General features: G+C 41.8%; 3 protein-coding genes across 4 annotated transcripts; all 3 read left to right on the top strand.

Moving 5' to 3' along the window:
* Nucleotides 1–9,304: 9,304 nt before the first annotated feature.
* LOC308623947 (uncharacterized protein) lies at nt 9,305–17,030 on the top strand. Of its 2 annotated transcripts, none has more exons than XM_081246771.1 (4): nt 9,305–9,399; nt 10,231–10,685; nt 11,204–11,351; nt 15,252–17,030. In XM_081246771.1, the coding sequence occupies exons 2-4, from the start codon at nt 10,656–10,658 to the stop codon at nt 15,989–15,991; spliced, it is 918 nt and encodes a 305-aa protein (XP_081102897.1). In that variant the 5' UTR covers nt 9,305–9,399; nt 10,231–10,655; the 3' UTR covers nt 15,992–17,030. The 2 variants fall into 2 exon arrangements, with proteins under 2 accessions (XP_081102897.1, XP_081102898.1); XM_081246772.1 differs by lacking the exon at nt 9,305–9,399 and adding an exon at nt 9,441–10,095.
* Nucleotides 17,031–40,424: 23,394 nt separating this feature from the next.
* Nucleotides 40,425–49,520, top strand: ZSCAN9 (zinc finger and SCAN domain containing 9). Its single transcript, XM_081246770.1, is given in 6 exon segments — nt 40,425–40,965; nt 42,598–43,087; nt 43,270–43,290; nt 43,294–43,417; nt 46,698–46,793; nt 48,202–49,520. Coding segments are annotated over 5 exon segments (1,275 nt in total). The 5' UTR covers nt 40,425–40,965; nt 42,598–42,670; the 3' UTR covers nt 48,819–49,520.
* A 9,175-nt stretch (nt 49,521–58,695) lies between these two features.
* On the top strand, nt 58,696–66,131 carry ZKSCAN4 (zinc finger with KRAB and SCAN domains 4). The gene is made up of 5 exons (XM_081246768.1): nt 58,696–59,378; nt 60,763–60,910; nt 62,593–62,675; nt 63,645–63,768; nt 64,789–66,131. Exons 1-5 carry the CDS (start codon nt 58,956–58,958, stop codon nt 65,649–65,651), a joined length of 1,641 nt encoding a protein of 546 aa, XP_081102894.1. The 5' UTR covers nt 58,696–58,955; the 3' UTR covers nt 65,652–66,131.
* The last annotated feature ends 3,491 nt before the right edge of the window (nt 66,132–69,622 follow it).

Genomic DNA, 69,622 nt, shown 5'->3' with positions numbered 1-69,622 from the left:
TAAAGGGTGCTGTGTAGAGTAGTAGGTTATATCAAGACTTGTTTCTCTGGGCTGTTTACATCAAAATTGTGTCTTATTTGCTTAAGTATGCCTCCCATGTTAGAGTCCACTTTAAAGAAATTCAAAGCACTTGGGAGGTAACAGTGTAGAGGAACAAACCCAAGAATGGCATCAGGGAAATCTCACCCTGACTCGCCCAGTGCCCCTTAGAAAGCATAAAACTTGGTTGGTGAGCTAAACAGGTTGGAAAAACTTCCCTGAGTTCATTTCGTTATCCATCCACACATTTTATAATAAATCTGACCTGTCGATATAACTGACTGGTCCTTGGAACAGAGAAAGTGAGTGACTTGTTTAAAGTGACCTAGTGCAAGGCTTTAAGATTTCTTGACTCCAAGTCTGGCGTCCTTTATGCTACTGTTTTCCGACGTATATTTCCTGGGTGCAGTGGTCGACTCACAAACACCGAGAGGGCGCCAGGCTGCTCTCTAGAAGAGTCTGGGTCTGCAGAAGCTGTGAAGGAGGGGGAGCTCTGGAAGGCGGCCTGGAGAGGCCGGCGGCAGGGCGGCCCGGGTGAGGAGGGAGCGCCCGGTAACCACCAGTGGGGCGCCGGCGAGATCATAGAGATGCTCAGACCTTCCAAGTTCCTGTACAAACCCCGGAAGTAGAGTCTCCGGGGACCGAGATCCTAGGTGACTTGTCCAGCTGTATACTTGTGTGCACGTGTCGGGTCGCACTCCAGAGCTTCAACCTCTTTTCTCTAGAGCAGAGCCGGCCGTTTTCCGGCCTCGTGGTGAAGAACCGGGGTTCCTGAGTGGGTTGTAAAGAGAGGGCAGATGCTAGAGTCGAGTTTGGGGGGCGTGGGGGCGACGCCCCGCTCTCCGTGCGCAGCCGCGGCTGCCAGGTGCGCCCTAACCCCCACGAGACCCCCATAGTGCATGCGGAGTGTGACTTCGTAGGGGCAGGGGAAGCAGGGTGGGCTTGATTTCCCTGGCGTTTGCTGCCATGCAAAGACATACCTGTCTCCGCAGCCTTGGCAACAGTTTGTCCCTAAACTGTTAGGCTTGGTTTGTCACTATTTTATCTTATAAAGTTAAAAAGCTTATGTAAATTCTTGGCTGCCCAGGTAATTTTGTTCTGTTTACAATACGTTCCTATCCCCCAGAGCCCAGGAGAGCCTTCACCTTGACTCTGTACCCTAAGTCAAGTGAACTTTGTCTTGAGCCATCATAGCCCAAGATATCAAAAGTTTGGTGTTGGGGCTTCCCTGGTGGCGCAGTGGTTGAGAGTCCGCCTGCCGATGCAGGGGACAAGGGTTCGTGCCCCGGTCTGGGAGGATCCCACATGCCGCGGAGCGGCTGGGCCCGTGAGCCATGGCCGCTGAGCCTGTGCGTCCGGAGCCTGTGCTCCGCAACGGGAGAGGCCACAACAGTGAGAGGCCCACATACCGCAAAAAAAAAAAAAAAAAGTTTGGTGTAACCCTGACTTCTGTAGTTCACGTTACTAGGAGCAGGAGGGTTTGCACATAGTGAAAGTGGAAAAGAAGCACATGCTTGGGAGAGGCCTAGATTGCCTGGGAAGGTGCATCCTCACCAGAAGTTCGGCCCCTAGCGTTTCAGGCAGTTCTGCTACCAGGAGATCCCTGGACCTCACAAATTTTGAACTCTGTCATTACTGGCTGAAGCCAGAGATGCACACCAAGGAGCAGATCCTGGAACTGCTGGTGATGGAGTAGTTCCTGACCCTGTTGGAACGGGAGAGCTTTGTACTTAGATACAGGAGAATCATCCAGCTAAGAGGCAGTAGTTGTGCAGGAGAGTCTGAAGACACAGCTTGGATATGCAGACCAGCAAGTGGGAAAGGGGTAATCCAATATTATGTTATAAAACTGCTGAATCCTGAGCTTCCAAGAATGGGAAGGGATGGAAGCAAATCAAGATTTTCTGTCCTTTCTTTACTGGGGCTAAAGCAGTGTCTTTCCGTTTTTCTTCTTCAAAGATCTGCTGCTCATTGCTCTTGAGACTGTGATATTTGTCTGTCTCCTAACTCCATTGGAAATTTTCTTTTTGACTGAATGCTGAGGTTTTAGCTATTAGCAATGATTTCACAAACAAATTGGGCCTGTTTGTAAAGGAGCAGTAAGTGTAGTGGTCAGACTGCAAGAATTTATATCTAGACTGTACCGCTTACTAGCTCTGTGATCTTGGGCAAGTTATTTAATCTCATCAGAATCCTTTACATGTACAATGAGAAAAATTTTTTTATCCTTAGGTTCAAGCCCATGCACAAAAGCAGAAAGTACTCTGGAAGGAGGCAAGATCTTTAACCAGAGAAGTCATTGAATATCTAGCCCAAGAATAACCCTTGGGAGCCCACCCCTCTATAGCAAAGTGGTGAGTATAAAAAAGAGCCTTCTGGGAAGAAGTAGTTTCTCAAGTGGCAATATGACATGCCTGTCTTTATGCTTCATAAGGACAGCCAGGTCTGATCTGAGTAGGAATAAGGCAGAAAATTCATCTTACATGTAATGATGCTTTGCCATCAGTTACACAGAACCGAGAACTTAGCTTTGGGGAGAACTTCTCAGCTACCATCTTAATTGGGGCTTGGCCGTTGGATGTTCTTGCTCTTTACACTGTGTATTTATTTTTATATTTATTTTTATTATATTACTCTTTGAGTGACCTTTATACCACCATTTAATTTTTGGTCAAAGAAGCAAAGATGCAAGGACAATGCTTTCCATTTAACCTCCTATTTTCTATTAACTTTTGCAAAAATAACCTGTCAGGGTTAATGAGAAAAGGTATGCTGCTTTTACAAAAACTCAAATCAGAGAAAACATTTGAAAGATGAGGGGTATGCATATCATGAAACAACCACGTGAAAAAGATACACATTTCCCTCAGATTAATGTATGATACAATCTGAAAGGCACCTGTTTCCCTCAGAGTAATTTATTTATGGTCTACGGAACTTTAGTTTGCCATGCACAGTTTCTTGCTTGGGGAGACTTAATGAATGCTCAGTTTCCTCTGAGGAATTAAGTGAATTGCACTAATAGTATCTCCTGTGACAAATGGAAACCAAATTCTACCTGACCTTATTCCCATAGAAGCACTATGTTAAGTCAAAATGATGTAAAACACAAGCATTTAGGACCTGTAGAGTTTTTCTACTTGGTATATTAAGTTTGTTATGTTTTAAATTCCTATCAAAATATAAATATGGCCGTATATCCTATTATTAATTTCATCTGTATGAAACGTTCAAGTATATTCCCTAGTCTTCTTCAATTTTTGGGGGGGGCTGTGCCAGGTCTTAGTTGTAGCATGTGGGATCTTTAGCTGCGGCATGCAAACTCTTAGTCACAGCATGTGGGATCTAGTTCCCTGACCAGAGATCGAACCTGAGCCCCCTGCATTGGGAGCACGGAGTCTTAGCCACTGGACCACCAGGGAAGTCCCTATTCTCTAGTCTTTTTCCCAGTATATTTAAGGCACAAAAAGTACACTCCAAGTTAAAGTACAAAATAAATCCAATCCTCTTTAGGCTGTCCTTCCAGAAGGAAAGATGGAAAACTGCATGATTGGGATATGGTGGGATATGTCTACTACTTATTGGTGGACAAGGAACAACTGAGTTTGAGGGACCTCCCAGCTTTTAGTGTAGGAAAGTAGGAGTGGGGATCCTTGGTGTCTCTGTGCCAGATGTGTCTTCAGCCCATAGACAGGGCCTAGAGTAGTGCAGCTAAAGGAATGGTACTCACTGGCCAAAAATGTCTATTGGATTATTTTCTCAGGTCACATTGGGACCTGATATTTAAAAAGACATTTGGGACATTTGATATTTAAAAACAAAGGAAATAAGATCAGATACATGAAAGCCAGAGATGGGGAAAGTGATATAAGTCTTCTGCATACTGGCCTCTTCTCCTAGGTTGATTGACATATTGAATAGTTGTATCAGTCATTCAGCCAGCTAATCCCCTGATGTGTGGAGTTCCATGGTTGTGAGAATTCAATAGAGATTAAAATTACAAGAGATTTTAGTCTAATGACAGGGAATAATATGAGGAAAATACAATATCCCTGCTTTATGTGATGTATTCAGTGGGTGTAGCTGTATCAAATAGTGAGAAGATGTAAGTTGAGGAAATTAATAATTTGATTCTTTAGTCTAACATTATAATATTAAAGAAAAGCAATAAAGCATACCATAAATATCAACCTGAGCTTTTTGGACCTTCCTCATCCATAGAACCAAGAGCCTCCATAAATCTAATTATAGCAGCCCCTCAGTGTTAACCTAACCCCAGCACATGCTCCTAAAAGTATTAGTCGTACAGAGTATGTATTTACGAAGCCCTTCCTGTGTGTCATTAACTATACCAAGGACATATGCAGAGATAAGTAGAACATGAATTTATAATGTATTAAAGCAGAATAGGCTACATAAATAAGTAATTATATTATAAAGTCCAAATAATGTTAAAGCACATTAATTCTGACTGAAGGAGTCAGCAGAGTCTTCACAGAAAAGAAGACATTGGTGGTAGCTTTTAATAAGTACAACTTTGAAAAAAGAGAGAGAACTTGTTGACACCTTATTTGTAATTGTAATATACAAAGATGACATTCAAAACAAAGAAATGTGGGATTTCTTTACAAAGGAACACTTGGTGACAACACATATATGTGTGTGGATATGTATACACACCTACATATACAAGCATACATTTCTTATACATTATTATAAATCTATGTGAAAATAGTGCCAAAATAAAATACGATTAGGAAGAAACATTATGCCAATAAAAAATATGAACAGGGACTTCCCTGGTGGTCCAGTGGTTGGGACTTCCCCTTCCAATGCAGGGGGTGCAGGTTTGATCCCTGGTCAGGGAGCTGGGATCCCACATGCCTCGTGGCCAAGGGGCCAAAGCGTGGAACAGAAGCAGTGTTGTGATGGGTTCAATGGAGACTTTAAAAATGGTCCACATCAAAAAAAATTTTTTTAAATGAACAGAGTCTTTTTTTATTTTTGTGAATTGTCTGAAATGATATTAGGAAATAGACACAATCCAACATTGAGACAAGATTGCATACCTTCCAGGAACATCCTGTATGGAAGAGGGAAAATGGTTTGGTTATTGAACTTACATCCCATTTGTCTAATGAAAACAGGTTGTCCTTGTTGTATGGTCTGTAATTTACTAAGAAACAAGCAACACCACAAAAAGTTGACCTCACTGTCTATGTGGATAGATCCTCTAATCAGTAATACATCCTTCAGGGGTGGCTCACCAACACTTAATCAGAAAGGCCACACTCCAGAGGAAGTTAGCATTAAGCACAGCAATTAGCTCTATCTCCGATTAATAGCAGAGGCTTTACTAATTTACATACTGAATGTTAGAAGTGAGTTTTCATTGATGGAATTTGTGATATTAAAGATATATAGTGACTAAAAGAATTTAGAGTCTCTTCTTTCTACCTTTGCATGAACATCTAGAGTCCTTCACGGCTCACCTTTCAGAATGGCACTCGAGGCTTGATTCTCAACCTTTTCTGATGTCAGAAGATTCCGTTTGCCTGATCCTGACTCTTAAGGTTAACTGCATCCTTAGCAACATTTCCTTCCAATGAACCTTTCACCCAAGATGTAAGAGGAGCAACCACGCAGACAGAGAAACTGGGAATTCATCATGCTCCCAGAACAGGCTATATGACTTCTGTCCATGCTTGCTGTCAATGTTTCACTCTTAAATTGTTAAGGAAAATGTTTCTTATAAATATTAGGTTATAAGTATTAGAGTAAGCAATCATTTCATATAGTTCATCCTAACAAATAATGAGCAAGTGTCCAAATTTTATTTAACTCATTAATGGAGGAGCCAACAGAATGTCAGACTTGATTCCACAAGAATATACAACATTGAAATTCATATAATTAGTGAGGGGGAAATGTTGCAATAAAATTGCTAAATTAGATACAAAATTGGTTAGTATTCTCTTCTGGGCAGGGGAAATTTTTATATCTTTTCAGTTTTCTATAAGTTAACCTCTAACTTTATAGGACTGTAAAACATTTGAAATCTAATCAATTGTGAGTCAATGTTAAATTCCCCAAGAGAGTCAACATGTTCTAGCATGTTTTTGCCTATTTCCAAGTTTTGATAAATTTCCTGAACATTGCTAATAAATGTCTGTATGCATAGCAGATTTCAGTCTAAAACCAGAACTGATAGCTGGGGGAGAGGAGCCCAAAGCCCTCATGAATCTCGATTGCTGGCTTCTGGTACTTCTCAAAATGAGCCTAATAATTATGAATGAGAAAATTAACTATGTTCAGTTTACATTACAGTCATGTTCAGTCTTGAGACCCCTCCACGTTTTCAGAAGTTGGCACATGTAGATATTTAAAAATCACAAGTACCTAGGAACAAGATTGATGTAACATGTTTTCTGTTTTGTTTTTGGGGTTTTTTTGGCCAGGCTGCGTGGCTTGCGGGATCTTAGTTCCCCAACGAGGGATCGAACCCGGGCCCACAGCAGTGAACGCACGAAGTCCTGACCACTGGACAGCCAGGGAACTCCCAAGATTGATGTAACATGTTTAAAAGATTTGCCTTTTCCTTGGGTTTAGTCTGGGAAAACTCTTTATGTAACCATAGCGAGTGAAGCAACAACTTCAGGGTAAGAGTGGACGCAGGGCACTCCCTGAAGAGGATAAAGATCTGAGCAGATCTTTGACAGCCTTTCTAGACTGTGCCCTGCTGGTCATCTCCCCCATCCTGGAGGCCTCTGGCCAACTGCTGTTTGCCAGCCTCCTAGTTCAGTTCACAAGCCTCCTTTCCATTTCTAGCCCCAGGATGGTTTCCCCAACTCCTGAACCTTTCCTAACCTGAGAAGGAGGAATTCTTAACTTGCTCCCTTTCTCCAGGGCCCATCCTGCCTTCCATATCTCCCGTGAAGACTCTAACCACTGAGACTCAGTGAATCTCCATACTTGAACTCCTTCTACATTTAAATCCAGGACCACATAATATATTTACATATTAACATTCTGTTGTTCATCAGTGTCAGGTGTTCTAGGTCTGTGCCCTAATTACATAATAGGCCTCTGGATTATAAAGATCATGTAATTTTTTTGGTATATGGTTCAGGCCCAAGGAGGACACTAATTTGCCCACTTTATATCTTCTGCAGATCAACTGACCCCTTGTGGGCAGGCTCAGTAAAAGTGTGTACTTTACACATAAACACAGTAAATGGGATGGATACATTAGTCATTTCTCCTTAGACTCTCAGGACTCAGAGTTTTTCACAAATGCTAAAGCTATCCATAGTGTGTACTCTGTCAGAAACTCTGCTCGTGGTTTTCCCTTGTGTGATCTCGTTTAATCCTCTTGATGCCCAGTGCTCTTAGTTTTCTTATTGTCCCCTAATTGGAAACAGATTTAGAGAAGTAAAGTGACTTGCTCAAGGGGCACTGCAGCACAGGAACCTGAATTCAGTGACCCCAAATTATAAGCTCTTAACCACTGTCCTATACTATCTGATCTCACTTCTTGGATTTTTGATATAATTCCTAGTAAGTATAAGTTGACAGATGTTTAGCCACTTTGGACGGGGAAGGGAAGAAATGTGAGGGATGTTTACAAGGCAGGGCTGCTTTTGCTCTGGACTCTGCTCTGTCATTCAGCTCTCCACATCCCCAAGGTGCCAACCCTTCTGTGAACTGAAGATCCTGGGTGTGGGGTTCAGAGGCTTCAGTTCCTACACATGTGAGCAGTGGTCAACTCTCCAGTCTCCTCAGGAAGCCGTGGTTGCTTTGTGGTGGTGTCCTTGGTATTTGCCTTGAAATGTAGCATCTTCAGTGTGGCTTTCTAAGATCTGACCATTAAGCTCATTCCAGGTGCTTTCAAAATAGCTTGCTTTCCCCTTTTCTACTCAGTAATAATCCCTTCAGTATCACAACACTGGTGTCCTTCCTCCTCTTTCTAGGTGAAGGGATTTTGAATTTTCTCTGAGGTATCAAGAATTGAGAGAGAGGGACTTCCCTGGTGGCGCAGTTGTTAAGAATCTGCCTGCCAATGCAGGGGACACAGGTTCGATCCCTGGTCCAGGAAGATCCCACATGCTGTGGAGCAACTAAGGCCGTGCGCCACAACTACTAAAGCCCACATGCCTAGAGCCGGTGCTGTGCAACAGGAGAAGCCACCGCAACGAGAAGCCCATGCACCGCAATGAAGACCCAACGCAAACAAAACCAAAACAAAACAAAAAAAATTAAGAAGAAGAATTGAGAGAGGAAAAAGAATTGAGAGAGAACTAGATTGTTTTAAGATATGCATGTCCTGCACTGTGAAGGACGGGGAAAATCTGCCTCAGCACAAGAGAAACTCCAAAGTGAGCAACATTGTTTCTGTAGGGCCAGTGTTCTGAGAGTCTTGCTTTCCTGTGGTAATAGCCATGAGGAATCTGTTCCCAATACACCACGGTCCCTGCACAGTGGGACAAGGACAACTTTACAGTTCTGGCTGGTTTTTCAAAATTCCAGCACCCCACTTCATATGTTTATTCTCCTTTTTGTGTCTGCCACTCCCTTTATTATTCCCAACCCTGTGTTGCTGACTGACTAAAGCAGCAACTCACTGAGGAACCTCCCTCAGAGCAGTGAGCTCACCTACTTCGATCGCCCCCTCTTCCAACTCTTCCACAGTAGAACCTCTTCCATCACTTAATCCTCTTCTGCTCTTAGGGTCATGCACTCTCGCAAATTTCCACTGCCTTCTGGCCCAAGCTCTTTGCCTTAACAGCTCCCACTTTTCGACCATCACTGTTTTCTGTGTTTCTTCCTGGTTTCAGTATATTCACGAGATCCTAAAGGCTAGCTATCGTGTTCCTTCCTGAGAAGGAGAGGGTTCTGGGCGCAGAGGAGATGAAAGCACCTAGGAGAAGGGCAGAGGGGAGACAAACAGGTGGTGATGCTGACCGCCAACGGCCTACTTCCCGGGAACGCTCTTTATGGAAGAGAGCAATCATTTTTCTTCTCTGTTGTCATCTAGCACTCCTCCCCTACATTTTCAGTTAAGAGGTCCTGCCGGGTTGGCAAGAGGCGGGTGTCCGAAACTTTTTTTTTTAATTTCAGAGATCCAGGAACTGGGTTTAGTGTTAATTGTCAAAGCACAGTTGCTATTTTCACCGCCTTTAGTCCCGAACCGCTCGAACTGAACACGCAGCGTACCCGGCCGCAGGGTAACTAGGAGACGCTGCGCACGTGGGTGGAGGCGGGTCGCGGGCGCGCGCTCGGGGGCGTGACCTCCGGGAGACGCCGGAAGCCGGCGCGCCTGAGCGTCCAGTTCCGGGAGGCGCACTTCTGCGTCCCTGTCAGGTGAGTGTACGGGGGCGTCCCTCCGTCTAGATATCGGGTTCGGCCTTGCGAAGCCCCGGACGTGTTGAGCCGCGTGGGGCAGCCAACACCGGCCCTGGTTACGGCTGGAGGACACCCTGTGCCCGGGGAGGTTCGGGGCTGTGCGGCTGGGAGCAGACGTCTGTCTGGGAGGCTCCGGAAAGGCCGGCCCCAAGGCCCCCAAGACAGGACACTGTCCCGGGACAGGGGATCCCCTTCTTGGGAACGGCGATCCCGACGCTCTGACTAAACCAGGGCCGCCAGCACTGTGTGAAGCGAGGTGGGATTTCGCTCTCAGTTTTGCCAGATTAACACGAAAACATCAATAATTTTCTGGCTGTGACTAGTAACTTTTCCTCTCCCACAGGTTGGGTCGTATGTATTCAAGTATGGAAAAACGGTGCCAAGTGATAACTTGAAAATTTGCTTTAGGTTAGGGGCCACATACATGTATTTAATGCAGGATTTGGAGAAACCTTCCTCCATTAAGTGCAAGCCTTCATTCCACACACACACACACCCCAGCAATTAGATATTTTTATTTATCTCCGTAACATACTCTACACTTTTCATATTTGTTTTGTTTATTGATTGCTCCTACTAGAATGGACACTCCATGATGGCAGGGATCTTTGTACGCTAATGCGTCTCAAACACCTAGAACAGTTTTTGTACAAGGTAGGCCTCTAAAAAATATTTGTGGATTCAGTGAATTAATAAAATTAGTTACCCTGGTTACAGGTCTTCTTTCTTGTGTGCGTTCTTCGAAGTATATGCCGTGTATCCCTTTATCACTTAATTCTTATTCCCCAGGGTGCCCTCAGAAGCCTCCAGTTGAAACTCCAGCAGAAGCCAGGCATGATGGCCGTGGACACAAGAAAGTCTGCTGGCCAGCTGTTCCAAGCCCCATGGGGTCAGCAGAGGCCTGTGATGGTGAAAGTGAAGTTGGAGGAAGACCACCCCAGGAATCAGGGTCTCAGCCTTCCAGAGAACCAGCCTCCTGCCTGGGAGATCTTCAGGCAGCAGTTTAGACACTTCTGCTACCAGGATTCCCCTGGTCCCCAAGAAGCACTGAGCCGGCTCTGGGAGCTCTGCCATCAGTGGCTCAGGCCAGAGACACATACCAAGGAGCAGATCCTGGAGCTGCTGGTGCTGGAGCAGTTCCTCTCCATCCTGCCCCGGACCTCCAGGCCCAGCTGCAGGAACATCATCCAGAGAGTGGGGAGGAGGTGGTGACCATGCTGGAGAATCTGGAAAGAAAGAGAAATGTACACATAGGAAGAGACTTGTATGATATGGTTGCAGGGAACTGGGAGCAAAACTTTCTCAAGTGTGAAGGCTCTGAGAGAACAGTGGGAAAACCTAGCATTCAGCAGGGAACTGAGCTTCTTGCTAAGCCAGTCAGGAGGGGAAGAAGGGGAAGGGTGGGAAACAGCAGATTCGGGGATGGTGAGTAAAGATAGTGAAGGCATCGTGCTCCTTTACTGGTCATTCAACATCACAGCAGCAAAGACGTAGGTGGTATCACACATGAAAACTAAGTTCAGAGAGGTTGTGTAACTTAGCCAAGGACACATAGCCCATAAATGAAGTGACAGGAACAATATTTGATCAAACTTTGTTTTGCTTACCTTTCTGGCTGCCTCTCAGCGCCCTAGGGCCTGGTTTCTAGCTTCTTCCTCCTAGTCCTTCTCGGGGGATGTTTCTTGGGGACTCCTCCCTGAGGTTTGGTCCCTGTTAAATTCATGATATCCTTACAGGCCTAATGAGTGCTGCTTGTCTCTAGCTTTCAGCCTGTGCTCTGGAACAGAAGATCCTTTTGCAGACAGTGACACTTAAGACACTAGATGAAGACTCTTCATGTACCCGAGTTCAGCCTGCAGCAGTCCAGTTCAAGGGCGAAGGACCTGAGCCCCACCCATCAGAGGGAAGAGGTGAGGCAAGAATTTCTCTAGGGAATTTAGACTGAAATGAACTCTCCTTTGGTTTTTTTGTGGAGTGTGACTTGTTAATTCCTTGTGATGAGAGTTGTTAAAGAGTGACAGAGCTGACATTTTAGGTAATAATGATTAACAGGTGATAAGTCATCTCAGAGCAGCCTCAGCAGTATGTCGGTTTTAAACATCCACAGTTGAATTTTCTGCAGATTGTCTATAGCAAATGTTACTTTCAAGTATTTTGATGCTTACATAAATAGACCCTGATAGAATATTAACCTTGTAAAACTACATTGACTTTTTTGAAAGTTACCTCTTATTATTACCAGAGAAGTATATATGCATTGTAGAAAGTTAGAAAATACAGAGTTGCAAAATAAGAAGGCAAAGCATGATATTCTTATCACCCAGAGATCACGATTGATGACTTTTTATTTTATATCTGTATATCTTTTATGTGCACATGTGTGTATACACACATACACAAATTCCTTTCACCATAAAGGGATCTTTTCTATGTGTTATTTTATAATCTATTTTGCTCAGTTAATAATCTTCCCTTTTCCCTGTCAGTACATCTTAATGTTATCTAAACTCAATCCAAATTCAAACTGGTCCATTATTTTCCAAAATGTCTTTAAAGCTGATTTGTGCAAAACAGGATAGAAGCCAGGGTCACATAACACATCTGGTTGTTATGCCTTTTAATTCTTTTTTACTTTAGAACAGTTTCACTGTCCCATTTTCCCTCTCACAGCCCAGACTTTTTGATGAGCCCAGGCCAGTCTCCTACCCTCTGGATTTTTCTGGTTGCTTCCTCATTGTATCATTTATTTTGCTGCCCCTGTACCCTGGATTTCCATAAACTGGAAAAAAGATTGAAAGGCTCAAGTTAAACATTTTTGGCTAGAATTAATATTAGGTAATAGTAGACATGAATACCTGGGTGACCCACTATAAAATCCCTGGCTGGCTTAAGATGATGAAAGTATGATCCCTCCATTGAACAGCTAATTTTTCCCCTTGTAACGGTGTGGTGTCACTTTGGCACTTTGTGAGTGGCCAGTTTCCCATCAACAAAATACAAAATCTTTGAGAATTCTTGTGTGGGTCAACCATTTTATTAAGGGTTACAGAATGATTTTATAATCCTTTTGTTCCTTCTACACTATTAACTGGCATTCTTCTTTATAGTAAAGGAATGGTCAAATCATCTATTTGTTGGTTAGATTGACTTGACTTCATATTAAACAGTCAAGATTGATGCTTAGTTTTCCCCCTTTATTTACCAATTTTCATATCCAAGGAATGGTTTAATAGGTACCTCAAATGGCGACGTGATATTTTAGGACTTTCTCTGTGTTAGTATCATTATGGACTTAGTAATTTTCATTGAGTCAGTGTGTTTCAATTTACCACAGTTATTACTCTTTTTAATGCTCAGACTGACACATCTTTGCCTTGTATGGATGTCTCCCATCTTGCCCCTTTCTCTTTTTGTGATGACCCTATGAATTTTGAATCCTTGCTTTCTGAACAAAATTAATTGTTCCAGGCTCACCTTGTACTTTCCCTAGACCCAGATTTGGTATCAACCCTTTCTAAAGGAGCCTTGATTCTTCTTAATGGACAATGCTACTGATGTATAAAATCTGGGTGCTAGGGGAGTTCTTTACCACTAGGGTAACAATACTTCTAACACATTTTATGGGTAGAGCTAGAAGTACACTTTTTTTTTCTAAAAAATATGAGTTCACAATGGTGTATTCAATTTTGTTCTACCACTACAATATTCCATTATTTTTCTATATTGTATTTTGTTTCTGCATTTATTTTTGTTAATTCCTTCCTTATGTTCTCACTTTTTTTAAAATGTATTTATTTTACATTGTAGTAATTTGTATCAGAGTTGTTCCCAGGAAGCCTAAGGGAGGGGAATGAGACACAGAAGGGAGAAAAGCCAGTAAAGTGTTCCTAAATGAGCAAGTTATCTTGGTTAATTAGTTGTCCTTTTTAGTTTTTAACTTTTGAGCTGTATTGATCTATATATCTGTTACTAATATAAATATTTGATGCTACAGATATTTTATTGAACACAGGTTTTGATGAATCCCAAATGTTTTGAAATATAGTGTTTTTGTTATTTTCTAGAAAATCGGAAATGTATGCTTGTATTTTGCCTTTGAACCAATAATTGGAAGTTTTAAAATTTTCAGATGGAAGGGCTTATTTGCTGATTTTGTTATTAATTTTAGATTTATTCCATTGTAATCAGAGAATGTTTGTGTTGTTTACACCTTTTGGACTTTATTATGGTTTTCCTATGACCCAAAAAATAGTTTTCATTGAAGGTCACTACACATCTGAAAAGATGTTCTATTTTCAGGATACAGAGCTTGATATACATATTTATCCATAAGATTTAATTTTGTTGATTTCATTTTGTAAATCTTCCGTATCTTTATTTTTTTGCCCATTTGGTGTTTTTTTAGACAGAGAAAGGATGATTAAAGTCTGTTATTTGTTTTGTCTCTTTATGTCATCTATAATTTCTGCTCTAGGAAAGTTGCTCCTCTGTTATTTTCTGCATAATTAGACATATCTGTTCCATTGTCACTGTAAATTGTATATTTAGCATTATAAAGTTCTCTTCTTTGTCTAATTTCATGCTTTTGGCCTGAATCTCTCCTTTTTTCTGAAACTGAGATCATGATGCCTTCTTTCTTTTATTTGCATTTGCTTAATTTTCTCTTGTTCATCCTTTATTCATAACTTTTCTCTATCATTTTATTTTAGATGTGTTTCTTGTATATATAATAGAGTTGGGTTTTGCTCTGTGACCAAATCTAATTGTTTTCCTTTTCTTTTTGTTTTCTTTTTTTTTTTTTTCTGGCCACACTGTGCTGCTTGCAGGATCTTAGTTCCCCAACCAGGGATCAAACCCGGGTAGTGAAAGCACCAAGTCCTAGCCACTGAACCGCCAGGGAATTCCCTAATTTTTTTCTTTTAATAGATAAATTAAGCCATTTGTGTTTATTGATAATAAGTATAAACATATATATACACATATGCATAAATACTTATCTGTGTGTGTTCATGTATGTATGGATATACATATACATGCATATGATTTTCAGTGTGTGGTTTGTTTTCCCTCCTCTTTTTTTAATTGTAGTAGTTCTTATAGTTAGGAAGCTTTGTATTTTTGTAGTAGTGGTACATTAGTTATCAACTGCTGCTTAATGAATTACCACAAACCTAGCAGTTAAATGACACACGTTTATTGTCTCATAGTTTCTATGGGTCAAGAGTCTGGGTATGGCTTACCTGGGCCCTCCACTTCTGGGTCTCTCACAAGGTTGCAGTCAAAATGCCAAAGATGGGATCTCATCTGAGTTGTGACTGAGGAAGGATCCACTTCCACCCTCACATGGATGTTGGCAGGACTCAGTTCTCTGTCAGTCACTCACACAGACAGAGGGCCTCATTTCCTTGCTGGCTACTGACCAGAACCCACCTTCAGTTCCTTGCCACATGGGCTTCTTCATATGGTGGCTTTCTTCATCAAAGCCAGCAAACCAGCAAGGGAGAGTGTCAATAGAGAAAATCTCATAGTAGGTGGAACTTACAGTCTTAGGTAATCACAGAAGTGACATCCTATCAATTTTACCATACTCTATTGGTAGCTCGGCCATGCTTTATTCTTTCTCACTCCCACACCTGTATTACTCCCATTCCTTCTACTTGGCTGACCTGTTTCTCTGAACCCCTGACACTAAATAAAGAAAAGATATAAAATCCTCTGTTAAATCTAAAATAAAGATTAACCCTCCTACCTGTCTGTCTCTTAATTTTGAGTTACCTTTTCTCCTCAAGTTATATGATGTGTTGTTTCAGATGGTGGTGTGAGGACTGAGAACCTGACATTAGAAGTGAAGCAGGAACGTTATGAAGAAACATTATGGTGTAGGGAGGGGTCTGATGGACATGATGAAACTGTGTGTCAGCATGCCACATACAGAGGAGACAGTGAGCCTAGTGGAAGTTTGGAGTTGCAGGATGGGGATGCCACAGGTGAAAAAACATATGAATGTGATGAATGTAGGAAAACCTTCACTTGGATAAGAGGCCTTCAGATGCATAGGAGGATCCACATTGGGAAGAAACCATATTCCAGTACAGAATATGGAAAGGCCTTCATCAGACGTGGAGAACTTACCCAGCATCAGGGGCTTCAAAGCAAGGGAAAACCTTATCAGTGTAAAGAGTGTGGCAAAGGCTTCAGTCAGAAAGCAGGCCTCTCCCAACATCTCAAAATCCACACTGGAGAAAAGCCCCATCAATGTAATAAATGTGGCAAATTTTTTAGTCAGAGATCAGTTCTTACAAAGCATCAAAGCCTCCACACTGGAAAGAAACCTTTTGAATGTATATACTGTGGGAAAACCTTCTGCCATAGTGCAGACCTCACTGAACATAGGCAGTTCCACAACAAAGAGAAGGCTTATGAATGTAATGAATGTGGGAAAACCTTCAGGCAGCGTTCAAATCTTACTGAGCATCAGCGAATTCACAGTAAAGAAAAACTCTATGAATGTAAAGTATGTGGAAGCCTTCGCTCAGTATGCAGGACTTAACCAACACCGGAGAATCCACACTGGAGAGAAACCTTTTGAATGTCCTGTATGTGGACGAGCCTTTAGCTGGAGCTCAGAACTTATAATACATCACAGAATTCACTCAGGGGATAAACCCTATGAATGTGCCGACTGTGGAAAAACCTTTAGAGTGAACTCAACCCTGGTCATACATCAGAGAAGTCACACTGGAGAGAAGCCCTATAAATGTGATGAGTGCGGTGAAGCCTTCAGTCAACACTCGGGCCTCAACAAACACAAGTTAGGAGGGAAGCACGGAAACCCTCCTAAACCAAGAAAATATACGTGTGATGTATGTGGGAAGACCTTTACGCAGTTAACTGGGCTGAGAAACCACAAAAGAATCCACACTGGGGATAAGACCTACCAATGTCCTGAGTGTGGCAAGGCCTTCACAAGGGGAGAGCATCTTATTGAACATCAGGGGATTCACAACAAGGAGAAGCCTTATCAATGTAAAGAGTGTGGCAAAGCCTTCAGTCAGAAGACAGGTCTTAGTCATCATCTCAAAATCCACACAGTAGAGAAACCTTTCAAATGTTCTGAATGTGGGTGAGCCTTCAGCTGTAAGTCAAATCTCAATAAACATAAGAGAGTCCACTCTGAGGAAGAATCCTGTACATGTAAATAGTGTGGGAAGGCATGCAAGCAGAGAGCAATGCTGATCCAACATCAGAGAGGCCACATCCTACTAAGCCCCAGCAGTGGTGAAGGAGGTGAAGCCTTCAGTAGAAGCTCAGTTCTGATTAAGCACCAGAGAATCCACTAAAATGACTCCTTGCCAAGGTGTTTGGTGACAACTTCAAGTAGAATTCACATATTTTTTAAGTGAGATAAAGTGTTTCTTGAACTTCCTTATTTAAAGAACGTCAGAACACATTGAAGAGTTGTTTAAAGGTCAATAACTGCTGGAAAAGTTGGGATTTTGGAAAAGTAAACATCAACAAGAAATTTACCTGTGATTACCTTTGTTAAATGCAGTGAAGTGTCATTTAATACAATGAAAAGGTACACAAGGGCAGCTGTAAAAAATATATTTTATACTGAATTCATGAGTTTTTATGTTTTGCTTTTTCACATCATTCTGATTTCTAACTAGCCTTAGCCTAGTCTATTGTTGAAATTGCTTCTCTTAGTACCAGTTGAGGTCATAGGACTATCCAAGAGCTTAAAATGTGTGAGATGAGTTGTCTCTGTTTCCCTTCCACCTTGGCTACCTAACCAAGCCTCTTGGCCATAAGTGGGTGGCCTGCAGACCCTTCCTGATCCCCACCCCCAGAACTAGCATTTCCTGGTGAAAAAGGACATGTTATATTCTAAGTGATACGGAGATCATAGAGGTTTGGGCTCCCAGTACATCAAAATCTAGTGTGGCCATCATGGCTAAAGCATAGAGCATACATTTTGATTGTGAACACAGCTCCTTGAGCTCACAACAGAGGGCAAAAGAGAAGAGGGGAAAGCAAGCCTTTCATTCCAGCATTTTCCATCTCCTACAAAGTATATTTATACAACTGAAACCTCTTTCAGCTTCAGCACTGCCTATCTCCCTCAGTCAATGTAGTGAGGGACTTTGCTGAAGCTGATGATAGTTTTCAAGTACTGGAAGAATATGTCCTCATTTTTGTGACTGCTTCTGACTTCTACTAGAGTTACAGTATTTATAGGGCAACATAATTCCCTGTCAATAGAAAGAAACTCTGGCCCAGCTATGGTAAAAAATTCTGGTGAATTTAAGTCTCCCTTAGGCTATCTAGTCTGCTAATTTGTCATTCTTCCGCTTTTCTTTTCTGCTCTACTGCCTCTGATCCTCTGAATATAAGACTTGAAACTTTCCTGGTCACAGAGAATGTTTCCCATTGTCTCTATAGTTTTTACCTTTCACTTCCATGGTGAATAGAAGTGTCGTTTCTCTTACAGGCCAGTGATATTTAACTATCTCCAGGTTCCAGCCTATCCATATAAATACAATGTTTTCTTAAAAGAAATGGCAAATACGGGAGCATCAAAAGTTATTAAATGTTATGTCAGTCCTTAAAACCCAATTCAAGTGTGAATTGCCACAAGTCCAACACTTTTTTGAGATGTAATTGACATTATATTAGCTTCAGATCTACAACAAAACAATATTTGTATATACTGTGAATCACCACAATAAGTCTACTTAATATCCATCAACACATACAGTTAATTTTTTTTCTTTCGATGAGAACACTTAAGATCTACTCTTAGCAACTTTCAAATATACAGTACAGTATTAACTATAGTCACCATGCTGTACATTACATCCCCATGACATCTATAACTGGAGGATTGTACCTTTTGACACCCTTCACCCATTTCACTCCTACCCTCTCTCCCAACTCTGGCAACCACCAATCTATTCTCTGTATCTGTGAGTTTGGTTTGTTCTTGTTTTAGATTCCACATATAAGTGAGGTTGTATGGTATTTGTCTTTCTCTGTCTGACTTATTTCACTCATCATAATGTCCTCAAGTTGTTGCAAATGGCAATATTTTCTTTTTTATGGCTGAACTATATGCACACACACACATTTTCTTTATACATTCATCTATTGATGGACACTTAGGTTGCTTTCATGTGCTGGCTATTGTAAATAATGCAGTGAACAGGGGCAGGAGGAGCATTGCGGGCTGGTGCAGATATCTTTTTTTTTTTTTTATAAATTTATTATTTATTTATTTATTTATTTATGGCTGTGTTGGGTCTTCGTTTCTGTGCGAGGGCTTTCTCTAGTTGCGGCGAGCGGGGGCCACTCTTCATCGCGGTGCGCAGGCCTCTCACTGTCGCGGCCTCTCCTGTTGCGGAGCGCAGGCTCCAGATGCGCAGGCTCAGTAGTTGTGGCGCACGGGCTTAGTTGCTCCGCGGCATGTGGGATCTTCCCAGACCAGGGCTCGAACCCGTGTCCCCTGCATTGGCAGGCAGATTCTTAACCACTGCGCCACCAGGGAAGCCCCAGATATCTTTTTGAGTTCGTGTTTTTGTTCCCTTTGGATAAATAGCAAGGAATGGAATTGCCAGATCATGTTCTATTTTTTGAGGAATCTCAATACTGTTTTCCATAATGGCTGCACCTATTTACATTCCCACCAACAGTGTACAAGCATTCCCTTTTTGCCACATCCTTACCAACACTTATTTCTTGTCTTTTTGATAATTGCCATTCTAACAGGTGTGAGGTAATATCTCCTTGTGGTTTTAATTTGCATTTCCCTGATGATTGGTGACATAGAGCTCCTTTTCATGTACCTATTGACCATCTGTGTCTTCTTTGGAAAAACGTCTATGCAGATCCTCTGCCCATTTTTTAATCTTTTTCTTTTTTTTTTTCCTTTTGAGTTGTATAAGTTGTTTATACGTCTTGGACATTAACCCCCTATTCAGATAAGTGATTTTGCAGATATTTTCTCCCATTTGGCAGGTAGGTTGCCTTTTCATTTTGTTGATGGTTTCTTTTGCTGTGCAGAAGCTTTTTAATTTGATGTAGCCTCACTTTTTTTTCTTTTACATTTGTTGCCTCTGCTTTTGGTATCAAATCCAAAAAATGATCACCAAGACCAGGATCAAGGAGACTACCCCCTATGTTTTTTCTAGGAGTCTTATGGTTTCAGGTCTTAAATCCATTTTGACTTAATTTTTGTGTATGGTGTAAGATAGTGGCCCAGTTTCATTCTTTTGCATGTGGTGGTCCGGTTTCCTTAACACTATTTATTGAAGGGACTGTCTTTCTCCTTGTATATTCTTGGATCCTTTGTTGTAAATTAATTGATCATATATGCATGGGTTTATTTTTGAACTCTGTTTTGTCCCATTGATCTGTGTATCTGTTGTAAGCCAGTACCATACTGTTTTGATTATTATAGTTTTGTAATATAGTTTGAAATCAGGAAGTGTGTTGCTTCCAGCTTCATTCTTCTTTCTCAACATTGCTTTCACTATTTGGTGTCTTTTGTGGTTCCATATGAATTTTAGAATTGTTTGTCCTATTTCTGTGAAAAATACCATTGGAATTTTGATAGGGATTGCACTGAATCTGTAGATTGCTCTGGATTGTATGGCACAGTGTCAAAGTTTAAAGTAACTTCTTATAAGGGATTCTTATCTCAGTGAAAATATTGGTTCCCAGCCTTGAGCACTGGGTTATCAACCAAAACAAGTCCTTTATAAGGCACAGCCTTACCCACAGACAGTAAAATCTTGTAAGGGATTCTGAAGACCCTCAGTGACAACTAGTCACTTCCAGAAAATGGAAAGAGGTTTTTTTGGGATTCTATTCTTTAACTCTAGGAACATGAGAGCTTTGTATTCTCTTAAAAGTGATGTTAAAGGTAGAATTTCAGGAATGTTTGTAATTTCTTTTAAAAATGAGAAATATCCATTAAAAAAATAAGTGTAGGGAAGAAAACAACTGAGTAGTATTGATTCATCAGAGACTGGGGGAAAGTAAGCCTACCATATGACCCAGCAATTCCATTCCTGCATATATACCTGAAAAAAACTAAAACACTAAATCGAAAGGATACCATGCACCCCAGTGTTCATAGCTGCATTATTTACAATTGCCAAGATATGGAAGCAACCTAAGTATCCATCAACAAATGAATGGATAAAGAAGATGTGGTATATATATACAATGGAATATTATTCAGCCATAAAAAACAATGAAATAATGCCACTTGCAGCAATATAGATGGACTTGGAAGGGTATTATGCTAAGTGAAATAAATCAGAGAAAGACACTGTATATCACCTATATGTGGAATCTAAATATAAATTAGTGAATATAACAAAAGGAACACAGATAGAGAGAACAAACTAGTGGTTACCAGTGGGGAGAGTGAAGGGAGGAAGGGTAATGTAGGGATAAGAATAAGAGGTACAAACTATCATGTAAAAAAGAAGTTACAATGATATATGGTACAACACAGGGAATATGGCCAATATTTTATAATAACTATAAATGGAGTATAACCTTTAAAATTTTTGAATCACTATATTGTACACCTGTAACTTACATAATATTGTATGTCAAGTATACTTAAATTAAAAAAACAAGTGAGCACTGATTCACCAGAGACTCTGGCAAAGCAATTCCTTCAACTACAGAGAAGGTCTCACTTGGCAGAAAGATAGGGGTCTTAATCTCAACGTCCAAGCAATACCCAGGGAGTGCTCCTGCACTGGACAAATTTCCACGAAGCTCTTCCTGCATCCAGCTCATTAGCATTCCCGGGTAAGAGGAAAAGTCAGCCACGCTCCCCACCAGATTTTCCCTATATCTGGTCTCCTGGAAACAGGGAAGGAGGGCAATTTGAAAGAAAGGTCTGTGGTCTTGGGAACCTCCGAAAGCTAGTTGGGTGGACGAAAATTATGGCCCTGCTAGGATCCAGATGTTAACACGGGAAATTGTTGGATCCTTTTCCTGGTCATTATCTACCCTATCGTCCCCTCTCTCCCAGCTTTGACTATTTCGAAATTCCAAGATCCTCTATACCTACAGAAAGAACGGGAGGGATACAGCCAAAGGGAAGGATCGGGCTACTTTCCTGGGATTTCACAACCTAGAGTGATTTCAGAAACTCAAGTGCATATCCCAGCGGGAGCGAGAAAGGCTGCAATCACGTCACCGCCTCCGAAATTCCCTGCAATTCACGTTACCCTCCTTGACTTTTCTTCTCCGTGCTCCTGGGGACACATACTTCTCGGAGAGGGTGGTCAGTACCTGGTCCCCAGTTCCCTTCAGAATGCAAGGAGGCGCAGTTTTGAAATATTAGCTAAGATTCTCCTTCAGATGGGAAAGGTTCAGCTCTGGGCAACTGATTTGAACAGGAGTGGGTATTGTGACCAGGGCAAGAAGAGCCAAGCGGAGCGCGTTATAGAGCTAGTTACAATCACAGCTTTCTCCGTCTAGAGAACTGAAGCCCAGAGCAATATCCTTCAAAAATCTCCAGAAAAATCGAGGGAAGCTTTCACCTCCGCACTGAGCAGATTTTGTCTCTCGGCTTTTGGTTTGTTATTTGGCAAATTAAGTCCTAAGAATGGCTTCTGGTTTTCCCAGTGTTCTGCTTCTCTTTAAGACTTTTGACACCACTGGTTTCCCCTTCTCCCTTCCCTCTCAAGCCTAAAACAAACCACTCAATCAAACACGATCGCGTCTCCATTGAATTTTAGGGGAAAATAATTTGCCATTTTCGCGTTTGAAATACTGCGTGGTAGTTAACAGAATGGGCTATGGAGACGGACTGCCCCGTTTAAACCGCATCCCGGCAACTCTGCGTGAGGCCCTCGGCAGGCACCCACCTTACCAGGACGATGCTGGGATTGCCTTAAATATTTAAAAATTTATTTTATTGAAGTATAGTTGATTTACAATGTTGTGTTAATTTCTGCTGTACAGCAAAGTGATTCAGCTACACACACACACACACACACATATACACACTTTTTTCCATTATGGTTTATCACAGGGTATTGAATATAGTTCCTTATGCTATACAGTAGGACCTTGTTTTTTACCCATTCTATATATAATAGTTTGCATCTCCTATGGGATTCCCTTTATTAATGCGTGTAAAGCACTTAGGAGTGTGCTAGGCAAAGTAGGCTCTGTGGAGGAGTTTGCCATTATTATTATTATTATTATTATTATTATCATTATTATTATTATTATTATTACCCAGCTATGAAAGACTTTAGAAGACAGAAACCAGGAATTTTGTAAACCTCCAGAGAGGTCCCCCCCCCCCGCGACAAGGAGCATGTCCGGTTTAGCAGCATCGCCACCAGCTTGTGCCCCACAACCTTCTGCGCTTTCCAGGGAATAAAGTAAAAGCTAAAGCTTCGAGCGCGGGGTCGTTGCTGGCGAGGGGTCTTCACCGTCGGGTGGAAAGGTTTGCGGCCTGCGGGCGGGTGAGCACTTCTCATGCAGCTGTCAACCCGTGGACGGCGACGCTCTTCAATTTTGCAGTTTTACCTGCATGCCTTTAGGTTCTCGGTAAGGAGTTTCCTACAAATAAGGTAATAACCCCTCCCTCACCTTTTCTTGTCAGCAGTTATATATGTCTTTGCTTATTTACTTGTACTCTCCCTGACCACTGCATTAATTCTTCCTTGCAGGGACCATGACATCGGGCATAATTATGCAATAAAGTGAAGTTAAACATATTATAACTTTTAGTATGTACATTTAAATACACAAAGTAAAGAAAATGATATGACGTAGCCTAATGTATTCATCACCCAACTACAAGAATTAGCAATATTTTTGCCAGTCTCTCTCCCTATATATATATATGTATATATAATTTATTTATTTATTCATTTATTTATTTATATTTCCCGACCTTTTTCTCCTGTATTTTAAAGAAAATCCAGGCATCATATAATTTTATCCATAAGGACTTCAATATGTAAGAGAGATAGAATTTCTAAATATATGCCCTTCTTATTTAATGGGGATGGCTAGCAGGGGGGAAATGGCTTCTTCAGATTCCTTTGTTTTGTCCTATTTTATTTTGATCAGTGTGTTAATTTTCTTAGAATGAACTTAAAGGCTCAAGAGAACAATTCCATTGCACAAAGTTGGTGGGGTGAGTTTTGCTTTACATGGTCAGCAAAATAATTTTCCTTCTAAGGGTCAGTGTTAAATATTGATCTTATCCTTATTAATTTGCACTTAATCAGCAACAGTGTTTAAGAACCGAGCCACCTAAATATTCATGTTCTTGGCAGTGTGGGGTATCTTCCCCTACTTCTCAGCTCTACTTGAATGCCTTGCAATTGTCTCCTAAAAGTCTCCTTTCCTTAGGTTTTATATTTCTCCTTATTTTTAACCTAAGACATTGTCTTAGTAAAAACACACTCTCTTTATAGAAGTTTGCACTTAGGATCTTCAGTTTTCAAGACTGACCTTAAGTCTTTCACCTTTGCTAAGAATTTCACTTTTGCTAAGAAGACATCAACTAATCAATTATTTTTATTCCAATTAATGTGGATTCAAACAAATTGGCTGTCAACGCTTTTGCAAGATTGGAGGTTTTCTTAAAAGTTTTTTCTCTTCTTCTTTTTTAGGGTTTTTTTTTCTTTTGGAGGAATTTTTTGTTTGTTTGGAGGCTTCCCTTTTCTTTTGAATAAATTAATCTTACAATTTCACCTTGCAGTATTTAAATAAATGGACAGGGCTTCCCTGGTGGTCCAGTGATTAAGACTTCACCTTCCAATGTAGGGGTTGCAGGTTTGATCCCTGGCCTGGTAGCTAAGATCCCACAGGCCTCATGGCCAAAACCCAAAACATAAAACAGAAGCAATATTGTAAAAAAGATTCAATAAAGACTTAAAAAAAATTGTCCATATCAAAAAAATCTTTAAATAAATGGATAAAGGAAAGAATAGAATCATTTAAAAATGGGAAATAAACCAAGGAATCACCAAATAATTTCCTGTGAATTAGTTTCATAGCAAGAAAGAAAAAATTCCAGAATCTTTACCATTTGTAGTTAAAATCTTGAAAGAGGAAAGAAGTTACTCATTATGGATATAAATCTGATTTTTTTTACAGTCTTTTAAAAATCAAAATTCATCAGCTGACTCTAATATGAAGGAAAAAATATTCTACTTCAGACATCTGGCTTAATGAGGTTATGTCCAGTCTTAACATACAAAAGCTAAATTGTCATTCCCACAATACCTGTTACTCCCCCAATCCTCCCAATTTCAATAAACACTTTCTCCATTTGCTCCATCACTCAAGTCAGAAGCATGAGAATCATCCTTTGTCCTTCCTTGTTACCAGATGTTTGGGTTTGCTTGGGACTGAGGGGGCTCCCAGAGAGGCACGGCTTGCAGTGCTGAAACAAAAAAGTTCCAGAATCCAGCAGTAGTTAGTCACCCTACCTGTCCCTCACAGTGTGTATCCAAATCATCGTCAAGTCCCGACGATTTTATCTCCAAAATATATCTTGGATTCATCTACCTCTCTCCATTCCTGTAGTCATTCTTTTAGCCCAAGCCACCAACCATCTTTCATGCTGACTGCTGCCATGGCTGCCCAATGGATCTGCTCAAATCTATTCAACCTGTTTTCTCCAGAGCATCCAGAATGATCTTTCAAAAATATCAAACAGATCACATTCTTCCTCTACTTTTAAGCTCCAATATGTTCCCATTGCAATTTGGGTAAAATTTTCAAATCCTGAACATGGTGTTCAAGGCCTGTATTGATTTGGCCAACTTCTCCAGTGCCATTTCCCCACTGTCTCCTTTGCTCAATTCTGTTCAGGTCACACTGGTCTTCTCTCAATTTTCCTAATTTTCCCAGTTCTTCCTGTTTTTGGAACTTCACACATGTTTTTCACTCTGCCTGGAATACCCTTTGCTTCACTTTCTGCCTCCTTGTCCCCTACACTTCTCTTGAATTTTATCCTAAATGTCACCTATTTATCCAAAGGATATCTATTTAAGAGACACATTTCCTAATTTCCCAGTTAATGTTAATTCTCCCCCCATGGTTTTTCTTAAGACACTCTATGTTTTCATATCCCTTAACAAAATTTGTGATCATATACCTTTTTGTGTTCTTTTTTGTCTAAATATCTGTCTTCCCCCCTAGACAGTGCACACTGTGCATGGCACAGTGCCTGGAATAGAAGAGACATATGTTAAATAATTGTTGAGAGAATGGGTACATAGATGGTGGATGGTGTGATTTTATCATGCTTCAAGTACAAATTTGTTTCCTGGCAGACTTGCTGCTACTATAGATTATTAAAAATGGTCTAAACAGAGAGGTTCCAAGCTTCAACAGTAAGTTCCCAGACCACTCAGTGATTTGGCTCCATCTGTACATGTAGGGAAGGAGAGAAAAAATAGAATAACAGGCACAGAAGACAATGAGATCTGAAGGTCCTCAGAGCTGAAGAATCAAGAGGATAAGCAGGTTATTAGAGAAAGGGGCTAATGCAGGGCACCAAATGGGAATTCTGCTCAGACTCTGCTTCAGAGAGGTTTGTAGTCAAATATCTTTTTCTGGAAATTGTATGCTCTACCTGTGGAAATGGAAAGTGAATCCAAATCCCTCTGAGAAAATGTGGGGATATAAAGCTCTAATCCTCTGTAGTTTGGTGAGAAGTAAGACGTGAGATTATGAAGCTTTGGTAGGAGGAAAGCCCAGGAAGGAGCTTGAGGTACAAAAACAGCTATTACAATCACTACGCTATAGAACACAATGAAAAGGATGCTTTCATTGTGCTGTGCTGAAGTAGTCTGTGGAATCAGACCTCTTACAAGTAGTGTAACCTTGACCTGTAAAGATATTATGATGACACTCTACCTTATCATATGTAAAAATCGTTGTTGTTAAATCTAGTGGTCATTTCTCTTTTTTTTTAAATTAATTTATTTATTTTTGGTTGTGTTGTGTCTTCGTTGCTGCGCGCGAGCTTTCTCTAGTTGTGGCGAGCGGGGGCTACTCTTTTTTGTGGTGCGTGGGCTTCTCATTGTGGTGGCTTCTCTTGTTAGGGAGCACGGGCTCTAGGCACGTGGGCTTCACTAGTTGTGGCACGTGGGCTCTAGTTGTGGCTCACAGGCTCAGAGCTCAACCTCAGTAGTTGTGGCACACGGGCTTAGTTGCTCCGCGGCATGTGGGATCTTCCCGGACCAGGGCTCAAACCCATCTCCTCTGCACTGGCAGGCGGATTCTTAACCACTGCACCACCAGGGAAGTCCCTAGTGGTCAGTTCTTAATTAATATCTCCATTTATGAGTAGGATTTAGCTCTGTTCACCACTCTTCCGTCTTTAGAAAAAAAACTTGTTTAAATTTTTCTTTACTTAAAAAAGTAAATTACTAAATAACATGTACTCGTGGTAAAGAAAAAAATCTTGAAAAATGTTTTAACATAGAAAAGTTTAAAGTTTCTGATACTAGCTGTTTACAATTTGTATACATCCTTCAAGATATTTTAATTTTATATCAATCGGAGCCTTCCAGAATTTGCAAAAGGTTCATGTCATCTTCGTTACCAGTATATAAAAATAAAGAAATGCCAAATAAGGTTTGAAGATATTGAGATATGTTTAAGACCCTTCAGTTAACTCAAAAAAGAAACAAACAATTGTTTATATAATATATGTATAGATATACACATACATACATAATACTCCTTTGAAGACAACATGAAAAGTCTAAGTGTGGGGGCTTCATAAAATTGAGGTTAAAGCTAAATGGCCTTCACTGATATTAAATGTCTACTCTCTCAGTCTATTATCTAAAACAAACAAAAATACTATACATACTGTTCTGCAACTTGCCTTTAAAAAAAAAAACTTAACAGTGGGAAAATATTTATTTGTAAGTTACTACATGTAGATATGTATTAGTCTTATTAATGAACACATAACTGCTCTAACGTTTTGCTTTATCATAAGTTATTTAACTCAATATTACATTTGGTGGACATTGGATAGTTTTTAATAGTTTAACTAAAAAGTAGTGCTCCGCTGTATATATATAATGTATGTGTATACATACTTTTCACACTAGTGCTGGCATTTCTCCAGCATAATTCTCTGCTAGTAGGTTGACTATTGGGTTTCAGGAAGGGAAGGAGGGAGGGAGGAAGGAAGGAAGGAAGGAAGGAAGGAAGGAAGGAAGGAAGAAGGAAGGAAGCGAGGGAGAAAGGGAGGGAAAGAAGAAAGGAAGGATATGAATTTCATAAATTTTAATAGTTCTTATGCAATTGTCCTTCCGTGTGATTGGGCCGATTTACGCTTGCATGGACAGTATTTCAGAAATCTAAAGTGGGAGTAGGGGAAGGAGAATGATATATTATTGCTTTCAATGGCACATCCTTACATGAGTTAGGTGGAGCATCCTCAGTTACATTTATTAACCATTTGGTTTCCTTTTGTGAATTGACCATAAGTGTTTTGGGGTTTTTTGTTTGTTTGTTTGTTTGTTTTGCCGCGCCTAGGCTTGCGGGATGGGACCCTGGCCATGGCAGTGAAAGTGCCGAGTACTAACCACTGGACCGCCACGGAATTCCGACCATACATGGGTTTGTTTGTTTGTTTGTTGTTTTGTTTTTTCCCCCTACTGGGTTTTCTTTTCGTGTTGAACACAATTTCATGTAATTAATTATTAGTGTATTATTTATTTTGTTAGTAATAAAAACAACTACCATAATATCAAATGATTTACACAGCAATTACTATTTGCAGGACAATTTTTTTTTGAATTTTTGAATTTTATTTTATTTATTTTTTTATACAGCAGGTTCTTATTAGTCATCCATTTTATACACATCACTGTATACATGTCAATCCCATTCTCCCAGTTCATCAGCCACCCACCCACCCCCCGCCGCTTTCCCCCCTTGGTGTCCATACGTTTGTTCTCTACATCTGTGTCTCTATTTCCGCCCTGCAGACCGGTTCATCTGTACTATTTTTTCTAGGTTCCACATATATGCGTTAATATACGATATTTGTTTTTCTCTTTCTGACTTACTTCACTCTGTATGACAGTCTCTAGATCCATCCACGTGCAAGACAATTTTCTAAGCATTTCACTGATGTTAACTAATTTAATACTCATCGTAACCTTATGGTTTTTTTAAAAGTACGATTATTAAACCAAAAGTTTTAATTAATTGAAAATATCCTTTCTAGGAGCCTTAAGTCTAAGGCTTAGATTTGGTATTAAATCTGTTAACAATACTTATCGTTTGCTTACACGGACACTGGTGTATTAAGACCAAAACAAATACATTCCCTGCCCTCTTGCTGGAGCGAGAATGGTCTAAGTCAAACTTAACCGAAGCTCTTAGTTAACAGCAGAAATCCAGCCCCGCCCGAGGCTTCCCCTAGGAACAGTTCTGAAGTCACTGGTGTGAAATGAGTTTGCCTTTGAGTCTCTGAAAAGTAAGTGTGAGTGGTAGCGGATGACTCAAAGTGTAACAATATTCAGAGGAACAAGTATTGTTTCATTCAGTATTGCAGATGAAGTACCTCTAAAGGTTTCGTGCTGATCGAAGATATTTTGAAGTTCGGTGAACTGGGGTGAGAGAGAGGAGTCCCTCCCAGCAAAGCTGAGAACAGAGCTAAGAGATTTCGTAGAGAGGAAAAAGGCAACAACATTTTTGTAGAAAAGAACAATTCAACCTCCAAAATTCTGCACTAAATATTTAAAAGTACACAAACTCTCACGAGTGGAAGAGGTTTTTTGTTTTTGTTTTTTTGCAGCGCCGTGCGGCTTGTGGGATCTTATTTCCCCCACCAGGGATCGAACCTGGGCCCCCAGGATTCCTGATGGTCACTTTATCACAGAGGTTGTCAGAGCTGCAGGGGACGTTAGGGGTTACTCAGTCCGGCCTCCCTAGTGGGGCTTAGGAAAGAGCCACAGCCAGGAACTGCACCCTGCCTCCTGCATCAGGGATTACCCATCCCACCGGTCCAGGAAGAAGCTGAATAAAAGAAGACTCACATGTGACGAGGTGGCCGAGTGGTTAAGGCGATGGACTGCTAATCCATTGTGCTCTGCACGCATGGGTTCGAATCCCATCCTCGTCGGTTTGCTACGCATTAGAAGAGTGAATGCTCCTTTTTGGTGAGTTAATTCTTTACTCATCACTCAGTTGAGTAATTCCTTCTAATCCCCCCTATTCTCCACTTCCTCAGTAGCATTTTCCTGGCTGTGAACTTTGTTAACTGATATGCTTGGTTCATGTTTCATTCTCCCACAAAATGTTCATTCCATTACAAGTTTTGCTTAGCAGGGATTCCCCATTGAGGAAATAATTGAAGAATTAATTGAGGACCGTAGAAAAACATTGCCTAATAAATTTAGAGGAGCTGATAAAATTGTCTATAGAGTAATGTACACAAAATTATGGGTTATTTAAGGCATTATCGGGCTGATTTTATCTCTATGCAATTTTTGTCTATTATCTTTTAACTTTAAAGCAACCATTATTGTCTAAGTATCCCAGTCTTTGGCCAGGAAGAGTATGTATCTCTTAGAGATATGACAAAACTAAAAAGTACACGCTATACAACATTCTCAGTTAGGGCTAAATATTTCTTCCTGAGAAAAGGTAATAAAAATATAGGACTCCCCTGGTGGTCCAGCGCTTAAGACTGCACTTCCCCTGCAGGGGGCAGGGCTTTGATCCCTGGTCAGGGAAGTAAGATCCTGCCCGCATGCCGCACGCGATGCACACCCCCGCCCCCCAAAAAAATGTTAGTAACGTGTAGTTTCTACATGTGACTTCCATATTAGACCTTGGGAGGAAAAAAAAAGAATAATGTATTTCTTCATTTATTTATTTATTTATTGCCATTTTGGAGTAAGTACTACATTCACATGATTCAAAAACTATAAAAATCTATACACCAAAGTTTTCTCACCAATACTGGCCTTCATGTGTCATTCCAGAAACAAAGAATGCACGTGTAATATTAAGCTCTCCAAGATATATTATTTTTTAATTGAAGTATGGTTGATTTACAATATTGTGTTAATTTCTGCCGTACAGCAAAGTGATTCATATATATATATATATACATATATATATACATATACATATATATACATACATATATATATTATATATATATATACATACACACACTCACATTCTTTTTATATATATGTTCTTTTCCATTGTGATTTATCACGGGATTTGAATATAGTTCCTTGTGCTATACTGTAGGACCTTGTTGTCATCCATTCTATATATAACAGTTTGCATCTGTTAACCCCAAACTCCCAATCCTTCCCTCCCGAACCACCCCTCCCCTTGGCAACCACAGGTCTGTTCTCTATGTCTGTGAGCCCATTTCTGTTTCATAGATAAGTTCATTTGTGTCATATTTTAGATTCCACATATAAGTGATATCATATGGTATTTGTCTTTCTCTTTCTGACTTACTTCACTTAGTATGATAATCTCTAGTTCCATCCATGTTGCTGCAAATGGCATTATTTCATTCTTTTTTATGGCTGAGCAATATTCATTGTGTATATGTACCACATCTTCTTTATCTATTCATCTGTCGATGGACATTTAGGTTGTTTCCATGTCTTGGCTATTGTGAATAGTGCTGCTTTGAACACAGGGGTGCATGTAACCAAGATATATTGTTAAATGAAAAAGAGCATAGTGCAAGACAATGTGTATAATGCTACTTATAAAAAAAGGTAAATATATCTATATCTGAATATATACAACATTTTGCATGTGTGTGTCTATAGCTATAATATAAATGTCTAGAAGGAGATAAGCTGTGTTCTAGGGTGTATTCATTTGTAAGATGTTGCCACATTTCCCCCATAGGGATTGTACTGATTTGCACCCCCAACCAAATAAGTAGAAAGCAGACCAGACCACACCTGCTTCTGCAGCCCTATAAGAGGGATTATTTCAACTAGCATTGTCACAGATCATCCAAATGGAAGCACAAGTACCCACAGTGGAAGGAAATAGGAATCCTGATTTCTCATAAGCTTGGTGACTTTGGTTTATTACAGACTTTCTGGATAATCAGTGGCAGTTTATAGACTGGACTGATTAAAGATTCAAGATTTAATGGATTTGGGATATTGGTGAGATTGAGTCGCTGTGTGGTTTTAAGGTAGAACTCATTTAATTGTTTTATTAGAATGAAAATTTTAAATGTCTAAATCAGAGGTCTGAAATTGGATCACTGGATTCGAAGCATTAGATCATATGCAACTGATGAGATTACTCTAGTTCAGTCATTCTCTAAAGTGCAGTTCTCCCAAGCAACAGCATTATCATCACCTGGAAACTTGTTAGAAGTACAAACTCCAGGGCTGGGGCCCAGCAATTTGTGCTTGAACAAGCTCTTAGGATAATCCTGATTTATGCTAAAGTTTGAAAATCTAGTTTTGTTTTGTTTTATTTCAAAACATGGTTAACCTAGTTTCTGTCCATCTTGGTAATATATTTTCTCTCCAGGATGCACATTTCTCCCATCATTCCAACATCAACATGAGTGTCTATCTTGATTTTCCCCTGCTCTGCCAGGATTAATCGTTCTAACCCCTACTCTGCCCACAGAGCTAGGACCCACAGAGCAAGCTAATGTGGTGTAAAGACACCAGCCAAAGACCACCAGAAACAAACCTGACAAAATCAGTGTAACGAATTAATGCAGCGACAGGATACTCCAAGGTAACCAGGAAATACCTCTCAACAAGAGAAATGAGAGAAACCTCTTTTATTAATAATTGAGTTACTTTAGACGACTCTGAAGAGGCTCTAAGGGGAGCGGGTCTGGGTTGGTGGCTATATCTGAGGCGGGATTAGAAGAAGCGCGGATTAGCTAGGGATTGGGTATGGTCATGAAGAGAGGGCTGTTTTAGGTATCCCAGTAATAGGTGGACGTAGCCGACCGGGTCTCTGGCGTCGTAAGAAGGCAGTTATCACTCAAAGTGGGGGGGGGGGCGTAGTGGCATTTTACAGCTGCTGCATGATCTTGGGGAAAACATTGTTTCCTGTTTACTTTGCAGCTGGCATTACCTGTATCTGTCCTCCCAGCCCAATAACAGCAGCTTCACTTTTTTCTTTTTCAGTTGGAGTAGGTTTTCTTCCTTTTCATCTAGACAGGTTCCTGAGCCTCGGCTTCAAGGAACTACTCCCCGGTTGCTTCGACTTTGGTTGTTCAGGAGACTTTGGAGAGGAAGGAGGCCGAGGTTTCCTCCTTTTCACCCCAATCCAAGGGGCCTAAGAGACGAGGCGCGGGAGAACGGCCCGCAGAGGGAACTTGAGCTCTCGCATTCTCTGCCTGCTGCTGGGTTTTGAGGCCTTTCCAGGCTAGGGTTGGGGTCAGGGTGGGTGGTGAGGAAGGCAGAACAGAAGGCCGATTCGCGTGAATTATCCCGGCGAATTGCGAGGTCTCCTCCCGCGGACGCCCAGCTGCGAAGAAAGCGCCCCCCGCTGGAGGTCGGTGGTAAGGTTGCCAGGTAAAACAGAACTCCCAGTTAATTTGAATTTCAGATAAAGAACGAACAATTTTTTACATACAAGTGTGGCAAACCTAGTTGGTGGCTGCGAGTCCGTGATCGGCCTTCAGGGCAGGGCGGGCGGCAGGGAGGGTTCCCTTCCTCGACGATTCAGAGGCCAGAGGGCGTCTCCATCTCAGGAAATGTCATTCTCCCGCCCTTTCCACCGGCTCCCGAGGGTTTGTAAACTTACAAGAGAAAATGCCCATTTCTGACCTCTCCAGGGCTCAGCCCACTTGGGAATCTCAGAAAGAGGCATTAAATGATGGCTTGAGAACTCCTTTGCTTTGAAATATAACTCACTCCTTGAAGCTGAATGACTATATCATTATGTCGGAAAGGAGTGTTACTCAAAAAAAGGGGGAGAGATGAGCTCCTTCAAGTCACTTACCTGAGAGGCAAATGCAAAACTAGACCCAAAGGTCGCATCGAGATATGAACTCCGATCATCAGATTCAAAGCCCATAATGCTAACCGTTACACAGCAGGACAGTTACCTGGCGGTGTTTACGGTGATGTTTAAGTGAAATGAACTAGCGGCCTCGGCTGCGGTGGAAAGGGCGGCTCCTGAGCTCCCACTGCCCCGGCGGAATCCCCCGGCCTCCGCCTTGCGCTCTCTCAGTCCGCTTTTTTGCTCCAAGTCCAATTCTTTCGTTTCTTCATTCTCTTGCATCTCCAGTTACCGCGAGTCTTCAAATAACCTGGCTGGAAGAGCGAGCCTGTCGAAATGGTGTGTTATGCGGCGATGCGGTGCCCCCTCCCGCTCCAGTTTCAATCCTGAGGTTCGCTGTTCTCTTTGGGGTGAGTTCCTGAAACGCTCTCGGTCGCCGGGCACAGCCCGTGGTGGCCGGAATGTTCGTAACCGCAAATGCAGGTAAAACTAAAAGATACTACCCGAATCAACGCTATGCAGAATAGTTTTAAGAATCTGGTTGCAATGTGTATGTATTTCTAGAAAATATAATATACCGAAACAACTTTAGGAAAAATAGAAAATCCGAGCAGACCAGTTACAATTGAAGACATAAAGTTGTCAACAAACTACCCCCGAAAAAATATCAGACATAAGTTTCACAGGTGAATTTTAATAAACTAGTTACAGAACAGATAATTCCAATGCATTTAAAACTGTTCCAGAGTATAGATAAAGAAGAGAATTTTCGGTCTTGGAAGGCGGGGTGGGGGAGGGAGAACAATCCAAATAATGATCTTGAAACCAAAACTGATTACCAAAAAGAAAACCATATATTCTTATTCTTATTTATGCTTAGTCCTAAATAAAATAGGAGCAGAATCCAGCAGCACGTTAGAGTAAATCATTTACTATGGCAAAGTGGAGATGAGCATGAACATTGTCTAAAATTTTCAGAGCTTTAAACACAATTCACCATATTAGCATATCTAAAGAGAAACAGCATATATGCATTTAATACATGTGGGGATGGCATTTTATTATGTTAACATCCGTTTTGATATATTAAAATTTTTAAATAAAAAGAATAGATAGTTCCTTATTTAACGTGATAAACATATCTAACTAACATCAACATCATCCTGCTTTTCAGAGGAAACATTTTATGCCTTCTCTTTGAAGCTAGCTAGCAACATGTTAGAAAAATGTCCATTCTCACTACTATTATTTTATATTATTCTGGAGGAACTAGACAATGCATTTAACAAGAGAAATAAATGAATTTGAAAGAAAGAGTTAAAATTATATGAAGGTATCCAAGGATTTGATAATAAAATTAAATATATTTATAAAAATAAACAAGAGAAATCAGTTGCCTTCACACACACACACACAACATGAAAGACCCCCATTTACAATAGCAACAAAAGAGATAAAACGTTGAGAAATAAACTTTCTTCAGTTTTGTTTATTCATTTGTTTTTTTAAGATTCCACATATAAGTGATAATATTATAAATATAAATATAATATAATATTCCATTGTGTATATATACCACATCTTCTTTATCCATTCATCTGTTGATTGACACTTAGGTTGCTTTCACATCGTGGCTATTATAAATAATGCTGCTATGAACATTGGTGTGCATGTATATTCTTGAATTAGTGTTTTCATTTTCTTTGGACACATACCCAGGAATGGAATTCCTAGCTCATATGGTAGTTCTATTTTTCTTTTTTTGAGGAACCTCCATACTGTTTTTCATAGTGGCTGCACCAATGCACATTCCCACCAACAGTGTATGAGAGTTCCCCTTTCTCCACATCCTCTCCAACATTTGTTATTTACAGACTTTTTGATGATAGCCATTCTGACAGGTGTGAGGTGATATTTCATTGTGGTTTTGATTTGCATTTCTCTGATGATTAGAGATGTTGAGAATATTTTCATGTGCCTGTTGGCTATCTGTATGTCTTCTTTGGAAAAATGTCTATTCTGGTCTTCTGCTCATTTTTTAATCAGGTTGTTTGTTTGTTTTTTGATACTGAGTTGTATGAGCTGTTTATATATTTTGGGTATTAACCCATTATCAGTCATATCATTTTCAAATGCTTTCTCTCATTCAGTAGGTTTCTTTTCGTTTTGTTGAGAAATAAATTTAAGAGCAAATTACAAGATCAATAGTAAGAAAACTTTAAATGTTGTTGACTGAATCAAGATATGGAGAGGAAGGCATATCAATTTTCTCTACATGTTAGTCTAGGTGTTTAATATAATGCCAATAAAAATTAACATAGAATTTTGTTTTCAGACTGGATAAACAGCTTCTAAAGTTTATGTGAAAAGTAAACAAGCATTAGTAGTCAGGAAAATTCAGAAAAGAATAACAAAGAAGACACAGGCCTTTGGGGTTTTAAAACATATTACAAGCTATAATGAATAAAACATTGTAGTATGAACAGGATAGAAAAATCCAAGAGTAGGCACAAACAAATATTTAAGAATTTGATAAAAATGGCATTTCAAGTCAGTGGAGAAAAGATAGATCATTCAGTAAATGGTACTGGGACATCTGGGTAGACATCTAATAAAAATTAAGTGTAATCCACACCTCACATTTTACAACTAAATAGTTTCTAGGTGGTTCAAAAATTTAAAAACCCATAAAATTCCTAGAAGAAACCACATGAGAATTTTCCTTTATAGTCTTGGCACAAGGGAGGCCTTTCTTGAAATCACAGGAAACATAACGGATTAGTAAATTTACTTTAAAATTTAAAATTTCTGTGTAACTAAAATGAGCATGAACTACAGTGGAAAAATTCCAAATTACCACTACGGGCTAATTTCCCTAATATAAGATGATCATGCAAATCAGTATAAAGACCGTCACAAAAGGAAAAAGGGAAAGGGTATGAAGACAAGCTTCACAGAAAGAAAATGTACATGAATATTAATTTATTCAATTTTGTTCATATTTAAAGAAATGCTGATTAATACTACAATAATATACCAATTTTTCTTATTTTGGCAAAGATCAAAAAGTTTGATGAAAATTGGGGGTGGTATCACTTTCAGATATTATTAGAGAGCTGCAAATTTTCATAACTATTAATACTTTTGAGGGCAATTTAGTAGTCTATATACATACGTGCATATATTCTTTGACTCAGAAATTCTACATCTAGGAATTTACCCTAGAGATATATCATACATGGGTAAGATGATGTATGTATGAAACTATTTAATTTAGTATGGTTTATAAATAGAAAATAATTGGAAATAATCTAATTGCTCATCCATAGAGGACTGCCTAAAAAAAAAAAATCTACATGATGAAATATTATACAACTGTCAAAAATAAAGAGGTAAATCTATGTCTATGGCTATGGGAAAAACTCCAAGATATATTGTTAAATTAAACAAGCAAAATGGGGAGCTGTATGCATAATATTCTACTATTTGTATAAAATAATGGAGATAACTTATAAATAAATATTTGCTTCTATATGTATAAAATATCTCTGAAGACCTACAGAAGAAATCAAAGGTTTTGGCTGTTTCTAGGGGATGAAATTAGGTGACAGGGGGTAGGAGTAGGATGGAAATTTTTATTAAATAGTTCTTAAATTTGAAAATGTTTAAATAGACGGGGGGGAGGAGAGGGAGAGAGGGAGACTAGTACATATCCAGGATCCCTTATCCACAGTTCCAAAATCTATAAAATTCTGAAAACTTTTTTCCGCCATGAATTTGGCACTAAAACTCATCTGAGGCAAATCTCGAAGTGAACTGAACTCGGATTTTTTTTTTATAGTCTTAAAAAATCTGAATTCTGAAACACAGTTACTCCCAAAGGTTTATGTGTAATGAACATCATATACTCACCTACATTTATAAGTATTCATTTTGCCATATTTGCGCTCTCTCTCACATACTCTCTGGCTGAAGTATTTGATAGCAAATTATAGACATCATGATAATACCACCCTTGAACACTTCAGTTCCCATCTCTAAAAAATAAGAACATTTTCCAGGACTTCCATGGTGGTCCAAAGGTTAAGACTCTGTGCTCTCAAAGCAGGGGGCACAGGTTGAATCCCTGGTTGGGGAAATAAGGCCCCGCATGCCACACAGTGCAGCCAAAAAAAAATAAAAAATCTTAAAAAATAAGGACATTTTCCTACAGAACTGCAATACCATTGTCAAGCTCAACAGAAGAGAAAAGTCAAATGGAGATGTTTCAATGTATTCCCTTTTGTACTTTTTGTATTTTGAATCTGTGGCTCTATAACTTATTCAATAGATAATACAATTTTAAATTAGAAACAAATTGGATGAGACCTTTAATACATAAAATTGACCAGAAAGCTATGGGATCTGTCAAGGCATCATTAAAGGACAGGAAAGGATTCACAAGTACCCAATTAATAATAGAGATTGAGGGGAAAATCATTTCATTTTAATGTCCAACTAATTTGGGGCTGGTGTGCGTAGAGCTTTCATCAAGTCAGTACTGGCAAAAGCATGGTAGGCACAGAAAGCCAACCCAAATCCAACACAAGTGTCTATTACTTTGAAGTAAGATTTTGTTCTCTCTGTCATAGAGAGTCCAATGTAATCAACTTGCCATTAGGTGACTGGCTGTTCCCACTGGGATATTACACCATATCTAGGGGTTCGGATTTGTTGTGGCTCAACAGTGGTGGTGTCTTGATTAGCTTTAGTGAAAGAAAGGCTTTTTTTTTTTTGAGACTATGCACATCCTTTATCATGGTAGTCATGGTCACCATGTTCAAAAGTTCCTTGATCAAACACTGAGCTGAAAAAACAGTTGCTGACATCCATAGAGCAGATCAGTGTACCCACTTGCTTACTGAAACCTCTTACATGGTGGGTTAGTGAAGATTTGTATGGGACACAAATATTTTTACACTTGAATCTAACCACATACCAGCTAGTTCCCTCAATCTCTGTGTTACCAACCCTCCAAAACATTTCCTCCTCCTTCTCCTCCTCCTTCTTCTTTTTTTGAGCTTACGACATAACACACAGTAAAGTCAGTATCCCAATATGCCTGTTTCCAGATTCAGGTGACCCTCAATCTTTTTAGTAAGGCATGTAGTCAGCATTTCTTGTTGTCTCTGAGCTAATGGCATTTTAAATATTTTGAGTAGAAAGTCCCAATTCTAAGTTAAAAATAATCCCTTCTGTACCAAGACACTCATCAAGGTACTGCTATAGGGGAATCTTCCTCCAAACAGACAAGTGGGAGCCAGTCTTTCTCTGGGCCACAAGGAAGTCCAATGTGCTGTCCACTTGACTCTAGAGTCTAACTGGCCTGAGTCCTATAGTTGACCTACTTAACAAGTACACATAAACCAGTTAAAGAGCCTAATTAACTGTTAGTGAGATATTTGAGAGCATGAAAACCGTGTTTACTTGTCACAGATAGGCATCAAAAATGGAAGAGAATAACACATTTAAATCCCAAGAGAAGTTGAGCATTTACTCCCATTTTATAGTTTTTAGGAAATTTGTACTGAGGGCTTTGCAAGTGAGGTATGCTGGAGAAAATGATCAGGATTGGGGGCAAGTTTTCTTCATGCTGGTGCTCTTAATACATAGTTATTGGATATTTGGAAGAAGCTGAAGTAAAGATGAAGCTTGAGTTTATTTAATGACCTCAGACGGCTAGGTTGCGTAAAACAACTAAAGAAATTTACACAGTTACAGTTTTGTTGTTAAAATGCATCATGGGGGCTTCCCTGGTGGCGCAGTGGTTGAGGGTCCGCCTGCCGATGCAGGAGACACGGGTTCATGCCCCGCTCCGGGAAGATCCCGCACGCCGCGGAGCGGCTGGACCCGTGAGCCATGGCCGCTGAGCCTGCGCGTCCGGAGCCTGTGCTCCGCAACGGGAGAGGCCGCAGCTGTGAGAGGCCCGCGTACCGCAAAAAAAAAAAAAAAATCATGGAACCTCCATTAACATGCAAGATGCTTTTTTATTACTGTGATAAAATAAATAAACAACGAGGTTCCATTAAAACAAAGCAAAACATAGTTTAATCTATGAATTACCACCATTCTGTTTGGCATAATAAAATTAATGAATGACAAACAGTACTTATAATTATGCTCTTTTTTTTTTTCTTTTTTTCTTTTTGCGGTACGCGGGCCTCTCACTGTTGTGGCCTCTCCCGCCGCGGAGCACAGGCTCCGGACGCGCAGGCCCAGCGGCCATGGCTCACGGGCCCAGCCGCCCCGCGGCATATGGGATCCTCCCAGACCGGGGCACGAACCCGTATCCCCTGCATCGGCAGGCGGACTCTCAACCACTGCGCCACCAGGGAGGCCCAATTATGCTCTTTGGTACTAATAAAGGTAATTTAATAGGTTTTGGACAGATTTTATATTACTACTAAGAATCCAGACAACTTTGTAGCAAACAAACAAACATATAAAACCAAAACCAAAACAAACAAACAAACAAAAAACAAAAAAGAAAAGAAGGAAGGAGGGAAGAAAAGTAGGAAAGAAAGAAGACCTCTATCAGTATGTAGGGGCCTGGTCAAATAAATTGCCAGGCATGTACTTGATGTACTATTACTATGCAGCCACTAAATGAGTTAGACCTACCTGACTGATAAAGATGTCTGGGATACATGACGTGAAAACGTTAAAATAAGTGATGGGGGAAAAGCTAAATGTAAAATAGGTCAATGCCTGTCTATCCATCTATCTATCTAACGTGTGTGAGAGACAGAGACAGAGATGAGAATTATACATGCAAATTCCAAGCTAACGGTGACAGCGGTTATCTCAGGGAAGTGAGGCTTAGGAGGGACAGGGTGGGATTTCACCTTTTACTTTATCAATTTTGGCATTGTCTGAGCCTTTTAAAAAGTCATAGGTAATGTATTAATTTTTTTAATGTGTTAAAAATAAGCATTTTCAATAATTAACGGTTTGTGCTTCATCTGTGTTTTCAGTTTAAAACCTATCTGGGGGGGGCTTCCCTGGTGGCGCAGTGGTTGAGAGTCCGCATGCCGATGCAGGGGACACGGGTTCGTGCCCCGGTCCGGGAAGATCCCACATGCCACGGAACGGTTGGGCCCGTGAGCCATGGCCGCTGAGCTTGCGCGTCCGGAGCCTGTGCTCCGCAACGGGAGAGGCCACAACAGTGAGAGGCCCGCGTACCGCAAAAAAAAAATAATAAATAAATAAATAAAATCTATCTGGGGCCCACACACGTAACGAATTCTGATTATGTGATTCACCGTTGAAATCGAACCGAACGCCCAGGAAATCGGCGGCTGGTTCCAGGTGAGCCACGCTCAGGAGGTAGGAAACGAGACACTGAATCCTAGACCGGCCGGAAGTGCCCGTGCGCGGTGGGCCCCGCGGCGGGCTGGCGTCTTCCCCGCAGGGCCATTGTTCCCGGCGTGCTCCTCCCAGCGTCGGGGCGGGAGCCCCCAACCTCCTCACCTTTTCCAGGTCCGGTGAGTCGGCCCGGGAACCGGGGTTGGGTGGGTGTGCCTGAGAAAGGGGTGTGGAAAGTGAGCCTCGGCCCCGGGGAGGGCGGAGTGGGGGGAGGGTGCGGTGGTCGTGCTCCGCGTTCCTGGAGCCGTTCCGTCACCTGGGCTGGGGGGACGTTACGCGGGAGAGGTCTCGGGGAGGGTCACCGCGGTGAATAACGGCAGCAGGATTAGGACTCAGGGCAGGAAACGCCTGGAGTCTGGGGAAATATCCTCGGGGACAAGGAAGTTAAAGACAATTTTGTAAAGACTTTTTGCAGCCTTCCTCGTGGAGAGCCAGTGTCTATACACTCTCTTTGGTTCTAAAAGCAGATGAAGGGGCGTTGAATGGACTGCTTGTCAAGTGCAGAATGTGACATTTTCCGATTCCCTTTCCCTTAGTTCATTGATTCTCAAACCTTGGAGTGCGTACAAATCCCTGGGGAGCCTAGAAATTAAAGGTACACAATCAGGGCTCCCTGCTCTTCCCCTCCCACCCCTAAGCCCCTGATTCCGATTTCCTAGCTAGCTGTCTGCCACAGGGCCTGTCAAGCTGGAATTCAGCTTCTGGCCTGCACTCCTGACTTTTTGGAGACACTCAGTCCTCTTGGGTCTCAGGCACTGCCTGGATATGAGCACACTTTTCTCTTGGGCTTCTGTGGATTCTTAGGACTGTCTGCACAAAGAATTTGACCTTAAGAAACTTACTTAACTTCCCCTGGCCCCCATTTCTTATCTAGTGAAATAGTGATTGTAATCAAACCTCAGAGGGTAATTGTGAGGATTAAATATGGTCTTGTATCTGAAAGCATGTTGTAGACTGTTGTGCAGTGTTGGCTGCTACTCTTAGGAAGCAGCAGAGCAGTGTGGAAAGCTCACAGGACTTGCAGTCGACCTAAGCTTTCCTTTCTGTAAATTTAGTAAAAATGAAACCAGCCTTAATGGTTGTTTTGAAGATTAATTTTAAAAACTCAAAGATTTCAATAAAAGTTAGTTCATTTAGTCAAAGACAAGGACAACAGGGACTTCCCTGGTGGTCGAGTGGGTAAGACTCCGCGTTTGTAATGCAAGGGGCCTGGGTTCTATCCCTGGTCAGAGAACTAGATCCCGCCCCCCCCCAACTAAATGATCCCCCGTGCCGCAAATAAGACCCGGCACAGCCAAATAAATAAATTAAAAAAAATTATTTTTAAAGGCAAGAACAATATTTCCATTTATTCTTTCTCTAATTTGATTTTTATACAGTGAGTCTGAACTTTCTAACCATTCTGAGTGATCTGTATGGCCCTTAATTCCTCCGTGAACTCTGTATGGTATTATTGCTATTTCTTTTTCACATTAAAAAACTGAGATTGAAACAAGATAAGAAATTGGCACAAGGTCAAACAACTAGTAAAAGTTAGAACTGGAATAAAACCTAGGTCTGGGTAACTTGAAAACCTATGCTTTTTGTACATTATGACCTTATATTTTCCACTATTCTCATCTTTGGTCACCAAGTCACTTTACTTTCAGTGAAGAGCTTTAGGTGTATGACAGTTGCTTATATTATCAGTTTTTTATCATTAACTATTGCCATTTTTCTACCTAAACAATGATTTTTACTGCTTAGGAGGGAACTTCCAAAGGTGTTTCTAAAACATAGCTCCAGCTAGAGGGTGCCTTTTAAGCTGTTCAAGGTCAAAATGAATACAGACTCCAAGGAGGTTATATCCTTGGATGTTCAAGCTCGTGATGTTTGGGAAGAACTGACAGTGAAAGCAGAGGCAGAAAGTCACCTCCAAATGCAGGAATCCGGACTGAAATGCAGTAATCCACTGGCAAGGGAGATCTTCCGAAGGCGCTTTCGACAGCTCTGCTACCAAGAGACCCCTGGACCAAGGGAGGCTCTCACCCGACTCCGTGATCTTTGCTACCAGTGGTTGAGGCCGCATGTGAGCACGAAGGAGCAGATTCTGGACCTGCTGGTGCTGGAGCAGTTCCTGTGTATCCTGCCCAAGGAGGTGCAGGGCTGGGTGCAGGAGCACTGTCCAGAGAATGGGGAAGAGGCAGTGATTTTGCTGGAGGATCTGGAGAGAGAGCTCAATGAACCACAACATGAGGTAGGAAGGGAGATTCGCCAGGGAAAGAGTATATGTAGGTCACCAAGGACCTTTGTGTCCTCTGCTTTGTATCCTCTTGACTTTGCTGATTAAATAAGACTCAGCTTTCTGCTTCTCTCTGGGAAATGTTTCTTTAGACAGTTAATTTCTTCAGAAGTCAAATCTTGTCTCTTTATTTCTAGATGCTAGCCTACAGACACCGATGAGAAGTCCTCTCTAAAGAGACAGTTTCTCTAGGAGAGCAGATGTCACTGGGCCTTCAGTCCCAGCCTAAGGAGCCCCAGCTCACATGTGACCCTGCTCAGGAGCCCCACCGTATCGGAAAGACAGGTGAGGGACAAGATTTATCTGGTGTTGAACATATCCCACCTGGTCAAGTACAAACCAACAAAAAACCAGAGTTGGGAAACCAGGGGGTCAGAAGACGCTTTACCAGCAATGTTCAGTGCTTCCAAGTGCCTAGTGTGCTTGTCTTTGTCCCGATCCCCTGCATGCAGTCTTCCCCTGGGTACCATCTTGGAAGCTCTCTTGTCTCCTGGCACGTGGTACATTAGGAAGACTTTTAGGAATCACTGTGGAGCACAACTTTAGAGAATGGGCTTCAAGGTTTGACAGACAGGTTCATATCATGGCTTTGCCTCTTGGAAGCTGCTTGTACCTGGGCAGGTTACTTAACCGGTTGATCAAGGTTTCTTCCTCTGAAAAATGGGGTTAAGAATAGTATTGTCGGGCTTCCCTGGTGGCGCAGTGGTTGAGAGTCCACCTGCCAATGCAGGGGACATGGGTTCGTGCCCCGGTCCGGGAATGATCCCACATACCACGGAGCGGTTGGGCCCGTGAGCCATGGCTGCTGAGCCTGCGCGTCCGGAGCCTGTGCTCCGCAACGGGAGAGACCACGGCAGCGAGAGGCCCGCATATCGCAAAAAAGACCCCAAAAAACCCCGAGAAGGTGTGAGCACCAGCCGCAGGCCCTGCCCCTTTCAGGGCCAGGAACCAGGGAGTGACTCCTTACCTTCCCTCAGAATGGGGACACACTGTTGCACCTGCTTCTAGGCCGAGGTGCCAATAAAAAAAAAAAAAGAATAGTATTGTCTTAGTCTGCTCAGGCTGCTGTAACAGAATATCACAGACTGGTTGGCTTAAACAAAAGAAGTTTTTTTTCTTATAGTTCTGGAGGCTAGAAATTGAAGGTCAGAGTGCCATCAGAGTTGGTTTCTGGTGAGACCTGTCTTCCTGGATTGTAGAGAGCGGCCTTCTTGCTGTGTCCTCACATGGGCATTCCTCTCTGCATGTGCCTGTGGAGAGAGGGAAAGAGAGACAGAGAGAGAGTCAGAGAGCGCTCTGGTAGTTCTTCCTCTTCTTCTAAGGACATCAGTCCTATTGGATTAAGGCCCCACCTTTAATTACCTTAATTATCTCCCTAAAGGCCTTATCTCCAAAAACAGGGCTTCAGGGCCTCCCTGGTGGTGCAGTGGTTGAGAGTCCGCCTGCCGATGCAGGGGACACGGGTTCGTGCCCCGGTCCGGGAAGATCCCACATGCCGCGGAGCGGCTGGGCCCATGAGCCATGGCCGCTGAGCCTGTGCGTCCGGAGCCTGTGCTCCTCAACGGGAGAGGCCACATCAGTGAGAGGCCCGCGTACCGCAAAAAAAACAAAAAAAAAAAACAACAAAAAAAAACAAAAACAGGGCTTCAGGGCTTCCCTGGTGGTGCAGTGGTTAAGAATCCGCCTGCCAATGCAGGAGGCAAGGGTTCGAGCCCTGGTCTGGGAAAATCCCACATGCCGCGGAGCAACTAAGCCCATGTGCCACAACTACTGAGCCTGCACTCTAGAGCCTGCGAGCCACAACTACTGAGCCCGTGCGCCTAGAGCCCGTGCTCCGCAACAAGAGAAGCCACCACAGTGAGAAGCCCGCGCACCGCAACGAAGAGTAGCCCCCGCTTGCCACAACTAGAGAAACCCGGGTGCAGCATCGAACACCCAATGCAGCCAAAATAAAATAAATAAACAAAAACAGGGCTTCAACATATGAATTTGCAGTGGGGAATGACACAGTTCAGTCTATAACAAAAATGTACCTCAGAAGGTTGTTGTGAGCATTGAATACAAACAATTTGTGAAAAACACTTGGCATGCATTATGCTTAATATATAGTAACTGGTCTTATCAGAAATTACCAGTGCCACCCTTGTCAATTTGGGTTTACATTTGCAGTCAGAAGATATGAGATATGCTTAGTAGGTGGCAGACTGGATGAGAAAATCCAATGGAATAGACTTTGCCATTTCCTTGTATGCAGTCTCCTTAGTGGTGTCAGTACTGGGCACCAGTGGGTATAGTAGTGGGCACTTGGGGTATAGTAGTGGGCACTTCCCATTCTAGCTCTCCCTGCAGCATTTGGCTCCAAATTCTGTCTAATTTCCCACACATAACATCACAGCCTCTTTCTGACTTTGTTACGCTTCTGGTAACCCATCTACAGCAGAGGTTTCCTGTTTTCATTTTCACTTTACCTCCATATGTATCAAAGTCACAGCTTTTCTTGCCGCTGTGCCTCCTACTTCTATTTATTTCATTTATCCTACCAATCATACAGTTATCATGGATTTTGGAACACATCTCTTGATTTAAATTAAAATTATATTTGATGAGTAAATTCTGTGCACACTGCAGACCTTCCTCTGACTCCCATGACTTCATCTTATTAAAATTCTTTCTGGTTTCATTTTCCCCCTTTATGAGCATCTTTCTAGTGAGTTCCTTTGCTACTTTCTTCCTCCTCTCCCCATAGACTTGGATTTTTCATTTTCCATCTATTTTCTCCTTTCTTCTACTTTCCAAACTGCACCTAGAACCCTGCTGAGAACCCTTCTTCCAGGGTACATCTGAGTAAATCTATTCCCCCATCCATCCGTCTAGTCATTCATTCATTCAACAAATATTTATTAAGCATCTACAGTGGCTACAGGAGAGTATCCAGAGGGCATCTACAGATCAGAGAATTCTCCCTATAGGACTATCAATGCAGGTGTGTGTTATACATTTAGGACAAGTTTATTTTGTAAAGTAACATAGTGTTTGGGATTAAAAGGACCAAATAGAAGTTCCAGCTGTTTGGTTTTTTAACCAAGCAACATTTAAAGTTACTTTATATCACCAAGTTTGAATTTCGTTTAGAATTCATAGTGATAGTAAAAAAAATTCCAAATAATGCATAAGTTTACATAGTAAAAAGTAAAAGTTCCTCTAAGTCCAACTCCCCAGGAATAACCACTCTTGTCAAATTGCTGTATATTTTCCAGACTTTTTTCTAAATAAAGAGTCTGTCTAGCTATATGTCTGTCTTCCTTTTTATTTTTTTCCTAGTTCTTTTTTTTTTCCTAGTTCTTTAAAGAAGTGGGATAATAGCATCAGGGGAGTTTGTGGTGAATTAGTTTGATAATGTATGTGAAAGTGCTTTGTAAGTCATGGAAGGCTGTATAAATGATTATTATTAAAAGGTGAGAAATGTCTTCATTTTTATATTCTGCCCAGTTCTTTTGTGCATTTCAGATATAAATGTGAAGTTTGGGCAGCAGTACTGATCTCACTTGTGACCCATTCTCTGCAGGCACATCTCTGTTTTGCAAACCTGTTGTCATCTCCCAGCTAAAAGGAGAAGAACCATGGTCTCACCCCAGAGGAGTCCTAAGAGGTACCTATCCAGGTGTGTGAGGGACAGTGCAGTTAGATGTGGGAGAAAAAGCCAGATGTTGGTCAAAGGAGGGGGTTGGGGACAATTTTCCTTGGGCTTTTCTGGGTTGCAAGGTGGGAATCACACCTGGGGAACCCTAAGAATTCCACAGCAGCTGCTCTCTAACGTTTAGACAGTTTGGGTCTGTTTGTCACCATTCTCACCTTCAACTCCTCCAAGCAGAGAGGGTCTAATTGGGTTGGTTGGACACTGTCCAACATGAACCAGTCCTACAGGCAGCCTTTGCCTCAGTGCTGGTCCCTGGGCCAGTCAATTGAGGCCATAGTAATAGCACTGATTTCAGTCCTTTCTCTTTTATTAATTCAGCAAATATTTATTGATCAGCCACTATGTGCCAAGCTTGCTTCTCAGGGAATAAACCAGAAAGATACTGTTTCCGTGGGGATGAGATTGTAGCAAGGGGGAGACAATAAGCATATAAATAAGGAGATGATATGTTAGGAGGTGGTGTTACGGAATGAAGCACAAATAGAATTACACAAGGGGGATTATGACTGCTATGGATGGGGCACACAGATTGTAGGGTTTTTTTTTTTTTTTTTTGAGGTACGCGGGCCTCTCACTGCTGTGGCCTCTCCCGTTGCGGAGCACAGGCTCTGGATGCGCAGGCTCAGCGGCCATGGCTCACGGGCCCAGCTGCTCCATGGCATGTGGGATCTTCCCGGACTGGGGCACAAACCCGTGTCCCCTGCATTGGCAGGCGGACTCTCAACCACTGCGCCACCAGGGAAGCCCAGATTGTAGTTTTAAATAGAAGAATTAAGGTGAGAATTGAGCAAAAACTTGAAGGGAGTGAGAGAATGAGGCTTGCTGTTATCTGAGGTCCGAGCTTTCCAGAAAGAGAGAGGCGCTAGAGCAAAGGCTTTGTGCTGGGGATGTACCCGGGATGGTTATGGATTAGAAACATAAAGTACTGCCTGAAGCACCTAGAATAGGAGAAGCTCAGCACTTGTTCCATAAATGAGTGAATGAATGAATGTATACATGAGGTCAGTTTCCTTGGAAAGGGTCACTTGGAGGCTCCCTGCCTCACAGAGGGGAGGGAGTTCTCAGGGAAGACTCCAAAGAAGCCACTCTGATCCTGACCCTTCTCTTCCCATGAAGAAGTATAAAAAAAATTCTCTCCAGGCCCCATCCATGTTGGGGTGGACCAAGCTGCATTTCACCAAAGAGGGCAAACCTCCCTCATTACCTAGAGGAAGGTGTTAACACACTGGCCCTTCTGCTTCTAACCTCCTCCCTACTCTATGACGTAGAGTGACATCAGGATAGAAGCACCTTGCATTTCTGTGCACATAGTGACCCTCCTGTCACTAGGCTCAGGGAACAAGTGACATTTACCTGGTCTTTTTTATTTCAGATGGAATGACCAAGACTGAGGACAGAGAGTTGGTGCTAAGGAAAGACTGTCCTAAGAGAGTGGAACCACATGGGAAAATGTCTTACGGACAGACCTGGGAGATATCACAGCAGGATCCACGACACAGAGAAGTTGGTGACCACAAGGGTGGGGTAGAGAGGCACTGGGGAAACCCCTTAGGAGCCGGACCATACAGATATGAAGAATGTGGGAAGAGCTTTGCTCAGAACTCAGGTCTTGTTCGACATCAAAGAGTTCATACTGGAGAAAGACCCTACGAATGTAATGAGTGTGGGAAAACCTTCAGTCGGAGTTCGGGTCTTTTTAATCACCGAGGAATCCACAATATTCAGAAACGGTACCACTATAAGGAGTGTAGGAAGGCCTTCAGTCAGAGTGCCGGTCTCATCCAGCATCAGAGAATCCACAAGGGAGAAAAGCCCTATCAGCGCAGCCAGTGCAACAAGAGCTACGGTCGGCGTTCATTTCTCATCGAGCATCAGAGAAGCCACACAGGGGAACGACCTCACCATTGCAACAAATGTGGGAAAAGCTTTAATCGCCACTGCAACCTCATCCGCCATCAGAAGATCCACGTGGTGGCAGAGCTGGTCTAATCCAAGCTGTGTGCAAGTTTTCCAAATCACTGGCCAAGTCGTACTGGGTAGGTCGAGACTAGAAAATGCCTTTCTTCCTGTCTCCACTAAGTGTATTTTGGTCTGGGGACATTCAGAGAGGCAGGTTTGGGTTTTTGAAGCTGCTACTTTCCTTTTGGTTCCTTCGCGCCTTCCTGTTTCTTACTACCCCCATCTCTCTTATTTATTCTCTTTGAGATGGCTGCTAAACTTTTCTAATAATGTAATAAATGGCACTGCTGTAGCCAACATGCCAGGAAGATCTGTATCTGTGTTTAATCCCTAAAGATCCCATAGAGCTCTGCTGATGTTTTACAGTAAATGGGTCTTTGGTGTTCCCCGTGACTAGTACCTGCATAGTAAACACCTTTTGTGCCTACTGCTTCCCTCTGACACCTGCGTGATGCTCCCCTGGGATAGTGACCAGCACTGGCTGGGGCGTCGCTGTTTTTCAGAGTGCTTCCACTTACTTAACCACAGCTGGTCCTCACAACAACCACACAGGGAAATGAGTATTATCATTATCCTGTTTTACAGATGAGGAATTGAAGATTCACAAAACCCAAGCCTCAGCACCAAGGCTTAAACCCTGGACTTTTATTTTTAGTAACTTTAAATTATGGAATAATTTTAGGCTTATAACAAAGTTGCAAAGATAGATAGAGTGCTTATATACCATTCACCCAGCTTCCTCTAATGTTAACGTCTCACATCGGGTCTTCTTGGTTAAACCCTTGGCTTTTGACTCCAAATTCCAATCTGTTTACAGTGCCATGCTTCATACTGGTATTCTCAGATTCCCTCATTTAAGCTTAGTCACCTGAAATTCCCTTCGTGCTTTCCCATCACATCTTCAGTGTTACAAAAAGTCATCGGTATTCTGAGTACAAGACATCAGAGCATTGGGTCATCATCCATAAGATGCTTTAAAAACTACCATATTCAATCTCCTGAGTTTTTCCCTTCTGTTGCTTTGCTTAGGTCTGGAATTGTCCGCTGATGTTCTGATCTAATCTCATGTCCATTGTTTTTTTCACACTTAGGATCCTGGTGAATGCTCCCATTCGGTGTTCTACATACCTTCCCGTATAACTCTGTATTTTCTTTGGAACTGCTATCCCTTTATCAGTCCTGACCTTTCCATCTGAAATAATAATCCAGTGAAAAGAAGGGACCTGTTGTAAGGGAGAAAATCTTCCAAATGAAATGCAAGAGTAGGAAGTTTGTGTATACCTGAAAAGTATATGAAAAGGGAATAATATGAGAAGGGCATGAGAAAGATGAAATCTGTGGTGCCAGGGGCCAGAAACACAGAGAACATGTACATGGGATGAAGGAAGGAAGGAAAAGTTCAGACAGTGGACATCAGTCGGTAAAAGGACTGAAGATGGGCATAGGAACTTATCCAGAATGGTACAGGATGGTTATGGATGTGTCAAGATTTGACTGTGCAGGGCAAATATGCAACAAACTGTCAACATGGTAACTAGGGTGGATGGGGGATTATACAGCCCTTTCACATTCTGTGTTACATATCTTTGAACTGTGAATGTGATGATACTACAGAGGTGGTATGGACCCCCCTTCCCAGTTACTAGGGATGATGCCATGCACACACAGAAGAATGTATGAAAAATTTATTACTCTCATCATGGAACTCTCTGGGGATAGCAGGGCAGCACCCAAGCTGGTCCAGAACTGGCTTGAGTAGCATAAGGAGAGTGAGAGCTAGTGGCCCTGGTTTTTATTGTGGTTAGGGGATGGGTCCAGGAAATAGTTCTCATTGCACAAATAGATAAGGGCTTGCATAGCTTGAACTTCCTTCAGGTGCCAAGTGAGGAGGCACTGGGATTTCTTATAAACTTGCCCAGATGTGGGGCAGAAGGGGAGGGGAAGATAGAGGTTGAAAGCTGTCAGAGATCAAACATCAAAAACGGAGTCAAGATTTTTTAAAAAATACAGTTTAAAGAGAATCAATTCAGGAGATGTTTTTATTTACCATGTGATTCTGGTCTCTCTGTCCTTATAAACTAAGGAGTAATTACAAATTTAGCATTCAATCAATTTTTTAAAAAATGTGTGTAACCAGAAAAAACATGTGTTCAAAAACCAAAAATTCATACTTCTCCATTTGACTACCTGAAACTCTCACTTCTGCAGAGTGGCTCACCACTCACTGAAGTCAGCTGAGGCTTTCTAGAGAAGGTGAGCCCCCAGAGGCAGCCTTTCCCCTCACCAGCCTCTTAAAGGGGATGCGGCTTATGGGACCAGAGGTGAAATTTCAGGGATTCCTGATCTGTTTGGAGACAACAACTTTTTTCCTTCCCGAGAGGATCAGTTGGGACCTATGAGTAATTAAGAACATTTAGATTCAAAAGGGCATTACTATGGTAGTGGTTAATTTTAATACACTGAGGACCCATAATGTCCATCATATTTTCAAAAGGGTTGGAGAACTAAATGAAGTCAAGAACCACTGCTCGAGGGGTGGTGGAATGACAAGAAATAGGTGTGGTGGAGCCTATTCAGAAAGAGCCCTGACTCACCCACTTTCGTTTTCACACACACACACACACACACACACACACACACACACACACACACACACACACACAGTCCCACATCAACCTTTTCATCTGCTCTCCTGGTTCACCAAGTTCTCTCTCCAGATCCTCCAGCACAGTCACCACCTCCTCTTCACATTCTGGATGACATCCTCACACTCGGACCAGTTGCTGGTCATCCTACCCTTGAATATTTAACAGATGATACCCAATGCATCAGAGGCCAATGCTTTGAGGGCACTTTTAAGGTACAGAACTAATTGTTGAACAGAAAGGTATTACTATCAGATGAGCTAGATGAAGGCTGTAACCAGGAGATTCTCTGAAGCTCATATAGCAAGAAGTTAACTCAGAACTCAACCCACAATTTGGGAAATTCTAGATGTCTTCTACATTCTGTTCTCCCTTAGGAAACTTTCTTTGACTCATAGAGAAAATGCAGGTATCTAGGGCAGTGTTTCCAGGTTTGCCCAATTCCCTTGGGAGCAAGGTAGAGAAATGGAGAGAGAAGGAATATACTAGACTTCTCTTTGAGATCACATCAAAGGCTGACTTTCATCACAGCTCATGCTGTAGCCTTTCACAGTAGCAGTACCTAACCAAGTTCTTGATGTCATTTGCCACTTTCCAACTTCCTCCACTTCTATTATTTACTTTCCTGAATCTGTTTCCTTAGGTATGACTGAAATTCCAGTCTTATTCACGGGACTGTGGACTACCCAAGCCAGGAGAGTCACCACTGTTACCTGTACAACAGCTGATGAATAATGTAGGTGAGGGGTACTGTTCATGAGAAACAATATAGGTGGGTAGAAATCTTACTAGACAACTGAAGCTCTGGGTAACAAAGCTTCTAGTGCTAATTTTGCTAGTAATTAGACAGGGAACTTGTGCAGTCCCTAAATTTCTCTGTGTTTCAGCAGAGAAGTGAATCTTTTCGTTTCTAGGGGGTCTTTAAAAGTGACCATGGGGAGGAGTTAATAAACTGAAATATTTTTAAAGAGTCTACAAATTAGCCATAATACCTTTAATTTTGTCTGACAGCAAGGTGACTGTTCCTCAAGAGGTAAAAGCAGTGCAAGAGTTAAAATGTGTCTAGAGTGAGTGCTGGCCTCCTATACCAATATATGTATATATCTTGAGGGAATTAGAATTATTAAAAAATCATTATGCATGCAAAGCTTTATCACTATAATACTGAAAGGGAATATATGTCTAAGGAAAATTCATAAGTAATGCTCCAAATCATGAGATAGATGTGTATGCATAACCAGAGTCTTTGACCTCAGAACAAATACGTGCAAAAGGACATCGACAAAGACTGTTGGACATATTTTCTCAGATTTTAGGGGTCTGGGATTTCATTTTACTCTAGTAACAAGCTAATTAACTTAGCCTGTGATTGTTCCATGGAATCTGGCATAAAATACGAGTTCCTGGGTCAGAAACAAAGGATTTTATATGATTCCAAGGAGGCCCAATGCCTTTCACATTTTGCCTTCAGAATTTCATTGTGTTTCTCCAATGCATCGATGCCCACCCACCTCCCCACCCCACAAATAGCCATACTATTTAAAAGTCTTTGTAATTGTTATTCTTCTCCAATTCTCAAAAACCTTAGGCATGACAGTCCTCCTTGGGCCTTTTGTGCTCCTACATGTCTTGTTGCATGGGTCCAGGATATAAGGCCCTGATCTTTCTTTACTTTTTTTCTTTTTTTCCCAGCCCATTTCTTATAGATAGCAAGCCTAACACTTGTTATTCATAGATAGCAAGCAGCATGAGATCATCGTATTTGCATCAGTTGCCCTTGCCCCCAAGTCTCAAGGAGGTGACATGATGGGCTCGGGTGGATGCTATACACACAACATGCCTATGTTGCCTCCAGGGAAGCCTGAATTTAGGAAATCCTCAGCTTTTATAACAAGCAGTAAGTAAGCCTGGTAATTGACCACTGGGATGTGTTATCTCATCTTTCAAGATTACCAGCTACATAAACAATCTTGAGGAATAATAGACTGGTAAAAAAATGACCAGGGTCTTATCCTAATTCTGTTTTATTCTTTTATTCCTTTTTTTAAAATATTGTGCTCATGATGTCCTATTAAAATTTATGTATTTATTCTTCTCATAGTTTATTTTTTTGTCAATCCCCACTGGAATATAAACTCCATGAGGGCAGAAATCTTTGTCCTTTTTTTGTTACTGTTGTATCCTGAATATCTAAAACAGTGGCTGGCTCAGAAAAGTGACTCAATTAACATTGTTGTTCATGTACAAGACTCCTACAGGTTAAATAACTTAAAGCTGTTAAATCCATGTGTATATCATTTTCAACTTTACTATACAGTATATACTGACATAGCTTTTTTTTTTGGCCGTGCCATGTGGGATCTTAGTTTCCTGATCAGGGATCTAACCCATGCCCCCGGCATTGGGAGCACAGAGTCTTAACCACTGGACCACCAGGGAAGTCCCTGACATTGCTTTTTAAGATGAGCATACTGGCTTACACACCCATCGGCTGTGTACAAGAGTTCAAAAATTTTCACATTCTTACTAGCAAATATTATTGAAGCTCTGCAAAATTTTGCTGAGGTATGGGTATGAAATGGCTTAAAATTTATCTTCTCTTAGTAAATAATGAGGTTAAGGATCTTTGCTTATGTTTGTTGGTCATTCCAGATTCCACATCTATGAATTGCCTGTGTATAGTTCTTGTCAATTATTCTGTTTGATTGTTGGCTTTTTTCTTGTTTATTTGTTAGTGCTCTCTGTATAGTCTGTATATTGATCCTTGTTGACCATATGGCTTGCAAATATCTTCTGTCAGTCTTATATTTGTAGTTTCTCCTTGTTTCTGGTATCTTTTGATGTAGTTTTAAATTTTAATGATGTCAAATTTATGAAATTTTTCCTTCACATTTTCTGAAGTTTGTGTATTTTAAAAGAAATCTTGCTTTATTCAAGAGCATAAAAAATGCTTCTAATTTTTTTCTAAAAGTGTGAAAGTTTTCCTTTTTGACTTTTTTTTTTTCCTTTTGCGACACATGGGCCTCTCACTGCTGTGGCCTCTCCCGTTGCGGAGCACAGGCTCCAGATGCGCAGGCTCAGTGGCCATGGCTCACGGGCCCAGCCACTCCGCGGCATGTGGGATCCTCCCAGACCGGGGCACGAACCTGCATCCCCTGCATCAGCAGGCGGACTCCCAACCACTGCGCCACCAGGGAAGCCCTCATTTTTGACTTTTAAGTCTTTAAACAACTGGAAGTAATTTGTTATTTGTCAACCAAATTTTATTTTTTTTCCATTTATATCAAAACATTGCAGTGCTATTTATCAAATACTGTATATACACGTATACACCTACATGCCTACATCTATATTTATTTCTATAAGTAACTGTAGATATTGGGAATTGAGTTCACGCTGATACCTTCAGTTCCAATCCAACACCACAGGATTCATTTTGGCCTTTCTCTTTTTCATGTTTGTAACTCCTTTTCTGACATGAGGAATCTGGCTCCCAATATCTTGTATATTTACTTAATTGATTAATCCTTCCTGTGTGTAATCAATTTCCCCATGTCATCTTGCTCCTCTCACGGGCTCAGACCTCAGATCTTACGTTGGTGAAACTTGGATGGGGTCTGTGGAGTAGGTAGTTGTAATGTATCAGTGGAAATTTTCCTGCTGTAGCTTCCTCCCTTCACCCCTCTGAACACTCTTCTCACTCACTGGGGCTCCGAACTCACTCTGGGCTGGGCTGCCACCTCCTCTCCCACTTCCTTTGGCCCTACCTAAAGGCTTTTGGATGGAATTATTCAGGAAGGAAGGTAGGATTTTGTTTAATTTAAAAGAAAATTACTATGGAAAATTTCAAACATATATAAGTGTAAAGAGAATATTACAATGAACCCCCCTCTGCCTCTCACGCAACTTCAACAACTCTCATCTTTGCACCATTTTCTTTCTTTCTCTGTTTCTTTCTGAGTATTTCAAATCTAGACATTATATCAGTTCACCCACAAGTACAAATTTCAGTATGAATTTCTAACAAATGAGGACTTTTTTCTTAACATAAACAGTATCATTATGGCAACTAAATTGGTAGTGATTCCTTAATGTCATTGTGTTATAGTTTTCCCCGTTGTCTCAAATATGCCATTTTACAGTTGTTTTGGTCTGATTAGGGCCCAAATAAGGTTTACCGTTGCATTTGGTTGGTATATCTATTCAGTCTCTTTTAATATATGACCGCTCCCCTTTCTCCCCTGCCTTTTTGAAAGATGCCATTTATTTGTTGAAGAACCTGAATCTTTTGTTCTATAGAATATAGAATGTCCCACATTCTGGATTTGGTTGATTACTTCTTTTAAGTATCATTTAACTCATTAATTCTCAAACTCAACTGCATAGTGGAATCACCTAGGAAATATTTAAAGTCATTCATGCCTGAGTCCCACCCTCTGACATTCTGATTTAATTGATTTCGGTTTCAGCCAAGGTATCAGGATGTTTTAAAAGCTCCCCAGTGATCCTAATGTGCTGAGGTGTTTGAAAACTGCTTAATTTGCTTCTGTATCTCACCTATACAAAGGCATTAGGATCTAGAAACTAGATTCAGGTTCACTTTTTTTGCCAATGCTTCATGGCAGTGCCCTGTACCTTGTGGCAGCTCATCAAGAGAAGAATATTTTCTAGTACTTTTACTTTGTAACAGCCTTGACATCTCTCATTTTATTAAGTTTTATCTCTTTGTTATCCCTTGAACTGCAGAGGGAATAAAAACTAAGGAATAAAAGCCCAGAAAGGGGGCTTCCCTGGTGGCACAGTGGTTGAGAGTCCGCCTGCCGATGCAGGGGACACTGGTTCGAGCCCTGGTCTGGGAGGATCCCACATGCCGCGGAGCAACTGGGCCCATGAGCCACAACTACTGAGCCTTCGCGTCTGGAGCCTGTGCTCCTCAACAAGAGGCCGCGACAGTGAGAGGCCCGCGCACCGTGATGAAGAGTGGCCCCCGCTCGCTGCAACTGGAGAAAGCCCTCACACAGAAATGAAGACCCAACACAGCCAAAAGTAAATAAATTTATAAAAACAAACAAACTCAGGAAGGTATCAGCATGGTATTCTTCCATTTAATAAACTTCTACCCAACTTGTATTCCATTGGGTAGAAAGGGGACTTACTGACATCTTGGTCCACCAGAATAACTTTGCAGTCATTTCTGGCTTAAAATCTAATCCTGCCTGGTTCAAAGGAATCTCGGGGCTTCCATTTTAGGGTAGGCCTAATTTATTATAGGCCAGGCATTCTTCTAAGCACTTTACACAAAAACTCACCTTAATGCTCACAACATCCCTTTCATCAATGCAATAAACAATCTATAATAATAATAGAAAAGAGTTTCATTCGAGCCAAACTGAGGACTGTAACCCAACAGACATGGATTCAGGAAGCACTTGAATTATGTTCTGTCAGACTACAAAATGGGGGGCAGGGGCTTAGGTAGGCAAAAAACAATTTGTACACAAATTGTCAAGAATTAGGATTGGAGGGGACTTCCCTGGTGGTCCAGTGTTTAAGAATCTGCCTTCCAATGCAGGGGACATGGGTACGATCCCTGGTCGGGGAACTAAGATCCCACATGCCACAGGGCATCTAAGCCCACGTGCTCTAGAGCCCACGCGCCACAACTAGAGAGCCTGCATGCTGCAACTACTGAGCCTGCACATGCGCCACAATGAAAGATCCCACATGCCACAACTAAGACCTGACACAGCCAAATAAATAAATAAAAGAATTAGGATTGGAGCTGGCAAGAAGTAAGGGTGCTTGCTAAGCAAGGGTTGGTTGGGGTCCAAAATAGGTTACATAGTTACAAGGAGAGACCTTGAGACCTTAAGGTTGCAGCTGGCAGCTACTAGCAGATATTGTTTTGAGAACAGCTGGTAGTGTCCTTGAGTTTGATACAGTTCAGGAAATTCAGGTTCTCAGTGACACAGGAACATTTCTGAAACCACATGCACAATGGTTACCCAGTTCCATTTTGGATGCCTGAACCACAGTTTCATATCTTGTCAGAACAAAGAACAAATATCAAACATGACAGGGGTGCGTTCCTTCAAGGTTTCAAAAGAGACAGATTAGCACATACACAGCGAGTCAGCATGACCTTGGTGTCTGGGAAGGGACCCTCATCTTCGAAGGAGTAATAGCATTGGCATCATGGGCGGGGTGGGGGGGCATTTATCTCTATCTTCAAAGTGGACATTGTGAACAATATGGTAAATGCATTCTTTTTTAATGGTTAGAACAGATGTACATCATATAAATCGGAATGACTTCCCCATACCTCAACAGGTGAAAATTTCCTCCATCACTATCTACTGTTACTATCCCCATTTATAGATTGGGAAAGTCAGGCACAGAGAGGATAAGTAATTTACCAAGGTCACCCAGCTAGTACGTAGTACAGCCAGGATTACATACCCAGGTAACTTGGCTTGAGAGTCAGTGGATCTAACCACTATGCCAGACCATAAATGAGGGCTGAAAAGAAACAAGAAGAATGAAAGCCCAAGGTAATATGGTCCCTGATGCCAGGGACTAGAGAGTTTCTGGTAGTGGGAAGCCTGGAAATCCTGGTTGCCTGAGAGGAAGCCATGGAAAATAGAAAGTGGTAACTGTGTGTGGAGGGGAAGAGGGACACAATCTCTAGTTACTTTTGCAGGAGCAATCTCAATGGCTTTGTTGGCAGTTTGCCGCCTACAGTGTGTTAAGGTGAGGTGAGGACTAAAGTCAGAGATAGGAGGGCTTTCTTTCAAGTAGTTTAGCCTTGAAGGGGAGGGAAGAATGGCAGCTGGAGTGGAGCAAGAGCCAGGGGGAGCCACTGCTTCTCCAAGCAAGTGCCTGGTGATGTGGTCTCGACGTTTCTGAGAGAAACGGCATGTCCTCCTGCCTGGTGCTCTGAGGAAGCCCTGCTTTCTACTGAATTTTAGTGTCAATTTTATGCCAGCTCTGTAGTCAAGCTTTACATCAGAGCATGGTGGGGGGGCACAACAGCATCCTTACAGGACTGAAAGATCTAGTCTTATTTCTTACGATACAGAGCCTGTCATCTTTTTTTTCTCCTTCCCCTAACTGCTTCCCTTGAGTGGAGGTAAGGGCATGGTTGCTAACGGGTTAACTCGAGGACAACCACCGAGAGGTGCTTCCTAGAGAGCCCGGGAAGTGGCATTGATTCCCACCGAGGCTTCCTGTGCCCCATCCTCAATTTTTCTCCAGCATCTGGAATCTGTTCATTCCACCAAGACATCCTTTGGGGTTACTTATTGTGGGATTCGGGGTGGGGTGCAGAGGAGGACGCTGCAAAGGCACGGACTACAGGGGGCAATCTGTGAAGTTGCGCCCCAGGGGTGTCCTGGGCCCCTGGACACGCGGAAGGGGACCACTGCAGTTTTACAGTATAATTGTGATTTCCCACCTTTCAGGAATTTTCCGAAGAAATACAGCTCCCAGCTAGAGTGAGGCCCAAGTACTGCCTTGGTCCAGGATGGCTAGAGAATCGAAGGAAAGCGCAGCCTTGGACGCCCAGTCTGCAGAGGACCGGACCGGGATCCTGACCGTGAAGATGGAGAAGGAGGAAGCCTCCGCCTTGGCTACTGAGGCGGGCGCCCCAGGCAGCCCAGCTCCGGACTCCGAGCACTCCCGCCAGCGCTTCCGAGGCTTCCGCTACCCAGAGGCTGAGGGGCCCCGCGAGGCTCTGAGCCGGCTCCGGGAGCTCTGCCGACTGTGGCTGCGGCCAGAGGTGCACACCAAGGAGCAGATCCTGGAGCTGCTGGTGCTGGAGCAGTTCCTGACCATCCTGCCGGGGGACCTGCAGAGCTGGGTGCGGAAGCAGCATCCGGAGAGCGGGGAGGACGTGGTGGTGCTCTTGGAGTATTTGGAGAAGCAGTTGGATGAGCCGATGCCGCAGGTAGAGAGAACAGGTTTATCGTCTGAAAGCTGTGGTCTGTTTCTTCCTGAAATCTCCAGATCAGAGTGAGGGGCTTTTCTTTAAGATCCAGAAGTTCTCAGTCTCTTTTTGTACCATGAACCTCTTTGCCAGTAAGGTGAAGTCCCTGGACTCCTTCACATAATAGTATTTTTTAAATACCTAAAGGAAAATATAAAGGATTAAAAAGAACTCAATTATATTGAAATACAGTTAGCAAAGCATTAAATGTATGATAAAGTTATATATGTGCTTTTTAAAATTAACGCACTAAATAGTAACATCTAGGGACAGACCTAATAACTAGTATAATTTCAAAGTGGTGATGAATGACTTTGACATTTACCTGGTTGTAATGTGGTATGAGAACATCTGCAGTTTCAGCTGGTGACAGATTCCTGTGTACTTCTTATAACACCTTGGTTTGTTGCTTCCATTCATAATTGAAGGAAATGCTAAATTTTGCTTAAAAGCTAGTAAAAATAAAGTTATTTTTCCTATTCACATTCATGGAATACGTGGGAGGGAGTCGGTGGACCACAAGTTAGAAACCCCAGGGTTCATTTTTACTTGCATCTTCCTGAATGTTGTATGAGTCTATTTTCCCTTTGCAGTATCCTGTGTCCTTGTGTGTTCCTTTCAGCGTGTACATAACCAGACCAAAGACTTCTAACCTGTGACCCAGAGACCAAGGTTCCTGAGTTGGCATTAGTGCCTGTTAGCCCTGTAACAGAGAAGAATCATTTCAAGTCTCAGCTTCAGGCTCTTCATTCTTTACAGAAGATATAGGAAATTCTAAGCTGCACATGAGCTAATTATTATGAAAGTGACTTGAAAATTAATTAATGACAAATGTCTGGAAGGAAACCTTCATTTAATGAGGACATACCATGTACCAGGCCCTGTGTTAGGTGATTTCACACACTGCAATCTTATTTGCTGGTCTCCAAAACCCTGTAATCTAGAAATTATTATATTCATTTTTTAGATAAGAAAACATATTAGTATTCTCTGAGAACTTGACCCCAATTCCCAAAGAGTTTTCATAAAAGCACAAATATATATAACGAGGGAGCACAGAGTAATGCTTAAGAGTGTGGGTGTTGGATTCATTCTGCCTGAGCTACCATCCTAACATTTCTGCCTTTACCTGGGTGACGTTGGGCAAGTTGCTTAAACATTGTGCCTCAGTTTCCCCATTACAAAAATACAGATAATAAAAGTACCTAGCTCATAAGGTTGTTGTGCTCTGCATCAAGTGAGTTAATATAAAGCTCTTAGAAATAGTGCCTGGGAAATAGAAAGTACTAGCACATAGAGAGTGTGATAGAAGTGTCTGATGAATAAATAAATGAATGACTTCTAGGTCCCAGGTGGTGACCAGGGGCAAGAACTGTTCTGTTGCAAGATGGCAGTGTTGACACCAGCTCAGAGGTCACGAAATACCCAGTTCCAGCCAAGAAAGACTCCACTCAAGCATGAATCTCTGGGATCCCAGTCCTTACCAGACAGAGGTGAGTATTATCTTCTGGGCAGTATGAATTCTGCAGACTTCAACCAATTTTATTTAAGGATCACCTAAAAGATCTATTGATAGGTGTCTTATATGCCCCTTGCAGATCTACTTTACTTTGAGACTGAGACTAATAGGGAAATTTCAAACAATAGTGGAAAGCTTTCCTAACCAAACCTGGACATGGTAAATAAGACTTTATTAAAATTGGTGTTTGGAAAGAGTTGATTTTTATAGCAACACAGTGATCTCCATTCATTCAACATATATTTCTGGAGGCTCCCTACATGGTAGCCAGTGTTGTAGGTACTGGGGATAGCATTGTCAGAGGGACAGATTTCTTCCTCCAATGGAACTTACATTCTAGTGAGGAGAATAGCAAATAAATTAATATGATTTCAGATATTGGTGAGTGCTATGAGGAATATAAGGCAGAATATGTAAAGCCAGTCAGAATATTCCAGAATTGTAGGATTTCTACAAACCAAAGAGTATAAATCTTCTAAACCTGTCACTTAGAACAGGGTGAAAATCACTCAGTAGGAAACTGTTATATGTTCCCGAGTGTTCCCCGTGTACTGTGAACATCTGGGCAGATTTCCAAGACAAACAGCACTGGGATACACCAGCCAACAGGAAATCTTTATTTCTGAACAGAGGTCCTAGCCTAACCTAACTTGTTTCCTGCCTCCAGCAAAGTTCACCTTTCATAGGAAAAAGTAAAGTTCCCCTTTACTTCTCTCAAATCTGAGCAAGTTCTATATAGGCAGACTCCCATTTCCTCCTTTCTGGGCCCAGCCTTATCTGACTCCTCTTAGTCTTTCAGAACTAAAGAATAAAGCACCCAGGGCTTCCCTGGTGGCGCAGTGGTTAAGAATCTACCTGCCGATGCAGGGGACACGGGTTCGAGTCCTGCTCTGGGAAGATCCCACATGCTGTGGAGCAACCGAGCCTGTGTGCCACAACTACTGAGCTTGTGCTCTAGAGCCCACAAGCCACAACTACTGAGCCTGAGTGCCACAACTACTGAAGCCCATGTGCCTAGAGCCCGTGCTCTGCAACAAGAGAAGCCACCGCAATGAGAAGCCTGTGCACCACAACGAAGAGTAGCCCCGCTCGCCACAACTAAAGAAAGCCTGCTCACAGCAACGAAGACCCAATGCAGCCAAAAATAATAATAATAAAAAAAAAGAATAAAGCACCCAAAGAGCTACTAAAGAAATTTTAACAATAAAAATCCTTGGGACTTCCCTGGTGGTCCAGTGCTTAAGACTCCATGCTTCCACTGCAGGGTGCGCGGGTTCAATCCCTGGTCAGGGAAGTTCCTCATGCTGCGTGGTGCAGCCAAAAAAAGAAACCACAGAAATCCTCTTATTCCCTCTCTCAGCAAAATTCAAGATTAAAGACTCTTCAGATGGAATGCTTTGTTTTGTTTTTATGTTGCTACCATTTCTTACCAAGGATCCAGCCCATCGTTTTTTGCATCTGTGGAGTACACCACATCTCTTCAGGCCGTAGGATTTGAGCTGGCAGGGATCAGGAATTTTGGAAAGACACACTGTATAAACTTCTTTATGGGAATTTATGCAGTTTTTGAACTTGGACTTCACGGCTCAGGGAGGCTGAATGCCAGGGAGGTTGAATGTCAGGGTCAGTCTCATCCAGAGCTTCTTTCCTTCTTAGTTCTCCAGGTTCCTAGGCTTGCCTCTGGAGGGCGCTGCAGAGAAGATGAAGTGGTAGCCACCAGGCTTGCCCCAGAGTCCCAGGTGAGGTGGAGCCCCTGTCCCTCCCCCAGCACCCAGCACCCTTCACTGCTGATGGGCTTCCCATCAGATCCCTTTCTCTCCATGCCTCCTCCACCCTCATCCTGGATCTACATGGAGTTTGAGTATTCTCATTTATCCCAAGGTTGCTAATCATCATCTGTCATTATTTTGGTGTTCACTTAAGAGGATTTTCCTGTTTCACTCCTAGCTTGGAGACTGTGCTTCCCTGCTCTTCCTAGCCATCTGTTTGGTCAGCTCCTTCATCAAGGAGATTTTCTTCTTCAGCAAGGGAAATTTAGCAAATACAAACAAGATTTTGTTGTGATGGTGATGTAGTTTTGTTTTTTTAAGTATCATAAACTGTGCTGCTAGTGAGGGATATAAAGTCATGCCTGCTGCCCTCTAGGAACTTAAACTTGAAGGAACAGATAAGGCATGTGCTTTTAGTCTAAGATTTAATATTACAATTTGAATAGTGTTTACTTAACCTGGATTTTAATTTCTTACCCAGTCTTTCATGTCCTGCTTGAAGATCTCAGTATTTGAGGCTCTGTAGAACCTATTTTCCCTGGTTTTTCCTCACCTCAGACCTAGATTTCACTGTATGTTAAAATCATTAATACAAATAAGCCCCCATCCCCACTTTGCCAAAGCACACCACAAATACTTTGAAAAGTTTGGATATGGTTCCACTCCTTTCACGGCACTGGCCCTTGTTTTTCCAAACCTTTCACCTCTGTACTGTTTAGATGTTTATATGAAAGTACTGATAATGTGTATATTTCTTTCCTTTAATGGTTATTTTTTTGACAGAGATGTTATTAGAGATACGGTTAAGTAGGCATAAGTATGCCATACTTGCTTCTCTGTAAAGAGCTCCTATAAAGGGGATGCTCCTTCATTGCATGTACCCAGCTTTGGGAGTGATTTTGGGCAAGAGGGATTACATGGAATTACTCATTGTTTCAGGGGCTGCTGAAAATGGAAGATGTGGCCCTGACCCTCACTCCTGGATGGACACAGCTGGATTCATCTCAGGTGAACTTCTACAGAGATGAAAGGCAGGAGAACTGTGGCAGCCTGATCTCCTTGGGTAAGACTAATGGGCACTGATTTCTTATAAGGTTTCCTGGCTTCCTTTGTATATTAGAATCTACTAGGCTGTTAGAAACTGTTTGAATTATGTTTGGAATTAGAACCACCATTTCTGAATCCCAACTACTAACCAGCTGTGTGACTAGTTTATTAACCCTTCTGAGCGTTGCTTTTTTATCTGTCCTGCCAGTGTCCTGGTCAGTTCAGTTTAAGTGGGATGAAGGAGGTACAGCCCTTAGTACAGGTCCAACTCATAGTAGATGCTCACTAAATGCTGATTTCTTCCCCTTCCCTTCCTGTTGCTAGCCCTGATAGTGCAGGAGAGCTGAGGGATCTCTTCAGGAAGTGGGCCGTGGGACCATAGAGTGAGAGCTAGAAGTGAGCCAGAGATTGACTGCAGAGCCTGGCCTTAGAGATGAGCGTGCAGTGCAGAGGCGCACAAGATTGCCTGGCTTGTCTGAGTTCACATAGCTCACTCGCAGCACAGTGGGGGCTCCAGCTCAGATCTCCAAGCACTGATGCCAGTTTTATTTGGCAGACCCTGCCTCTGACTGGGGTGCAGCCAGAGATGACTGCACCTTCCAGTGGTCAGTGAGTTCTGAATTCCTACTTGCCCTGTTTCTCATAGAACATTTCAGAAATCCTTTCACTTGCCTTGTTTACTGTCACCTTCTGCTCAGCCCTTTTAGTATCTAATCCTAAGCACATGGCCCTGCCTTACTTTCTTAGAACTTAGAGCATCTGCATTTATCCCCAGCACAGTCTTCAGGCCTCACCACCTTCCCTCCAATCTCTCCATTCCCAGATTGTACCCTTCTTCCAATGGCCCCATTCTCATTCTCAGGTCTCCCTCCCCAGCACCCCTGTTCTCCCCCTTTATTCCCATCTTTATTCTAATACTTAAATCTTCATCCATGGCATATATACACCTCTATAATTCTTGCCTCCCTGGGACTCATCACAAAGCTTTCCTCTGTGGCGGGGCATAATTGACAGTTGCTGGCCATTTGTTGTTCAGGTGGTGCAGTGCAGACGAAGATCAGGGACCTGCCTCCAGACGAGGACCATCCAGGACAAGAGTCTGGTCAGATACCACGCCACTTGGGTGAAGCCATTGGCAAGATTCCTGCACGTGCAGAAGCTGGTGATCAGGAGGGCAGGTTACAAAGAAAGCAGAAAAGTGCTGCAGGGAATAGGCGGCATTATTGTCATGAATGTGGGAAGACTTTTGCTCAGAGTTCAGGCCTGACTAAGCACAGGAGAATCCACACTGGGGAGAAGCCCTATGAATGTGAGGAGTGTGGCAAGACCTTCATCGGGAGCTCTGCCCTCGTCATTCATCAGAGAGTCCACACTGGGGAGAAACCATATGAGTGCGAGGAATGTGGCAAGGTCTTCAGTCACAGTTCAAACCTTATTAAACACCAGAGAACTCACACCGGAGAGAAGCCCTACGAGTGTGATGACTGTGGGAAAACCTTTAGCCAGAGCTGCAGCCTCCTTGAACATCACAAAATCCACACTGGGGAGAAGCCATACCAGTGCAATGTGTGCGGCAAAGCCTTTAGGCGCAATTCACATCTCCTGAGACATCAGAGGATCCACGGCAATAAAAACGTTGAGAATCCTGACAGTGGAGAGACCTGGGAGAGTCAGGGGAGCATGGAAAGCCAGTGGGAAAATGTTGAGGCTCCCGTGTCTTATAAATGTAATGAGTGTGAGAGAAGTTTCACTAGGAATAGAAGCCTTATTGAGCACCAAAAAATCCACACTGGTGAGAAACCCTATCAGTGTGATACATGTGGAAAAGGCTTCACCCGAACTTCATACCTTATTCAACATCAGAGAAGCCATGTTGGGAAAAAAATTCTGTCTCCATGACCCACGTCTCATATGCCAGAGTTGGTGCTCACTCCTCGTTGAACTGAAGCCACCCTGGAGCCCTTGCTGACTAGAAAATTGTGAGCTGGGCTTTATTTACTCCCACACATCATCAGGTGTTTGTTAGAAAATAGAAACTGGCTGAGATGAATTATCTTCTACATCTTAGAAGGTGATTAAAAAAAAAAACCAACTTGTTTGATAAGAGGCTATGGGAGAGTTGTCTGGAAGAGGTCAGACCTGAAATGATTCTCACCTTTTAGACTTAAACAGGCTTCTAGACTGGCTAATTAATCACCCTCGGCCAGCACTTTATGACGTCTCCTGGGTGGATGGCTCTGATTTGGGGGGCTGATGCTCTGACTGTTCATTTTGCCTATAATGAATTCCTCACCAGTTGGTTGGATCAATGATGTCTTATACCCCCATTGTGCCTTGCATACAGGTGCTATAAGCATTTATTAAATATACCAGTGAAACAACCTTCATAGCCCTGAAAATCTAATGTTGTCTAGATTTCTGAGGACTATCTAAGGCCATTTGTGTTCATCTAATTCTCTGAGGTTCTAGATTCTGGGTCTAGAATATTTATCTAGATTCGGATTCTAGTACATTTATTGTCAAATACGTAAGATTGTCAGAGTTGGGGTGGAGGATTCCATATTTCTTCACCAGCATAGTAGTTATAGTAAGAATGCCTTAAACAGCTTCTTTATCATTAAGACATTGTGAGACTGCTCCATCTGTACAATTCCAGTCTATAGTCAATGTTAACTACATTAGTTCATATTAATATTGCTACTCTTTAGGGGGAAACCTTTCACATTCAGGTAAATAAAAATCAATTTATCAAGTCAGATCAAAACTATTATGAATCTTGATGAAAATCCTATGATGCGAGAATTCCCTGGCCGTCCAGTGGTTAGGACTTCACACTGTCACTGCTGAGGGCCCATGTTCGATTCTTAGTTGGGGAACTAAAATCCCACAGGCTGTGCAGCCAAAAAAATTTTTAAATTAAGAAAAAAAAATCCTATGATCCTCAACAGCTTGTTTCTCACCTTTCGGTTATCTTGGGCCTAACCAAGTGCCAAGACCCCACCCATATCCCTCTCTCCCAACTTAAAGCCAAGAGTGCATGAAAGCTCATGCCAGCTAAGCTTAAACTCCCTCCAGGTCAGAGGATTCACACCAAACGTTTATAACAAGTATTGTTCATGTTTTCAAAACTGCCCAGTGGTTGGGGAGAGGGAGATTGGGTCAGAGGCAGCCAATGTTGAAGAGACCCGAGTATGCGCAGTAGGAGAAAATGTATCTTTTCAGAAACACATTGGGAGTCCTGGGTATCTGACCAAAACGATTCCACAACATTCAAAGTATCAACCTGTGAAGTCAAGACTCTGAATAAGAATTTCATGATATCTCCTGTTTTCACCCAGATCACCTTCTGCTAAGTTCTTCAGAGACTGCTACTTTCTTCGTAGGTGCCTGAGTGCCCGTCCCCAGCTTCCAGCTTTAACAAGAATGGGTTCTGCCTCTGAGGAAATCCCAGACCACGTTTTGTTCAGTCCGCAGCATAGCGTTTTCTTCTGTTCTCAAGTACCCTTGCTGGATTCCTGCTCTGAAGTACCCCTGGCTGACTAGGGACTTTGCAAACTGTGGGGCTCTTCCTTTATCACTTCCCTACAATCTTTCATTGCCTTCATTATCCCCTTGTTGCAGTATAATTTAAAACTTTAGTGTTCTAAAATCCTGTAGACATCCTCCAGTTAATCTTTTCTAGCCTTTTAAAATTTCCTTTTAAATTAACCATATTTTTGTTACCTCCGCAAAGCTAGCCATTTCCTCTTGTCTCCTTATCTTTATTTTTCCTAAATATTTGCTAATAGCCCTGATCTTAAACACTGTTCATTTTTCTTTGGTGTTTGTTTCTTATGTCATGTGAAGAGATACATATAAAGCCTTTCACAAACCAGAAAACATTATACACTTAATAAGTATAATTTATTGAGATTAACAAAGGACCACTGCGCCTCCTTTCACTCTTTCTGCACCTTCCAAACTAAAAGACTTCTCCATAGAGGAGGGAAAGATTATAGAAAAATACTTTTGAGTGCCTACTATGCCTGACAATGAAAGCGATAAAGCATACACACACACATGCATACATACTTGGGCTTAGGCTTTCAGTATAGTAACATTGATAAGACTTGCACATAAAAATAAGACAGTGCCGTGGTAAATAACTTGTGAGTGAATCCTATGGAAGTTCAGAGGAGGGAAAGGTTACATCTGGCTGTGTGCTATTATTGCATGGACAGGGTGACATGTTAGCTGAAAAGACTAAAGGAGTTTGTCAAATTTAGTAACTAAGGCAAGTTTGAGGAGATACATACATTGTAGCTGCCTTCAGTGCCAGAGCAAGGGGTTGAAATTTTATTCAGTAACACTGGGAAGCCACTGACATTTTATGATAAAAATATTATTTAGGAAACTATCTGGCATTATTGTACAATTTCAGATTAAAAAGTTACTTTGCTGATAGGCTTTTAGACACCCCACTTTTGTATATAACAAATGTGTGTTTATAAGTAAGTGAATTAGAAAATGGGTTTAACTCTAGCCTATTTAAAAGGATGGTCAAAAAAATTATTTTCAGATGAAATTGGACCCCATAAAATAAGCTGCTTAGTTAGATATAAGCAGTATATAAAGTGGAATAAAACGTCACTTTTCATCCTTTTAAAAATTGTTTTTAGGAATTTTAGTGTCAATTAGCCATTCTGCTGGATTGGCCAAAAAGTTCATTGGGGTTTTGGAAGTTTTTGGCCAACCTAATACTTCACTTCTCCAACTGAAACAATGCTGAAATCCCCCATTTTCTTTCTTCTTCCTTTTCATTAATAAGTAATTATAGCTATTTTTTCTACTTGGGTAGAATGAATAGTTACAATGAAAAGAGATTTTTGATGAATAGCCCTCCTAGATGGGTTCTTAATTTTGGTAAAGATGTGTGTATTCCTGCAAAAGCTTGTTTCGTTTCCTTCTCTGGCTGCGTTGGATCTTTGCTGCTGCGCACGGGCTTACTCTAGTTGCGGGTGAGCGGGGGCTACTCTTTGTTGCGGTGCATGGGCTTCTCATCGTGGTGGCTTCTCTTGTTGCAGAGCATGGGCTCTAGGCGCTCGGGCTTCAGTTATGGTGCAGGGGCTCAGTAGTAGTGGCTCACGGGCTCTAGAGCGCAGGCTCAGTAGTTGTAGCACACGGGCTTAGTTGCTCTGGGGCACGTGGGATCTTCCCGTGTCCCCTGCATTGGCAGGTGGATTCTTAACCACTGCGCCACCAGGGAAGTCCCTCTTCCTCCCCCTTTAGTGGGAAAAAAATAGTAGGAGTGCCAACTTACCTCACAGGCTTGTGAGGATCTGCTCATACAAATAAGAAGTGCTGGGTAAATAATCTGAAAACGTTAATATTGATAGAGAAATGGAGGTTAAACACTTTGTTAGCCAAACGCTCTATATATTGGAATGACAATAGTTTAATAGTAAAGGCTCTCTAAAAACAGTGTCCTGACACAAGCGTGTGACAGTGTTGATCTTATCTTGTAATGATGTCCCAAATCATCTGTGTGGTTCCATCTCAATTATTCATAATGAGAACTTTACTCAGTAAACTTAATTTACCTACTTTTCTCTAAACACACTTTTTAGTCTATCTTTTGTTACTCCTTATGATAGCTAAAATTGGGTCTGACGATTTCAAATGCGGGAACTTTTTTTCAGTCAGCTCTGTAGATGTGGTATCTATTTTGTACGTTTCTAATGGAGTTGCTGCTACAGAAATATCTGGGGATGACTACTTTCCTGTGGACTTTTTTTGGTTAACATAACATTTTATTGTAGAAATATCCTTTTATTTCTGCATCTACCCACATTTCTCACTTTCCCTGTAGCATTAGCAATTCCTTTCTATTT

The sequence above is a fragment of the Mesoplodon bidens genome, assembly GCF_964165515.1.
Source record: "Mesoplodon bidens genome assembly, chromosome: 10".
NCBI classification, from domain to species: Eukaryota; Metazoa; Chordata; class Mammalia; order Artiodactyla; family Ziphiidae; genus Mesoplodon; species Mesoplodon bidens.
Note: the sequence above shows the minus strand (reverse complement) of the source record. Positions and strands in the feature narration are given on the sequence as shown.

Bases quoted from the DNA above. Each gene is read 5' to 3' on its own strand.
- ZKSCAN4 (XM_081246768.1), top strand. From the start codon at position 58,956: ATGGCTAGAGAATCGAAGGAAAGCGCAGCCTTGGACGCCCAGTCTGCA. The intron at 59,379-60,762 runs GTAGAGAGAACA...AATGACTTCTAG, and splicing joins TGGATGAGCCGATGCCGCAG to GTCCCAGGTGGTGACCAGGG. The intron at 60,911-62,592 runs GTGAGTATTATC...TTTCCTTCTTAG, and splicing joins CCAGTCCTTACCAGACAGAG to TTCTCCAGGTTCCTAGGCTT.
- LOC308623947 (XM_081246771.1), top strand. From the start codon at position 10,656: ATGCTGGAGAATCTGGAAAGAAAGAGAAAT. The intron at 10,686-11,203 runs GTACACATAGGA...GCTTGTCTCTAG, and splicing joins ATCTGGAAAGAAAGAGAAAT to CTTTCAGCCTGTGCTCTGGA. The intron at 11,352-15,251 runs GTGAGGCAAGAA...GTGTTGTTTCAG, and splicing joins CCACCCATCAGAGGGAAGAG to ATGGTGGTGTGAGGACTGAG.